Source organism: Nicotiana tomentosiformis, chromosome 6 (genome assembly GCF_000390325.3).
Source record: "Nicotiana tomentosiformis chromosome 6, ASM39032v3, whole genome shotgun sequence".
NCBI lineage: Eukaryota > Viridiplantae > Streptophyta > Magnoliopsida > Solanales > Solanaceae > Nicotiana > Nicotiana tomentosiformis.
Window position 1 is genome coordinate 75,094,926 of NC_090817.1, and position 72,089 is coordinate 75,167,014.

The 72,089-nt window shown below is 39.4% G+C and overlaps 5 protein-coding genes across 6 annotated transcripts; 3 read left to right on the forward strand and 2 right to left on the reverse strand.

The window, feature by feature from the left end:
• Positions 1-19,580: 19,580 nt before the first annotated feature.
• Positions 19,581-20,045, reverse strand: LOC138894226 (uncharacterized). Its single transcript, XM_070178909.1, has one exon. It carries the CDS (start codon positions 20,043-20,045, stop codon positions 19,581-19,583), a length of 465 nt encoding a protein of 154 aa, XP_070035010.1.
• Positions 20,046-22,876: 2,831 nt separating this feature from the next.
• On the forward strand, positions 22,877-25,043 carry LOC104107015 (suppressor protein SRP40-like). Of its 2 annotated transcripts, none has more exons than XM_018774424.3 (3): positions 22,877-23,147; positions 23,268-23,334; positions 23,812-25,043. In XM_018774424.3, exons 1-3 carry the CDS (start codon positions 23,070-23,072, stop codon positions 24,645-24,647), a joined length of 981 nt encoding a protein of 326 aa, XP_018629940.1. In that variant the 5' UTR covers positions 22,877-23,069; the 3' UTR covers positions 24,648-25,043. The 2 variants fall into 2 exon arrangements, with proteins under 2 accessions (XP_018629940.1, XP_018629941.1); XM_018774425.3 differs by having other exon boundaries at positions 22,883-23,147; positions 23,817-25,043.
• A 2,541-nt stretch (positions 25,044-27,584) lies between these two features.
• LOC104107014 (protein EDS1L-like) lies at positions 27,585-31,447 on the reverse strand. The gene is made up of 3 exons (XM_009615694.4): positions 30,916-31,447; positions 28,571-29,374; positions 27,585-28,493 (listed from the first exon to the last, which is right to left on the reverse strand). Exons 1-3 carry the CDS (start codon positions 31,237-31,239, stop codon positions 27,792-27,794), a joined length of 1,830 nt encoding a protein of 609 aa, XP_009613989.1. The 5' UTR covers positions 31,240-31,447; the 3' UTR covers positions 27,585-27,791.
• Positions 31,448-50,044: 18,597 nt separating this feature from the next.
• On the forward strand, positions 50,045-52,669 carry LOC138894227 (uncharacterized). Its single transcript, XM_070178910.1, has 3 exons — positions 50,045-50,238; positions 50,557-50,884; positions 51,581-52,669. Exons 1-3 carry the CDS (start codon positions 50,045-50,047, stop codon positions 52,667-52,669), a joined length of 1,611 nt encoding a protein of 536 aa, XP_070035011.1.
• A 642-nt stretch (positions 52,670-53,311) lies between these two features.
• Positions 53,312-53,878, forward strand: LOC138894228 (uncharacterized). Its single transcript, XM_070178911.1, has one exon. The coding sequence runs from the start codon at positions 53,312-53,314 to the stop codon at positions 53,876-53,878; it is 567 nt and encodes a 188-aa protein (XP_070035012.1).
• Positions 53,879-72,089: the final 18,211 nt, after the last annotated feature.

Here is a 72,089-nt window from a genome sequence, read left to right on the forward strand (position 1 = left end):
GGGTTCCGGGGCACCAGTTACCAAAATTTGTTCGTTCCCGCCCGGCTCCCTGCCCAAACCGTCCCCACCCCCTAGCGTATTGGGATGACCCGGTCTGAACCGAGTTGAACCGGTCTGTGATTGGGGTGGCCCGACCCGATTAACAGGCTTAGTTATAATAATTAAAGTGCAAGAAAACATCCTAAATATTGGACTATATTTACAATAATATATTTTCTTACACGAATAGCTATATGTTGCACTTTCAAGAGAGATATCAATATCGACAACAGGAGTTCTGATTATGACAGATCAACCAAAGCATTAGAAGAAAAAATTCACAAAAAAACGTCGTTTATAAAGAAGTGTTCAATAAGATGCCATCACATTAGATACCTTTAAACTAGCTACAATAAATAATTATCTATTTAATATGACTAAAATTGATCATTTGTGTAAGTTCTGATGGTGTCCTTTCATTTTGAATTAACATATTATGTTAATGTAATAATATTTTTTGGCATTTAGATGATTGTTGTATTATTATATATAAAATTTCTTTAATTAATTAAATTTTATTATTTTTTTGTATAAATAAATATTTAAACCATCATGTGCTATTATTAACGTGCAACGCATAGTAGTTATTATATTAAAAGGTGATCCGCATCAGATGCAAATATAAGAACCGAAGATAAAAATTATGTCGGAAATAGTAAGTTTGGTAATTTCCTTATCTCATATCTTACATGCCCATTTCGTATTGTTTCCCTTAAGATTCCTTTTGGCTTTTTGTGCTATTCAAAAAGAAAGTTCTGTCCGTAAGCAAAAGCAAGGCCAAGTGCTTTGTCCCTCACGTATTTAACCATGAGATTACACCTGCCAAAAGATATATATATATTTGAATGCGGTAAGAATTAAGTGAATTTTTAAAAGATCCTATAGTATATTGGAGATATCATATCACCAAATTCATTGCTTTCTTGTACAAACTTGGTATACATAGTGATGTTTACTTGTGTTATTGGAGTATATGACAAGAAAATGTTTACCTACAACACCCATATATTTCCTTTTATTTGTGTCTGTGATGGGGAAGGGGTGTTCATATTGTTGTGGATTGTAGGAAAACAATTGAGGATACGTAGATATGGGTTCGGCTCTGCTTCATTACTTTTGGCTCCAATACACATCAATATACCTGCAGATGGATGACACGTGTCTATATAACTATGAAGGGCTGAGATTGCTTTTTAATTATTCTTGTATTTTTGGTTATTCTTCATCTTTTGCGGACCGGAACAAGAAGAAACTTGTCTGCGTCAAAAATTTTATCCTTCTAATGTACTTATCTCATGCCAATACCAAACCAATCATTCCCTTCCATGAAATCACAAACATAGCAAAGAGTGTCACAAAACAAAAAGTTATCGAGTGTATTGTATTCGTATAAAAAATTATATATATGAACTAATTGTTTATTAGAATAAAATTTGGTTAGCTTTTTATATGTCGAAAATCAGTAATTAATGCCATTAATTAATAAAATAAAAAATCAGTGCACTAGGTACATGTTTTGTCATACTCAAAATAATAGTCAGTTGGAACTATTACTGTTCTTGTTCCGGTTCGCAAAAGATGGAGAATAACCAAAAATATAAGAATAAATTAAAAAACAATCTCAACCCTTCATAATTATATGAACACGTGTCGTTCATCTGCAGGTGTATTGATGTTTATTGGAGCCAAAAGTAATGAAGCAGAGTCGAACCCGTAGATATCACTTTTACTTATCCAATGTAAATTTGGGGATAAAAGGAAAGCCCACACATGTAAGAAAGGAGAGTTAAGAGAGAGCAAGAATGAAAATAAGGAAAAGAGTAAAAAACTAAAGTTCCCATCTGTAAAAGTGAGATATCAATGTAAATGAAGTTTAAAAATGGTAAGCTAGATCATAGGTGCAATTGAGGTTATCCTTAACATTGGTCTTCGTAGCAGAAAGTTCTTAAAAAAGATAGAGGAAAATAAACGAGAACAAATCAATTGCTTTAGTCAATAAATATCATGAACTAAAATGTTTCACGAATTACTAAAGGTGGAAAGTAAGAATATACTCTCTTCGAAGAAACCATCGAATTTGTATATCATTTTGCCATTATATCTGTATGGATCAAAATCTGCCCTAGAATATTTAAGATAAGATAACACTAAAGGGAGAATTCTCGAGCCGCCGTTAGTTGAGGTGGACCAGAAAGCTGCAAGACTCGTAGTCGAAGAGTCGAAGAGAGGCGTGGTCGAAATGTCAATAATGGTCGAGGCCGAGGACCGTTGATGAAGTTGTAACAGATAGTTTTCGAAATAGGATATTAAAGAGAATATTCTAGTGGATATTCTCTACACTTGTACTATTAGGGTTTACTAGGAATATGTCTCATATAAATAGAAAAAAAAAGCAATAATATGAGGCATATGATATTCATTTATAAGAACACACTTTGACAAAAGATTCTCTCTCTATCTCTTACTAAGATACAAACATCACATTTTCACCAAGATTCCTGTCTATATTATTCCATACTTTTCCATCAGATCCGAGGATAATTCGAACATTCAAGGATTTATCTGTCACTCATCATTGTAAGGAGGAACAACCATCTAGTTTATCCTTTATTGCGTGAATCATTCTTCCTATTTTACTTAAATATCATTTATTGTTATTAATTGCTATTGAATGCTACATTATTGCTCATAATTTTTGAAATAGTTATTGTATACTGTTATCACTGTTCTACCAGATCTATTTGACGCTTATCACTCTTTCGGAAGTTACATCTAGAAATATTATTATTAATTAGGTTTAACTCTTAATCTCATAAATTTAATTAGGAGAGCAACGTACGTCCCGGGAATGCTACTGCATTGCTTTAGACAGCACGGCCACCCAACAAAATAGGGACAAAGAAAAAGAGGCATAACAATCAGCAGGGTCGAGGTCGGGGCACGACGAGATCGGGGAAGGCATCAAAAATCCCAACATAGTCGAAGCCGCAGGATCAACCATAGAAGACCTCGACCCCGTTTAATTAGATCCCAGCGACCATAGCAAAAAGGCCTATATCGGTTGCAAACTTCAGGACCCAGGTAAATTCAGTCAATTCTTAAAAGCTAACGAGGATTTGTTTTCTTTCAGCCATGCAGATATGCCAGGCATCCCAAAGAAAATCGCCACGCACAAATTAAATGTCGACCCTTCCCCCCCCCCTCTCCCCCGGTGAGGTAGGTCAGACATAAATTCAACTCCGCAATCAACGTTGCAGTGCACGAGGAAGTGGAAAACTGTTGGAAAATGGTTTCATAAGGGAGTCGAAGTACCCAAGTGGGTCGCCAAAGTAGTAATGGTTAAAAAAAAGAATGGGAAATGGTGGATATGTGTGGACTTCACAGACTTGAACAAAGTATGCCCAAAGGACTCATTCCCGCTGCCTCACATCGACACAACGGCCGGACATGAGGTGCTAAGTTTCTTGGACGCTTACTCAGGCTATAATCAGATCCTCATGGAAGAGGAAGATCAGGAAAAAACTACGTTCATCACCCACTAAGGAACGTACTGCTACAGGGTTATGCCCTTCGGACTAAAAAATGCAGGGGTGACTTATCAAAGGTTGGTGACGAGGATGTTCAAGGATCATCTCGGTAAGACGATGGAAGTATATATAGATGACATGCTGGTCAAGTCCAAAAGGGGAGAAGATCACATCAATCATCTGAAAGAAACTTTTGACATACTCAGACGGTACGGAATAAAACTGAACCCGGAGAAGTGTACGTTCGGCGTTAGCCTCGGGAATATTTCTAGGTTTCCTCATATCACAGCAAGGGATGGAGGTCAACCTTGACCAAATCAATGCCATTGAGGGGATACCCGAACTCTTGACCACCAAAAACCAAGTCCAAAGTTTGACTGGCCGCATCGATGCCCTATCAAGGTTCATCTCACGGTCGTCGGATAGGTGCCATAAATTCTTTGACGTACTTAAGAAAGATAACGGCCTCTAGTGGACTTCGGAGTGCATCCAGGCTCTGAGGGAACTAAAGGCATACTTGTCGTCGCTACCCTTGCTTTCAAAATGAGAGTAGGAGGAGCATCTCCTCGTTTATCTAATTGTATCCGAGGTAGCTGTGAGCGCAGTCCTAATTTGAGAAAATAAAGGTACACAATCTCCCATCTATTACATTAGCAAATGCTAGTCGATGCCGAGACAAGGTACCCGCACCTCGAGAAATTGGCTTTGGCCTTAATCGTAGCTTCACGGAAGCTTAGACCATATTTCCAATGTCACCCCATCTTGATCGTCATAACTTTCCTCCTAAGAAGCATTTTACGTAAACCCGAGCTATCGGGAAGGCTGGCCAAATAGGCCATCGAGCTAAGAGAGCACGATATCACATACCAGCCGTGAACGGCGATAAAGTCACAAGTGCTCTCTGACTTCGTCGCCGACTTCAGCGCAAATATAATGTCTGAAGTCGAAAGGGAAGCCATCCAAACTTACCCCCAAACATAAGACCTTTGGGTCCTATACACCGATGGCGCATCCAACGCTTCGGGGTCTGGACTGGGATTTATACTAGAAGTCCCAACAGGCGAAGTAATTCGCCAGTCCATAAGATGCCCGGATATGACTAACAACGAGGCCGAGTATGAGATCATCATTGCAGGTTTGAGACTAGCACTCAAGTATGGGGCAAAATGGTTAAAACTACGCTATGATTCCCAGCTTGTAGTCAACCAAGTCACAGGGACTTTCCATATCAAGGAACAAAGATTGTAAAAATACCAGACCAAAATATGCAAGCTGCTGCCCGAGTTCGACAAATGCCAGCTCGACCAAATTCCACAGGCACAGAATGCCGAGGCAGATGGCCTCGCGAAACTAGCCACAGCCACCAAACTCATCACAACAAGAGATAAAAGCGTTGTCCATCTTCTCTCAAAAGGAGAATACTCTCAACCCCGTACCACTACACGAGCAACGGGCAAGCGAAATCCTCCAACAAATCGATACTAACCATAATGAAGAAGAAGCTTGAAGACGCCAAGGGATTGTGGCCGGAAGTACTACCAGAAGTGTTATGGGCCTACCGAACCACCCCAAAATGATCACAGGAGAAATGCCATATACTTTGGTCTAAGGGACAGAGGAGGTAATACCAGTCGAGGTCGAAGAACCCAGTCTAAGGTACTCCCATGAGAGAGGCACAAACAATGACGAGGGGAGAAGGCAAGAACTTGGTGAACTCGACGAACGAAGAGATATGGCCTATATAAGAATGATCGCCCAAAAACAACAAACATAACGTTATTATAATAAGAAAGCAAAGGTCGGGCCACTCAAAGTCGGGGACTACGTGCTGAAAGCTAAAACTCAGGCGAGCAAAGATCCCAGAGAAGGCAAGTTGGGAACAAATTGGGATGACCCGTATAAAATCACAGCAAAAGTAGATAAAGGATAGTTTCAACTAGAAACAATGGAAGGAAACTATTACCAAACAACGGGAATATCAGTTACCTCAAATACTTCAATTTCTAAAAGAAAAAGTGTCCCCTAAGTCATACTCTTTTTTCCCTCACTTGAGTTTTGTCCCAGTTGGTTTTCTCAAGGAGATTTTTAATAAGGTGACGAAGGGAACACTCCAATTCGAAGTACGCGAAGGCAAGGCCCAGGTTACTATTTTACTACTCGACCTCTCATATTCTCCAGATCGACCAATAAAGGGACTAGATAGATCGGGACTGGAACGCCAGCCAACACCCAAAAATCTTTAAATTTCTCCAAGTATGTAACAAATGCAACAATGTCAAGGAAATAAACTTTACACTTACCAAGACACTTCTCTCAAATTTAGGTTATGTTCGACCTTATTCGAACTAACATCTGCCGGCCCTCGGCCATAATTAAATATAGGTTATGTTCGACTTTGTTCGAACTAAAACCTGGCGGCCCTCGCCCATAATTAAATACAAGTTATGTTTGACCTTGTTCGAACTAACACCCGCCGACCCTCAGCCATAATTAAATACAGGTTATGTTCAACCACGTTCGAACTAACACCTACCAACCCTCGACCATAATTAAATACAGGTTATTTTCGACCTCGTTCGAACTAACACCTGTCGGTCCTCGGCCATAATTAATACAAGTTGTGTTCGACCTCGTTGGAACTAATACCTACCGGTCCTCAGCCATAATTAAATACAGCTTATGCTCGACCTCGTTCGATCTAACACCTACCGGCCCTCGGCCATAATTAAACACAGGTAATGTTCGACCTTGTTCGAACTAACACCTGCTGGCCCTCGTCCATAAGTAAACATAGGTTATGATCGACCTTGTTCGAACTAATACCTATGGGCCCTCGACCATAACTAAGTTCAGGTCGCGTTCGACCTTGCTCGAACTAACAGCCGGCCCTCGGCCGCAACATTAAATGAAAAATTATAATCTAAAGAAAGATCACAACCAAACAAGCCGATGACCTCGGCCATGTTCCGATGCACAAGAAACAGATGCAAAAAACATACAAGTATAGAAAACAAACCACAGGAAAAGAAGCAGATGCAGAGAACAAATTTGGCATTTCATACTTAAAATAATTTTTACAAAGGCTCATGAATACGCCACCAAAAATACACAAAATTTACAAAAAAGAGAAGAATAGAAGACTACTGAGCACTACCATCGCGATCCTCTACTCCATCACCGCTTTGGCCACCAATGACATCGCCACCTTGGTCCCCCTCACCACCATCGCCTTTGCCCTCTAGGTATGCGGTATCGTACCATGCATCCTCCTCAAGTCGATCCATACCTTCATCGTCGTCGTCGCTGGCCTCAGGTGTAGCAGGATCATACACACAAGCAAGTCAGGCTTCGCGGGCCTTCACACGAACGCCTTCAAAGGCTTCATCAGAAATGGACCCCGCCACATGCAGATCTCGAAAGATATCTAACCGGGCCTCGGCACGAATCCACTCCTCATATAAGTCCCGAGGAATTTTGGGAAAGTCCAAAGTACGGGAAGTGGACGACTGTGCCAGTAATTGGGCCTTCTCGGCCTCCAAGGCAACCACTCGATCATGAAGAATAGAGGCCTCTTTTTCCAGCTCCCCGACCCTTTCATCAAGCCGTTCTTCCTTGAGCCTGACTGTCGCTAAGTCATTCTACCGCTCAGAACGGAGAGTTCGAATCACCACCTCAAGGGACTTCACCTTATTCAGAGCCTCTGAACGCGCCGCCTCAGCCTTCTTCAACTCTCTCACTTTCTCAATGATTTCACCGGTAAGGACCTTCACCCGGAGCCGACATTCCTCCAATTGCCTCCATATATCGACCACTTGCGTATGAAGATCACCACATTGGGCCTCTATGGCTCTGCTGACCTCGAGCTCTTTTTCTCTACTCCTCAACGTCCCCTCAAGGATGCTACACTTCTCGATGACTCTCATAAGCTCGTCATCCTTCTCCTTCAATTCATCACGAAGGGCCTGCAAATTGTCGCCCTCACCAAACCGCCTGCGAAACTCCCGATACTTGCCGTGGTACTCGAAATATTTATTTTTCAACCTCTCAACTATTTCCTTACACTTATCCTCCGTTCGGGCACTTTCAATCTCCAAAATCATGGTCTACAGTCACAAAAAGAAAAAGAAGGAAAGCAAAAAATAAGAACGCCCCTACTAACAAAGACAAAACACTAAACACAAAAAAACAGAAAGAAGGACGAAGCCCTAAAATACTCAACCTGAGAGCAAGGCCGGCTTTGCTCCTCGACAAGGTAATATCGTCCAGCTCTTTGAGGGTTTCACCCTCTATTTCAGAGCAAAGATGGCCGAGGGCAGGGATTACGTTCTTCGTATTCTTCAACAGATCATAATTCATGGGGATCACAATGGTGCTCGTAGACCCCTCCAGCCTTACCTCGAGTTAGGTAAACCCTTCCTACATCATCCTCAGGTCACCGACATCAATGTCCAAACCCGTCTCATAGCCTTCTTCGACAACGCCTTTGCCTTTCCTATCATCCAACAAAGAAATATCATCAGTTGGCTGTGAAGTCGATGCCTCTTCTTGCCGCGAAGTGTCAAAAGCCCTAGTGGTCGGCCCTTCGTCCTTCGTCATCACAGAAGGGAGAGACACACCCTCAGGCGCCTCCGCCGACCTCATAATCTCAGATGCCGGACCGACATCATCTTCAATGACAATAGTCGCCATCTCATGCAGTGTAAAATTACCCGCCACTAAGCTAACGGACCGGGCGACCCCGTCGATGACGTCCACCGATCTCCTCTTACGGGTCATCAAGTCCCCATCACATAGAAATAACTCCTCTTCCTCATCTATGAGGCAGTGCAAAGGAGAAGCCGAAGGCTCCGCAGTCGAAGACTCTGCAGCTAAAGAAGGAACTGATACTGAAGTTGTAGCGGGCAGGACCGAGGAGTGAGCAGAATCAGTCGCGGTCATAGAAGGGGCAGGAGATGAAGAGGCAACATCTTTTCTCTTACGGAATGCGGGTACAGGAGCTCTCGACCTCCTCGAGGACCCCCTAGCTGAAATTAAGGGGAGTACAAATGGAAAAGAAAGTCAGCCAAAGTAAACCACAAAATAGAAATAACTAACAGGTCAAAGACGAGAATAACATACCAGTCGAGGGGGGAGCTGGCCCAAACCTCTTAAAGAAGCCCGGGCAGCCACGAATCCCCGTGATGAGAGGGAGGAGCCGACCGACCCAACCAAAAATATCCTCGACCAAAGCAGGAGGCGAGGTCTTGGCTGCATAAGAAAAGAAAAAGACCTCAAAATCCACGACTAAGCAAAATACACCAAGTACCTACATGCAAGGGAGTTAGGCGCTTACGAGTGCAATTCTAAGCTTCAGGGAACCCGTTGACGTTGGCCACCACGTCCTTAGTTCTAACAAAGAAAAAGTTGAGCCAGAACTGGCGGTTAGCCTTATCGTCCATCTTCACCACCAGGCACTTGCCTCCTCGGTGGCGAAGGTTCAGCATCGTCCCCCTATAAAAGCTGGGGGCGAACAGGTGCATCAAGTGTTGAAGTGTGATCTCGACCCCGGCTAACTCCGCGAACTTAGTAAGAATCCTTATGAGCTTGTATACATACGACACGAGTTGAGCCAGGAAAATGCCATAGAAGCGACAAAATTCCTCCGCCAGCAAAAGGAGAGGAAGAGTGTAGCCGACGTGAAATGGGTAGGTGTAGAATGCGCAATACCTAGGATGGCGGTCTTGCACCACATCCCACCCGGTAGGGATAAACTCGACGTGATTGGGAAGGCCGTATTTAGCCTTAAGATCTAACAAATCAGCCTCCTTCATCACTAACTTAAAGATTCCGGGTTCGGCTTCAGGCAATTTTGAGAAATCAGACCTGACATCGGGGTTACGAGGAACTATCTCTTCCACTATCGGGAAGCCTCCGCCCTCAACAGTAGCGGAAACGTTCTCCGCATGAGGAGGAAGAAGAATCGCTAGAGGGACTGGGTCACTTCCCTCGATGGACTCAGAAGGTACATTAGACATGTTTTCAGCGAAAGAGAGGAAGGTATCAAACAACGGAGGATTGAAAACAATAAGAATCATTGGAATAAAGAGAAAAGATGCACAACAATGGAAAATGAAGAAGACGATATAGGGTTTCGATGTAGGAAATTTGTAAAGTTTGGGATTACATCCTCACATCCCTATTTATAGAAATTCAGGCATCAAAACCGAGAAATTGGCTCATCATTACCTGGCATCGGAATCGAAGCGGCAGGACCAATCAGGAAGGGCCACATTGCTAGCTTGCCTCAATCATCACGACCCGATCAGCTCGTCCAATTGTTTCGACCACAATGAACAGAATTAACTCATCAAGCCCGCCTGAGACGGGCCTCAATGAGCGGAGGGACTAACTGTATTGGTCAAAATCTACCCTAGAATATTTAAAATAAGATAATACTAAAGGGAGAATTCTCAGGCCGTCGTTAGTTGAGGTGGACTAGGAAGCCGCAAGACTCATAGTCGAAGAGTCGAAGAGAGCCATGGTCGAGATATCAATAATGGTCGAGGCCGAGGACCATTGATGAAGTTGTAACGGCTAGTTTTTGAAATAGGATATTAAAGAGAATATTCTAGTGGATATTCTCTGCACTTGTACTATTAAGGTTTACTAGGAATATGTCTCATATAAATAAAAAGATAATGATATGAGGCATGTGATATTCATTTATAAGAATACACTTTGACAAAAGATTCTCTCTCTCTCTCTCTCTTACTAAGATACAAACATCACCTTTTTACCAAGATTCTTGTCTATATTATTCCATACTTTTCCATCAGACCCGAGAATAATTCGAACATTCAAGGATTTCTCTGTCGCTCATTATTGTTAGGAGGAACAACCATCTAGTTCATCCTTTATTGGGTGAATCATTCCTTATATTTACTTAAATGCCATTTATTATTATTCATTGTTGTTGAATGGTACATTATTGCTCATGTTTTTTGAAATAGTTATTGCATACTGTTATCACTATTCTACCAGATCTATTTGACGCTTATCACTCTTTCGGAAGTTACATCTAGAAATATTATTATTAATTAGGTTTAACTCTTAATCTCCTAAATTTAATTATTTGAACCAAGAGTCATATTTTTGGTCAAACAATATCTTTGATTAAATCATGGTTTCTAAGTTGTTTTCCTCGAGTATTCAACCCAGTGATAAAAAGTGTGTCAATCACGAGTTTGAATTGGATAATTTTAACCCAGTTGATTCTTCCTTTTTATCTGTTGACTTAGTAAAAAATGTAGTCTTATTTATTAAGTAATTTAACAATTCATAATGCTAGTTGCTCACCTTTATCTTCTTGTATGATATAGAAAATATATTATTCTTATACGTAAACTGAATATACTTGTTTGTCCGTGAAACAATGCAGTTGAATTTATACATGATTTCTAGACAAGTGAACTAATTTGATCCTAAAATAATATAATAATCAAAGAAATATACGATACTTAGCCTTAGAATGTAGATGAGATAGCAGAGATGGTGATTCCGTGAATACGGTTTCCGAACACAACAATGATGAGATCAAAAAGTAAGAGAGTGAAATTGTATAAAGCTTTGTATAGAATATAGTATATGTTCTTGCTAGAAATTTCGTTTCCTTTACAATGGTAACTGAACTCACTATTTATAGCTATGCCAAGGGAAAAAGGTCCTAGGATCATGCCCTCCTTTAATGTCAATTATGAGGGTCATTGATGAAGATGTAACATTGAGCGTAAATGCCAAATTCTTTGTAACGGACCATCGCTCTTAATGCCGTAGAATATTCCTTAGTAAATACTACCGGAAGCAGAGCATTTAATACACTTTTATGAATATTATCCATTCCGGTGACAAGCGTAGTGGCTTCGTTCGGTCATCAGCCATTCCATCTTGGATTCCATGTGTTCTCCTTTTAGTCAGCCAAATATCATATCATATTTTATCCTATACAGATAGTCCCCCTGCTTTCCAGTAACATAACTTTGTGTTACCGGGAAGTTGGTAGAAACCTCTTTTTGGCGGGAATTACTATAATTCCCTCTGAAGGTCTTTGACAGTTGATTAGATGCATATCTCTCCGCATTTAATGCCCCTAACACGCGTCATCCCATGATTCAACACAGCTTTTACCGATTATCGAGATAATCATGGCCATGAATTTAGCCGTCAAACTTTTACTTATACGCAACTTTCTTTTCCTTTGTGTTTCACAATTGCTTGAGCTTCTGATTTGCATCCTTGTTTTCCATCCTTTTTTCTAATTTTCTTCAACCACAAACTCTTTACCTTCTTCTTTTCCAATGGCTTCTTTCTCCAAACATGGTGGTTCTACAAAGAATAAGAACAAAACTGAGGATTCCGTTCCTCCAACAGTGGATTCCATCATTCCAAGAAGGCTTAGTATTTCGAAGGATTTTGAAAAGAAATTTCCTATTGCTAACCCTCGTACATGGGTTGTTAGTAGGTACCCTTCTTCCATTCGTCCTTCCAGTATTCCTGCTGTGAAGGAGAATTGCCGCTGCAATGAGTTGGAAATTATCACTTCTGATCTGTCGGAGCGAGTGACCCTTCCCAAGGAAGGTTTTACATACTTTTTCACGTATCCCTTTACTTTGGGTGCGTTTTCTTTGAGCGGACAACTTGATTCCATGATTTCGGAGTTTTGCCTTCGCTACCGGATATGTTTAGCATAGGTAAGTCCTTCAGTGTGGAGGATGATCGCCTGCCTCGGATGCTTGTGCCAAGAAACTAGGGAGGAGCTAACCTTAGCTCATGTGATGATTCTCTATTCCCCCAAAATCTTCCTCGGGGGAATGATAAACCTTTGCAAGTGTGGTCACCATGCTTTGTGGTCTAGCATGGACAATGACAACGACCGTGGGTGGATGAAACGGTTTGTTGCAGTTGCCACCAATGACATCATTCCGACAATGGCTTCATCCTTTCTGGTTGCTTGGAACCGCACTCGTAAGTTCTTTGTATAATATTCCTCGTACTAGATATTCTTCTATGGCCGTATCATCTCTTTACCCTTTGCATGTTTCAACAACTCGATAAATCCTATCGGTGGTGGAAGGTTTGAACCGGTGGGTTTAGAAAATTTTGGACGTCACAACGCCTAAAACTCGTTTGTGGAAAGAAATGGCCCTTAAATACGGGTGGAAGGCCAAAAATCAGGGTAACTCTAATTTACCCTTCTTCCACTTTGTATATGAAGAACTTGGTTGAACCCTTCTGACTTGTTCACGGAATTAGGTCTACCTGCGGGCTCCGTTATTGTCCCCGAGGAGGACATTCTGGTTGATCCTGCTGATGCAGTGAGGCTACTTCAGGAAACACTTACTTGAACAGGTATCTCCGGGCCTGTGTTGAGTGCAAATACTTCTTTACGGAGTCCCCGACCGAAGGATAAACAAACAAAGAGAAGACACTCCTCTACGACCGGGGGAAAGAATAAAAGGGCAAAAGATTGATGCCCCTGAATCATCTCCGGTGGCGATGATGATTGGTACTCCCTCTGGGTCGGTCATAGACACCGTGGTGATTGATGATGATGAATAAGTTATTGATGAGGGAGCTTATTTACATAGAAGGCGACAATCCTCATCATCTCAACAGGATGCTTGACCTGTTGAGATAGTTACATCAACTGAAGACGATGTCGCGACACTTTGGGGAGAATCTGATTTGGTAGAATATGCCATCTCCCCTTTTTGGGCCCCAATTGTTGCAACCGGTGCTGCGGGGATGAGTGACGGGTCCTTTCCATCTTTGGTTAGTGAGCATCGAACAACTAGAGCTGCATTTGATGCAGCTGCTTCTCACTCTTCAACTCCATCAGCTTCAGCTCCATCTTCACTAACACCAGCAACTGCTACATCTTTTCCATCTTCATCTACTCTTCCACCAGCGGTTGCTGCACCATCTCCATTGGCCGCACCTGGCCATAAAGAAGGTGTTCCTCTTCCACAGTCCCTCGTTCATAAGAAGAGGCAAAATTATGCCGCCCCTTCTGAAGATCTACAAAGGAGGAGGAACATTACTCTTTCGGTCTTTACCGGGTGTAATCTGCTATCACGACCGGTGGAGCTTGCTAATTACCTGAAGCCTTTGTCTTCAGAAAAAAATTGGAAAAGATTCAGACACTCTCAGGCGAGTGTTTGTTGAACAATGCTATGCATAACTCCATGGCAGTACGTTCCTTCCTTCCTCTGTTATTTCTTCTACTTTTGAACGAATGTATTCTAAGTTTTACCTCTTTTTATTTTATAGGCCAACTTTCTTGCCTCTGAGGGTCTTCAAAGTTTGATTCATGAGAAGGAAGAACTTACTTCTAAACGGGATCAACTTTTGGCAGAACGGGACCGGACTGTTCTTCGCCTCTCGGAACTGGAAACTAGGGCTACTGAGGCCGCTGTTTCTGAGGCTCGTTTGCAGCAAAGCGAGCAAGAAGTTGTAACCCTTAGCCAAGAAATTGGGCCCTAAGGGTTAATTTTGACGAGGCCAAGGCCAAATGGGCAGAAGTCCAGAATGCCGTTCTTGTTACAGGGAAGAGCTTGGAGGAGGCCAAGGCCAAGGGTTAACTTGGAGGTGGCCTTGAACTCTAAAAGTGAAGAGCTTGCTGCTGTGGAGGTGAAACATGCCCATCTAGAAGAGAAGTATAGGAAAACTATTAAGCATAATAGGCTCTTAAGTTCAACTGTCCGCGAGCTCGACGTCAGTCTTAAATATGCTAGATCTGCCCAGGAAAACCTTCGCCGAGGTTACTCAACTCAAAGAAGAACTTAAGCGCCGAACGACTTCCCTCATTGTTGAAAAAAATTATTCCATGTATAGCATGAGGAGAAAAACCTTGGAAGAGACCAAAGCTGGTATCATTGATGTTGATGCCGAAATTGCTAAGGCCCGAGAGCTTGAGTTGGCTGCAAAAAATGGACTCCCAGCGCAGTCTAATGCTCCATGTTCTTTTGATTCCGGTTCTGAATTTTCGGAAACTGAAGGGGGATCGGAAGACGATGAGGCCGAAGACCAAACTGGGGAAAGCGTTGAGCCATCGGCGGAACTACCTACTCTTCCCGGCAATGCGGATACTTCTCTTCCTCCTGGTCCCAGAGGCGCTGTAGTTTAGATTTTCCTTCTTTTCTCATTTTGTACTTGTAACATTTTGGATTGTTCTTGTGAATAAAGACATACTTTTTGTTCAACTATCGTTTGAGTCTTCCTTTCGTTTGAATATCTATGCAAGCTTTTAACTTTTGCATTTGCTCAAGCATTTCGCGCATGTTGTTTAATTCGCGCTATATTATGTGTAGTCTCAGATGCTTTTTCTTCGAAGCATTTTGGTTCCGAGTATTATCCCTTTTACGTGAGGGTTTTTATGAATATTTTTGCAAGTTTGATTTTTGCATCCTTTTCATATGCAGCTTCCGGTGTATTTTTCCCCGATGGCATTTTGGATTCTGGCATTGATTATTTTGGAATCAACCCTTTAACGTGAGGGTTTTAATAAGAGAGGATCCTCTTATGTTTACGGTGCTCTTGAAGAGGACATCTCATGTTCATTACGGCACTAACATTTGAAGTACTTGTTTAACTTTCAAATGACAAAATCAGCTCATCGCTCAGACAAGAAACAAGATAAAAGCAAAATGATTTCATTTTATTCCTTCTATTTTCAGAAATTACATAAGCATTTTGCTATGCAGAAAATAAATTGCCATTACTTGTGGCTAATCTTGTATAACTTGTTTCTACGGGGCTGGCTGTGCAGTCCCCGGTCCCGATGATGCATATTTTTTCGAATTTTATTCTCGGTTGATGTGTCAGTCATTGTTGCCGTATCCTCATATCATTCCACCTAGTGTTTGAATGCGAAGAATGCGAATTGGAACACTGGAAGTCTTGTATCTTCGAAGGTCCCACCAATGAATTGCAGGTAATCCTTCACTCGGTAACATATCTTGTTTCCCCTTAGGAATCCATGCTATGGAGCAAAAGAATACCTAACAGTCCTCTGGAGGTTTGTGCACGTGAATGGTCGGGTAACCTCTATTCGGTAGCAAACTTAACTTCCCGGTGGGAATTTTCTATAGAACCAAAGATTACCTAATCGTCCCCGAGTGAAAACTTGTTCGTTTGCCTTGCTATCAAAGGTCTTATTGATGCTGTCTTCGTAGTATGCTTTCTGTCGCTACCTCTTTAAAAACCTTGCCAAAAAAACCCAATTGGGACAAAAACTGAACGAAGGGAAAAAGAGTACAACACATACTTTCTATTTGAGCGTCGTTCATCAGCAATAATATCTTTTGAGGTGTGCCACATTTCAGTTGCTGGGCAATTTGTCCCCATTCTGGTTCTCCAACTCATATGAACCTTTCCCAGTGATAGCTAAAATCCAGTAGGGACCTTCCCACGTTGGACCTAGCTTTCCCGCGTTGAGCTCCAGTATATTTTGTGTTACTTTCCTTAGAAGCAAGTCTCCTACTTTGAAAAAATGGAAGTTGGCTCTTTGATTGTAATGTCGCTCCATCCTCTGCTTTTGAGCTGCACTCTCACATGTGCCAAGTCCCTGCGTCCCTCGAGCAGCTTCAAGTTGATTAGCATTGCTTTATTGTTCGATTCTTCATTCGCCTAAGAATATCTCAAAGGGGGTTCACCCACTTCAACCGGGATCAGGGCTTCAGCACCGTACACGAGGGAAAAAGGAGTTTCTCCTGTACTTGATTTGGCCGTTGTTCGGTAGGCCCATAGAACTCCGGGCAACTCTTCGGCCATTTGCCTTTTGGTGCTTCCAACCTTTTCTTAAGGTTTTGAATGATCACTTTGTTTGTCGACTCCGCTTGACTGTTTGCACTCGGAGGATAAGGCGAAGATGTAATTCTCTTTATTTTCAAGTCTTCGAGGAACTTTGTAACTTTTGCACCGATAAACTGAGGCCTAGTGTCGCATGCTATCTCTTTTGGTATCCCGAACCTACAAATTATATTTTCCCATAGGAAATCGACCACTTCGCATTCTCCGGTCTTCTGATAAGAACCTGCTTCCACCCATTTAGAAAAATAATCAGTTAAAATTAAAAGAAACCTTACCTTTCCAGGAGCCGGTGGCAGCGGTCCGATGATATCCATCCCCCATTTCATGAACGACAATGGGGATAGAACCGAGTGTAAGTGTTCAACTGGTTGATGTATTAGTGATGCGTAGCGTTGGCACTTATCATATTTTTGTACGGAATCTTTTACTTCTTTTTCTATGCGAGGCCAATAATATCCCGCCCATACCAATTTCAGCACTAAAGACTCTGCGCCTGAGCGATTGTCGCATATCCCTTCGTGGATTTCTCTCATGAAATAATCAGTTTCTGATGCTCCTAAATACCGGGCCAGCGGGCCTTGGAAAATTTTTCTATACAATTGACCTTTCCTGAAGCTATAACGTGCAACTTTGGTGCGTAACGCCCGTGATGCTTTGGGGTCATCGGGCAACTTTCCATGCTTGAGATAGTTGATTATTTCGTTTCTCCAGTCCCAGACAAGACTAGCCGAATTCACCTCATAGTAACTATCCACATCAAGGACTAAGCTCATCAATTATACCACCGTTCCGGACTCCGATCCCTTTATTTCCGTCGATGAGCCTAAGTTTGCTAATGCATCCGCTTATGCATTATCCTCTCTCGGGATATGAGTGATTGACCACTCACGGAATTTTACCAAAAGAGCTTGGACCTTTACCACTTATTGTTGCATATGTTCTTCTTTGGTATCAAAGATCCCGTAAACCTGATTTACCACCAGCTATGAGTCACATTTGATTTCGATAACCTCAGAATAAAGTCCCCGGGCCAATTTGAGCCCTTCAAACAAAGCTTTATACTCTGGTTCATTATTAGTTAAAGGGATTGTACTGATGGCTTGCCTTAAGGTTTCCCCCGAATGCGTGATTAAAACTATTCCGAGCCCGGACCCTTTTACGTTCGAGGCTCTGTCCGTAAATAAAGTTCAAACCCCTGATGTCGATTCCGACATCATTACTGCTTCCTTGGTTTCCAGAGGCAGCAGTCCCGGACTAAAATAGGCCACGAAGTCAGCCAAGACTTGTGACTTAATTGCAGTCCTTGATTTATATTCTATATCGAATTCACTCATTTTGACAGCCCATTTGGCCAATTTTCCCGAGTGCTCGGGTTTATGAAGGATGTTCCACAAAGGGAAAGTACTCACCATAGCTATCAAGTGGCATTGAAAATAGGGCCTCATCTTATGAGCGGCGACTACGAGAGCTAAGGCCAGTTTTTCCAAATGTGGGTAGCGAGTTTCTACTCTCGTTAAAATTTTGCTAACATAATAAATAGGAAATTGCATACCTTCGTTCTCCCGAACTAAAACCGCACTTACCATAACTTCTGAAACTACGAGGTAGACTAGCAATGTTTCGCCTTCTTTTGGTTTCGAGAGCAATGGAGGGTTTGATAAGTACTTCTTCGTGTCCTTCTAAGCCTGCTGGCAATCCGGCGTCCATTCAAAATTGTTCTTCATTTTGAGAAATGTAAAAAAGCGATGACATTTTTCCGACGATAATTGATCTGGGATATCATCTATGGCCTTGATTTTGTCGGGGTTTACCTCAATTCCCCTTTGTGAGACCAGAAACCCCGGGAACTTACCGGAGATGACCCTGAACGCACACTTTTCGGGGTTAAGTTTTATGTTATGCTTCCTCATAATATCGAATATTTCTTGCAAATGCTTAAGGTGGTCACCTGCATTCAAAGACTTAATGAGCATATCGTCTATATAAAATTCCATGATTTTTCCTATTTGCTTTTCAAACATCTTATTTACGAGCCATTGATAAGTGGCTCCGACGTTTTTCAAACCGAAAGGCATCACATTGTAACAATACGTACCAAAATTTGTTATAAATGAAGTCTTTTCCTGATCTTCTAGGTACATCATAATTTGGTTGTACCCGGAATAAGCATCAAGAAAACTCATCAGTTCGTGCCCGATCGTGGCATCAAATATTTGATCGATATTTGACAGTGGAAATGAATATTTCGGGCATGCCTTATTAAGATCTTTATAATCAACACATATATGAAATTTATTGTTCTTCTTAGGAACTACTACTACATTGGCTAGCCAGTTTGGATATCTTACCTCTCTTACCGAACCGATTTTAAGCAAGCGGGTTACCTCTTCTTTGACGAATTTATTCCTGGCCTCGATAATAGGGCGCTTCTTCTATCGTACTAGTGGTACGTTGGGATCCAAACTCATCTTGTGCACATCTATTTTCGTCAGTATACCTGTCATATCCTTGTGCGACCATGCGAAACTATCAACATTAACTTTAAGAAATTCAATAAAACTAGACCTGAGCTCGGGGTGCAGTCCTGTCCCCAAGTGAAGTTTTCTTTCTAAAAATTCTTCAAACAATGCCACTTGCTCTAGTTCCTCTATCGTGGATTTCATTGCGTCCGTCTCTTCTATAACTTGGAAATATCTCGGCACCTGATATTGTTCTGACGACTCTGCCCCTGGAATAACCTCTTCTGACTCGGAAGTAGGCACTGGTTCCTGTAATTGCTATGCCATGCGCTCCTTCCCTTTGCTGCTGGAAACTGAGATTGCATTCATCTCCCTTGTTGCCAGTTGGTCACCTCTTATCTGTTTGATTCCTTCGGGCATTGGAAACTTCAGCAACTAGTGATACGTCGAAGGTACAACTTTCATCTCGTGTAGCCATGGCCTTCCCAAGATGATGTTGTATCCCATATCACTATCTACTACTTTGAAGAGAGTTGTTTTCATTACTCATTCAGCATTCATGAGCAGCAAGATCTCTCCCCGGGTCGTCACGCTCGCAAGGTTAAATCCAGCGAGGAGTTTTGTTGCTGGAATAATGCTTTCGGTGAGTTTAGCTAGTTCCAATACTCTCCATTTTATGATATTAGCCGAACTTCCTGGATCAACTAGATCACACTTTTATTTTGAAATCTAACACATTTAAAGAGATTACTAGTACGTTGTTAAGTGGTAACAACAATCCGTCTGCGTCCTTTTCCGTGAAAGTGATATCATCCTCCTGAAGTCTTTTGCTGTGAGTTATCGATACTTTAGTCTTCTTTGCCGCCGAAAAGGTGACCCCATTAATTTTGTTGCCCCCAAAGATCATGTTGATTGTCTGGCGTGGGGCTTCTTCTCCTGCTTTCGAAGATTCCGCATTGTCTCTGTTGCGACTGTAATTGTTCTTAGCTTGATCATTCAAGAATTCTCGGAGATGGCCATTCTTCAATAGCGTTGCTACCTCCTCCCGAAGATGTTGGCAGTCCCTTGTCCGGTGACCGTTCATCCTGTGGTATTCGCACCATAAATTAGGATCCCCCTGTCTCGAATCGAACCTCATAGATCTCGGGAATCGTGCTTCTTTAATGTTCCTCATAGCTGACACTAGTTCCACTATACTGACGTTGAGGTTATATTCTGACAACCTGGGATAAGAAAGGTCTCGAGGCCCCGACGTTTGCTTATCTTGAAGTGATCTATTGTTTCGACCATGATCAGTCCCTCCGTCAACAATGAACGTATTTGCTCTTCGAAAATTTCTTCCACGGCCTTCGGTACGCTCGTAGGAAAACACCGACCCCTCGAAGTCTGCCTATCTGTGTCATAGTCATCCTTTGATTTTTCTCTGTTCTTCTCCCGTCCTTTAGCTGATGATATAAAACTGACTTGATCATCTTCGATCCTTATCTTTGACTCATATCAGTTGTGAACATCTACCGAGGTTGTTGCTTGAAACTCAAGCAGGATCTCCTTCAGCTTCCGGAAAGCGTCTGAACTTCTCGGATTCAATCCTTTGCTGAATGCTTGAGATGCCCATTCATCCGGGACGGCCGGGAGCAACATTCTTTCTTTCTGGAATCGGGTAACAAATTCTCATAATAATTCAGATTCTCCTTGTGCGATTCTAAATATGTCGGCCTTTCGAGCTTGCACCTTTCCGGTCCCGGCGTGAGCTGTAATGAAAGAATCCGCGAGCATCTTAAAAGAATCTATGGAATGCTCGGGTAGTAATGAATACCACGTTAGGGCTTCCCTCGTGAGAGTTTTGCGTAATTTCTTTAGCAACACAGATTTAATTTCGCGAGGAGCTAGATCATTTCCTTTCACCGCCGTTGTGTAGGTGGTAATATGTTCCTGTGGGTCTGAAGTTCCATCATACTTTGGAACTTCAGGCATTTTGAAACGCTTCGGGATTAGTTTTGGTGCCGCACTTAGCTTGTACGGTAATTGAACATACTTCTTCGAGTTCGGGCCTTTCAATACTAGTGGTGCACCCGAGATTTAGTCCATGCGCGCATTTACTTCCCTCATAAACCGTAAAAGCTCATCTTTGAATGAATCGTTCTTGTTGTTAAGACCTGATCTGCTCCCCCAGCCCCATCGGAGCCAACTTCACCCCTGGGAGTGTTGTTGTCGACTCTCTGTGTTGTTTGGTTTGCGGGAACAACAGGAGGAATAGGATCGTGCCTGTTTGCATTATTTGAAGCACCTGATAGCGCCTGCTTCAGTTCCGTCATAACCTGATCCTGCCGCGTGAGATGGTCTAGGATGATTGCATGTTGCTCTTGTAGGATTCTCACAGCATCCGCTACTTGCTCATTGTCAGCATCATCGGGAGTTGCCTCCCGAACCCGTCGAGGGTATCACCTGTCATGCATCGGTGTGACGTCATTCCCCTCATTACAGTTGTCACTAATCCAATCCTTGAAATGAGGCTGATCTCCTCGAATTTCAGGGTTGCGTTAATCGTTAATAGTGTTATCTGCCATTTTTGCGATTTTTTCTAAGACAAAATAGTCAAAACATGTTAGTAAAAAAGGTAAGGATCAACTTAATTGCACGGCTGTCTAGGCCCCCCGCTGGGTGCCAAACTGTTTGTCCGTAAAACGGTACGGTTGAATTTATACGTGGTTTCTAAACAAGTGAACTAATTTGATCCTGAAATAATTTAATAATCGAAGAAATACACGATACTTAGCCTTAGAATGTATATGAGATAGCAGAGATGGTGATTTCGTGATTACGGTTTTCGAACACTGCAATGATGAGATCAAAAAGCAAGAGAGTGAAATGGTATAAAGCTTTGTATAAAATATAATATATGTAAACTGTTTACCCGTAAAACGGTACAGTTGAATTCATACATGGTTTCTAGACAAGTGAACTAATTTGATCATGAAATAATATAATAATCGAAGAAATATACGATACTTAGCCTTAGAATGTAGATGAGATAGCATAGATGGTGATTCCGTAAATACGGTTTTCGAACACAATCATGATGAGATAAAAAATTATATAAAGTTTTATATAGAATATAGTATATGTTCTTGCCAGATATTTCGTGTCCTTTACAATGGTAACTGAGCTCACTATTTATAGCTATGCTAAGGGAAAAAGGTCCTAAGATCATGCCATCCTTTAATGCCAATTATGAGAGTCATTGATGAAGATGTGACGTTGAGCGTAAATGCCAAATTCTTTGTAACGGACCGTTGCTCTTAATGCTGTAGGATATTCCTTAGTAAATGCTATCGGGCGCAGAGTATTTAATACACTTTTATGAACGTTATCCGTTCTGGTGACAAGCGCAGTGGCTATGTTCGGTCTTCAGCCATTTCATCTTGGATTTCACGTGTCCTCTTTTTAGTCAGCTACGTGTCATATTATATTTTACCCTATACAATACTGTTGAAAGAAACAAAAAGATGCACACCTTTTATTCTAGAAAAGATCATCAAAGTTCGAAAAGTAAACACAATCTCAACTTTGAGATTCTAATTTGAATATTAATTTCCGATTTAAAAATAATACATATTTAACATTATATTCAATTAGCATAAATCAAAATCTTATTTAGTAAAAAATATTATAAGAAGTTTTAAAAAGTTATAGTATAGACAAAAATTTAATTGACCAAATAATGGGGACAATAGAGTAATATCATATTTGTACGGGAAAAAGTAACATCCAATAATTATTAATCTATTTAATGTCCCTTTATCTAGTCCTTTTTATTTATTTTTATCCAACTAAAATTTAAATTGAAAAATTGAGTTTCAATTAAGAAACTCACCCCCTCATTTCCACTTATTTATGAAGTCATCTCCTGAGAAAACGCATAGATTTGGGTAAAAATCAAGGGCAATTCCGGTACTTGCTTATTATATTTATATATATATAGAGAGAGAGACATACTCGCCCTTTGTTATTAATTTTAGATTTTAGATTAGAGTCCGAAAAATAAAAAGAGGCGAGCATTGCATTAAGCAAATTTCCGTTATCTTCTATCTCTATACCAATCGACCTATCCTTCCTTCTCTCTAATTCTTTGTGATATTCCTCTGATCAATTTAGGGTTTTTGCCAAATTTAATTACCGAGTCGACTCAGAAACCATAATGGGTTCCGATTCCGTCGCCAATGCTTCAATCCCTATGCTTTCCTCTAACCCCAAAGATTTCGCCAAGAAAAAAAGGGTAACAACTTGTTTAATTTGTTTTTTTTTCTCTGTTTCAAATTTTTGTTTCCTTTTACATTTTATACAATAAAATTTAAGCTTTTTTCTTTCCAATGTGATTGAGTTATATTTTGTTCAGGCGAATCGGTCGGCTAAGTTGAAGCAGTGCAAGCTTGATGCTCGACGTGAACAGTGGCTTTTACAAGGTTGCTTAAAGTTTCTCCCTTTCTTATGTATCTTTCATGCATTAGTAATCTGCCTTATATATATATATATATATATATATATATATATATATATATTAAATCTACTCAGATCAAATGTAACGTTGGGTACAGAGGTATTTCACATCCATTAAAGTTGACATCTTTGAATACGTCTGTGCTTTTGGTGAATATTTGATCAATACTCTCTCCTTTTTAGTCTGTCCCAAAAAGATGATACATTTATATATTTGAAACTATTTAGCTTTAAACTTCCATGGTTACCCTTAATGAGATAATTTGTAGCCACACAATTGTCTATGACTTATTTTAGACCTCATGTTTCAAGCCTTTCTTTCTTTCATTTTTAAACTCCATGATTAGTCAAACATGGTCATATAAATTGGGATGGAGGGAGTATTAATTATGTTGTTTTCCTATTTGTATGTGCCTTAATTCTTGGTGATTGGGCTTGTGTAGTGAAGAATAAAGGCTCCAATGAGGAATTGAATGGTGGGGGAGGGGCTCCTGGCCAGGGGATGCACGTTGCTAATGAGAGGGGCCGATTGATGGAGAAGTTAGTGATAAAGCCCAGAGGAGAAGAAGAAGAAGAAGAAGAGAATGGAGGTTGCACAAACAACTACAGTGATTTTGACTCGCTTTCTAATAGCCCCACCAGCGACACTAGTAGCTTGTTGGAAAGGAATGATTCCGGGACCAATTTCACAGGTGGCAGCAGCAGAAGCAGTAGCAGCAGTAGTAGCACTGGCGGGTGTTGTTCTGAGAGTATGAGTGAGGAAGATAATGAAGGGGACGATGGCTGCTTGGATGATTGGGAAGCTGTTGCTGATGCTTTAGCTGCCACTGATAAGAAGCAGCAGCAGCTTAGCTCTAGCTTGGATTCAGCTCCAGAGAGGGATGAGAATGTGGTGCATATGAGTTCTCCAAAAGATCCTGATCGGCATGAATCGGGGCTGGATATGTCAAAGCAGAAGCCCAGGGAACCTAGATCTCCGGTCAGCTTTCGAGCGTGGAGGCCTGATGATGCATTCCGTCCACAAAGTCTTCCTAATTTATCGAAACAGTATACTTTCCCTATGAATTTGGGGCGGCATTACCGGGGAGGCTCTGTATGGGGATGTAAAAGTTTATCAATACCCACATCATGTCCTATATGCTGTGAGGATTTGGATCTTACAGACACAAGCTTTCTTCCTTGTCCTTGCGGGTTTAGGCTTTGTCTCTTTTGTCACAAGAGGATTCTTGAGGAGGATGGGCGGTGTCCAGGTTGCAGGAAGCAGTATAAACATGCTTGAGGGAGAGACAACCTAAGATGCAGGCAGTCTGACATTTCGACCGACTTGTTCTTGTAGCATGATATCAAGGTCGTAGGAACATTCTGTTTTCTGTGAATGTGTATGTGTCGTCCTCTTTCTCCGTGTGGCTTGACTTTGTTAGACTCAGATTTTTCTTAGCATTAGATGTTGATATAGGACCGAGATTCTGAAAGCACGGGGGAACTGTTATGGTTCTCTTATAATTTTGCTAATTGTAATATGGTGCTTGTGCGGATGTAGAATACTCGTTTTGTGAATAGATAAGCTGGATTAAAGTTAGGTAGATTGAATTTGATGATACAAAGCTCATTGCGCACTTTGTCACCTTCTATCAGATTACCATGAATAAAAAAGTGCAAACAATTGGACATCAAACTTTGCATGAATATCTTCTCTTTTTAAATATTTTTGCTGCTCTTCATCTTGACTGCTTGTGATGAATCTGAGTAAATGAGCAACCTATATTTGTTAACTGGTCTGTTGCTTTCACTTATCTCTTTAATTCAATTTGGGATTGAACCACAAAATGCATCCCCACCACATTATGGGCTTGTAGTGCAGCAGCTAAGTATTGATAAAGTTTTTTCCACAAGCTATGTATTAATGCTCTACCTTAAGGTAATAAGGAAGTGAATTTTGGTGATAGATATTTAGATTCTCATGTGACTTGCTAAAATTCTTGTGCTTTTTTGGAGTCACCTTAAAGTGGGGTTTTTTTTGAAGTGAAGTAGTCTTGTTGAGTTTATATTGATCATCTGTATATTTGACGTTCTTATTTTTGTCATCGCTGTTGCATTCCCTGACAGTTCTATATTCAAAGTGCGCATTACTTGTGTGCTTGCTGGACGTTTGGATTATAGTGCCGTTGGATTCAGATTGTGCATTCAATAGTTTTTTAAACCTGTTAAATGGGATCATTCTTTGGGTGGTGGGGGCTGTCATTTAGAAGTATGTTGAAAAATGTCCTATACCTTGCTTTGCTTCCCTTCCCCTCTCTCAAGCTGGTAAAGGTTGGTATCAAGTTCTTCAATATGGTTAGTTTTGTTGAAAGCTGACATTTTTACATGTAATGCTTCTATTCAAGATCTCAAACTTTTCTTAGCTTTATTTCTACCGTCTGCTTACTGGATGTTAACGGAATTATGCTAGTGTGCCAATTGTTTTTAAAGAAGTTGCATTAATTATGTGGTGTTGCTCCTTTTTCCCTTGTACAAGTCGATTGGTTTTCCATGGAGAAGAAGACTTTGTGCTATGGTTGATCATCTCCTTGCTGTTCTTGAAGTACTTCTATTCTTTTAGAGGCTCTTGTTTGTTCCAGGGGTAAACAAATGAGATCTTTGCATGTTTCCCATGTCATAAAAGTTTGGTTCTGTGTGATTTACACATTATTGTGATGTTCACGAGTTCCATTAGGTTATGTTTTTCAAATTTGTGTATGGAATTGGCTGTCAGTGAATCTCAAGTACAACATAGATAGAGGAAAAAGAATCTCATACATGCAGAAGGTCACTGAGACCTTCCTTCCAAGCAATTATTATGCACAAAGTTTAATATTTCTCAAAATTTTAGTAATTTTTACATAGATATATTGAAAATGCTGGTTTTGGTTGAACTTGTTTGCTTCTTTCCCCTCATGATGGGATGGCTGTGGAATCCTTTTTTGCTAGAAGGATTATGTAATGGGAACAATCATATGGCTTCTAACAACGAGTGGCTTTAATATTTTGACATCTAGACCTTGGCCTTCTGCCGGTATTATGTTCATATTTCTTCCTATTAAATGTTGTATAATCCAAGTTTTGTTCGTGGTTAATTTAAGGAAAAACGTGAGCATGTAGTATCCCACCTTGAATACTTGAATGTTGGTATACTTGCTACTATTCTAGCATACAAGTAGAGCCATGTAGTATCCCACCTTGAATACTTGAATGTTGGTATACTTGCTACTATTCTAGCATACAAGTAGAGCCGTCAATATGGGCTTGGTCTGTTTGGGCAGCCCAGCTCAACCCGTGATTTAATAGGGTATGTTATAATTTTTGAAACCCATTTAAAAACGAGACTTTTAAGCCCGTCCCGAGAAAGCCCGTTGCCCTTGAGGCTTGAATGAGGTTGGGCTGGGCCGGCCTGTGGGCCTAGTAAAAATATTTACTTAAAATATAAAAAGTATATCGCACTGTAGCATCAGAATCATCATTTAACATTGATGGGCGTGTTCTTACCAAGTACAGAAGTTGCATCCATCATGAAAATGTCCAAACACTCAAATTGGCTTCACGTCTTTTCCCAAACTCAAATTGGTAACTTTTATTTTTATGTGAATTTTAAAATTATTTGTTTTTAAAATTTAATTATTCTTAATATTTAACTAATTAATATTGCATATGAATTGTAGATGCAAATGAAAGTGAAGATGTCAAGACAACTTTGTCACGAGCAGATTCAAATGTGTTTGATGAAGATAATGTGTTGGATATCCTATAAGTATCGTGGACGTTTTCTTTAATAGTTTGTTTTGAGTTTTGACTTTTAGTGAATGAAATATAGTCTGTCTTTTACTTTTTTTAGTGTTTATTTTAATATATTGAAACAATATAAAAAGTTATTAAATTTTGCGAAATTTTTTCAATAAGATATTTTTTAACTTTTAAATATTTATCTTTTTTTAAGGTTAGTACTTAAAGAAAAAATATAGAATTATATTTTAAAAAATAATGGGCCGGCCCGTGGGGCTCAGACCCACATAGGGCTGGGTGGGCTGACCATTATAAGATCTATCAAAATGGTGGGCTAGCCCAGCCCAGCCCGCCAATTGTTAAAGCCCATGTGGGCTTGGCTGGGTTAACCCGGTGCTGCCCATATTGACAGCTCTACATACAAGTAAAGCAGTTCCTAGGAACATTGAGACATTATCAGTTATCTGCGCTAAGATACCATACAGTTGCTCTTATTGAAGTAATGTGGAGTTTCCAGTCTATCCAGACATTTTCACTTATGCACCATCTGGCTTCTCTTATTAGGACTTTGGACTACGGTGGAATCTTCGAGATGCCAGCAAGCTGGCTTGGACACCATCACTATCAAACATTAGGGCGCTGGCATAATATGGAGCTGTAAAAGACGCTAAGAATTTATTTGCCCAGATATCCAAGATGTCAGTCTGTGCTGAGTAGGGAGTGTTTTCCACCATTTGGTAAAGGTAGACTCAGGGAAGAATACATCATTGCCCAGAAGGCCACTCTGGAACCAACCCCGTGCGTTTGTTTCTAAACTCAAAATCCTGTTTTGCACTTCCATAAATGGCTTGTTTCTTAGTTCCTCCACTTCTGCCCAAAAACAAGACTCGGAGCGTTCACCTGTTTGCACCCTCTCAGCATGCTCCAGCCATCGTTGTGTGAACCTGTAACGCTTCGGCCTAGCCCTGATCATGTAAGGTCCTGTATCTTCATTCTTCAAGTGCCTGTAATAGTTTGCAATATCCAAGGGCTCAACTTGCCCGCGGAACTGTGTCCCTAGTTGTATCCATTCCTTTCGTCCCTCAAAACTATCTGGGAGCTCATACCTTTTCAACATTTCAATGATTTCGTCCCATATTCCTGCTAGCTCGAGCCTTTTCACATTAGCATTGAAGTCATCTATGGTTTCTTGAAGCTTGAACGCATCATAATACCCGACTTTCTGAATATCACACTTGGTCTGGTACTCCTGTATCTTGCTTAATAGTTCCTTGGTGCTTTTCTTTTTACCATCAATCTTTTCCTCGTTCTTCCTTTTCTGCTTCTCCCATTCTCCTGCTGCACGAAGACACAACCTTGCTCTTGTACTCTGTAACGTGAAAAAAACCCGTTAGTTTGAGCTAAATGTGAAAATCAGCACAAAGAGCAAACACATTTATCACTTACCAGGCCTAAGTCATTCAGGGCTGAATTCATAGTTACCACTTCATCACTAGCTAATGCAATGGCAATTGAAGACAAGGGAATATCAGTAAGATTCTTGAGATGAACCACATCTTGCATCTCTAAGCTCTCCTGCATTTCGTTTCTATATAACAAATGTTCGTTTAAGCTTCTGGCAACAACTACTTCACCTTCTGTTTCGGAACTCATTTGAGCACAATAGAATAGTAACTGCAGAACAGCATCTGGATTCTCAATGACCACCAGTTTCCCATTTCCAGTGCAGAAGATGTAAGTTCCAAAAGGCCTATAAGGGCTGAGTTGAACAATGTTAGAAACAGCTTCTAACAACAAGTTTGTACATCCCTTCAGATTACATGCAACATAGCTTGCAACAGAGGATGCACTCCTCATTACAGTCATAAAGAAATTTTTCGATGCATCACTCGATCTTACATTTGCCTCGTGCTGATAATACGGGGATTTTGGATTGATGAAGGCAAAGATTGCTTGAAGCCATTCTTGAAACGATGAAAGGGGAGCAAGCATCATCCGAGGAACGATATCATACTTCATGACAAAATGTATGAAGTAACGAGCCCAGTTTTCACGCCTGAGGGCATGAGACCATATTCTGTCACCAACAAGAGGGGATCCAAATGTTATACAGTATGGATAAACTAGGTTGTCATTTGGTCTTTTGCGACAATGTTCCAGACACCATAGGGCTGCCAAAATAGCAATAGGGCCACCTGACGAGTGCCCTGCAAACACTATCTGTTTTCCATCTGACATCGCCTTCTCCACCTAAAACGAACAGTTCCCATGAATCAACATTCAGTTTCCAAATTAAAGATGAAGCTATGAAGGTTAATCTTTGTTAACCTAGTCTAAAGAGGAATCATCTTGAAGGATAACTAAGAGCTACTAAAGAGGAATTAAGCTGATCAAACTAAAGTTGGCTAGATCAGCATTAAACTGTTAGGAGTGGAATGTCTAATGCTCTTGACGCTGAGATAACCCTCTCAGGCTCCCATTGCAGAAATTGACAAAGCTGGTCCCATGAGCAAATGCATAATGGATTAAACTTTTAAGGTTCTTATGCTGAATTCATTGTTCTTCTGAAATTATAATGATTATTGAAATATTAGCGGTTTTTCACATATATATGTTCAGTGTCAAAAATATTGAGTTCGGTGTTGTCAAAGGCACGCTTAAGCCCTGAAGCGAGGCTCAAAACATGTTGAGCGCTTCGCCTCGCTTTGTGAGCGCTTCAGTGTCGCATCAAGGCTTTAAGACATACTTTTCCTTGCCAATGAGTGTGATCCTGAAAAGGCGACACTAAACAATTGATATTTCACTTTATCATATTCTTTTTCCAATTTCTTTGTCCGTATATTTATTATTTATGCTTATAGTTATTGGTCTTGCACTACATATACTTATTTTTACTTTTTCTCCAGTTGCGTCTTTTTATATAAAAGCCCACATTTTATTTGCGCTTTGCGCTTAAAGCCCCAATGGACCTTAGAGCTTTTTTGCGCTTTTCGCCTTTGATAACACTGATTGAGTTTAGTTGAACCCACTGCATAAAGATTGCATCGCCGAGGCATAAAACTAATATTCACATCAGGTCTAGCTAGAACGTATATTTAAAAGAAGAGGAATTAAAAATATAATTCTTTACTCAAAGATTGTTCGGAATATGATTTTTTGTTTTACAGGAATACGCTCAGCCTATGTGCTCGGACTCTCCAAAAGTGTTGCCGCACCCGTGTTGGGTCCTCCAAAAATGCACTAAATTTGGAGGATCCGACACGCAACCAACATCATTTTTGAAGAGTTCAAGTAACATAGCGCTTAGCTGTGAAAACCGTTGCCTAAAAAGAAGGGAGACAATATTCAATCTCCTCTATGTGCTAGTATAATCAATTGAACGTGTCCATTTCCAGTGCTATCATATATACACTTGAGGTTCTTCCTTTCCCCTTCTGGAACAGTCCCTCCCTTCACAACCCCAACCCCAAAATAAAAATTGAATCTTTTTTCGCAGTGTAAAATAACTAATTAACCTATATACACTGGCAGTGCAAAATATTTTAGCAGTGTCTATGTATTCTAAATTGTTAATGACATGTTATTTACTTTACTGTCTAAATAACTTGCCGAATTAGGCTTACTCTATACGCAGTTGAGTGTGTTTCAAGTCACCTTAATTTGATATTATCAACTACGGAAGTTAAACACTTATTAATCATCTGTTTTATCTAACAGCATCTAAGGAGAAAACGAAAAACAAACTACCACCCAAAAGAGGAAAAAAGGAACAAGATTGTCAAACCCAGTACCTCATTTTTAAGAGAAGATTTGTTTAATATGTCTTCAAATCTGCTGGAAAATGCTTCATTCACCATAGCTACCTCATCTGTGCCAACACTTTTCAAAGATGGAAACAAAGCAATTTTAATCTTTGTCTCTCCAAAAGAAGTGCTACTGTACCAACCATCAACAGACCAAGTTCCAGCAAAAGCAAAAAAAATATCCATCGACCCACTTTTTTTCTTGTAAATATAAGGCTTCCCAGAAGACAAACTGTGAGCTTCCATTGCTAACTTACAAGCTTTCTTGATCAGCTCATCTTTGACTTCTCTGCCCTCTTCAATTCTCACCATTTTTGCTACTTAGCAGCTCAAAGATGGGAAATTTAATTTTCCGTTTGGTGATCAAGAATCATGAAGAAAGATTGATGATTGTGGTGAAATGAAGCTAAGGAAAAATGGGGTTTTAAGCTTTTGATGAATGAAATGTCGAGGCAACGACGCATTGACTTTGGAGTTTGGAGTCTTTGCTTTGCTTGACTCTTGGTGTGGAAGTTCTATTGGAACAGAAACAGCGCCAATCCAGGAAATTTCCTACTTACTATCTTTATTTTTTAGGTCCGTTTCGAGAAAATATAATCTTTTTTTTATGTAGTCTGTTTCAACAAAATATAATCTTCTTTATTTAGTAAAATTTTAATTTAATATATTCATGTGCTCCTAATAACACTCTCTAATATGATAACATAATATATTTAAAATCTTAAAAATATTTTTTGTACATTTTACATATTTTTACATTAAAAATACAAAATTCAAATATTTTTCTTTTATCTTCTTAAATTTTGTGGCAGTTAAAGACACGCTAAGAATGAAATGAGGGAGTATATTACTGCTACTCCCCCGTCCCAATTACTTTTCTTTTGGTCAATCCCAAAAGTAATACATTTTTATATTTAATAATAATTTAATTTTAAAATACTCATTTTATTTGTAACTATATTATTTTTAGCCATACAAATATCTATGACTTATTTTAGATCACAAATTTTAAATTTTGTTTTATCTTTTTTAAATTTGTGACCCATTAAACGCGGTCACATAAATTAGAATAGAAGAATTATTATATTCTACTCTATTATTGCAAAGTGGGTTCCCACCGAAGGACAATTTGGTTCTGCTCCCTTCTTTACGCTCCATGAGCAGAACCACAGATTTACCCCGTTTGGCTATAGATATTACCAAGGTTTTTTCAAAACTGTTTTGGCAAAATATATTTGTTTGTAGATTTTATCCATGTCCCGAAACTAGCTTTAAACCTATTTTTGGCCCAAAATATAACTGTTGAATTTTTTAATAATTTCAAAAATTATTCCAAACTTTTATATTTTATCCCACCATCTATTATGACCAAACTAATCCATCAACTAATTACTATAATTTTCTTTTGGACTGATGGATCTTGTGTATTATTGCAATTTGATGAATTATAGTGGCTAATAGTTGTGTTATTAGCAGTTGATATTAAAATATTTTCATTATAAAAATGATAATTTTGTGCCAAACTTATCTATGTTCAGGACTATGGTTTGTGATAATGATAATGAGTGGCATCGACGAAAGTTCTGCATATACATGATTAGCAAATTTGTTTATTTGATATTATTGGGTATTTTTGATAATTTTTACAACTTATGGGTATAAGTCACATTTCATATTTTTCAAAAGAAAAAGTGAAATAAGTTTTAAAAATTTATGTCAAAACAAATTTTCATCTTCAAACCAGATTTCACCAAAATAAAAAAATTTTAAAATAAATTTGGCAATATATGGCTAAACACTAACTTAGTGGTTTCAGACATACATATGCCCAATGTAAAGTCGAATAAGCACTTTTAGATAAAGAAAAGCCTCTTATGTTTTTTTTTTTTTTTTGTTTAGGAAAATTTACGAAATAAAGGATTGGAAAGGTAGAAAATTAGACATTGTTTTGGAACATTTTTATGGAAAAATACAAATTTGTCAAGTTTACCCGTAAAATGGTACAATTGAATTTATACGTAGTTTATAGACAAGTGAATCGATTTGATCCAAAATCAATAGATGAATTAGACAAAAAATGTAAGACTTAGCCTTGAAATTGAAATAACCGATATATATCTTTGTCCCGGGCGCAGAACTACCGGAGGCAGTAAGAACAATTTTAATAAGCAAGAAAGTAAAACGTTATTGAGCTTCTGATAGAGTATAGTATATGCTTGTCAGAAAATTCGTGTCCTTACAATGATAATAGAGCTCACTATTTATAACTACGCCTAGGGAACAAGGTCCTAAAATCAAGCTCCTCTTAAATGACAATTATGAGGGACATTGAAGAATGTGTAACGGTGGGCAACGAATTTCATATTCTCTGTAACGGATCATGCACTTAATGCTATAGAATAGTCTTCATTGAATGCTGCCGTAAATATTTATTTTGTCTTTATGAGTATCATCTTCTCCAATAACAAACGAGATCATTGCCTTCGGGTTCGACTGTGTTCTGTCTTCGGCTCTACGTGTCGCCTTCTCATGCGATCATTAAATATGAACATATTTTATCCCCTACAGATAGTCCCCCTGCTTTTCGGTGGCATAACTTTATGTCACCGGAAAGTTGGTAGAGATACCTTTCTTGGCGGAAAATTCTCTGATCCCCTCTGAAAAGTTCTCTGACGGTTGATTAGACGCACGTCTCTCCGCATTTAATGCCCCGAACACGCGTCATTCCACGATTCATCATCACTTTTGCCGATTATCGAGGTAATTATGGTCACGATTTTAGCTGCCTATTCCTTTACTTATACGTATCAAAACTTCTTCATTTACACTTCATAATTCTTCAACCTTTCTCAAACTCTCTTTACTCAAAGCGTACTTTGTCTTCAACCTTTCTTTAACCATCTTCCTGAGAGAAAAATTTCCTTATATTCTGATAAAAAAATGGCCTCTTCTTTCAGAAATCCTAGTTCCTCAAAAAACAAAGGTAAAGCTGATGAAGCTGCTCCTCCTACGGTGAGCATCATCATCCCAAAGAGTCTTATCACCACTAAGGACTTCGAAGAGGAGTATCCTTCCGCTCACCCTCGTACGTGGCCCGTCAGCATATAACCTTCTTCCATCTGTCCTTCCAGTATTCTTGCTATGAAGGGAGACTTCTATTGCCAAGATTTAGATATTGTCGCCCCTAATCTGGCAGAGCGGATAACCCTACCCAAGAAGGGTTTTACATATTTTTATACGTACCCCTTCACTTTGGGGTCGTTCTCTTTGATTGGAGAGCTTGACTTCGTCATTGTGGAGTTCTGCATCCGCTATCAGGTATGCATGACACAAGTAAGTCCTTCTGTGTGGAGAACAATCGCTTATATTCGGCGTTTGTGCTAGGAGATGGGAGAAGAGATCTAACCCTGGCTAGGTTAATGAATCTTTATTCCTCCAAGATTTTTCGCGGGGGAATGATAAACTTCAGCAAACGTGGCCACCATGCCCTACTGGCCAACATGGATGATGACAATGATCGTGGATGGATGGAACAATTCGCTGTAGTTTCCACCAGGGACACCATTCCGGCCACGACTTTATCCTTTCCGGAGTTGTGGAATCGTGCTCGTAAGTTTATCGTTTGTCTCTTCTTCTAGTTAAAGATCATCCCTTACAGTTACTGATTCCTTTTCTTTTACTTGTTTCAGCAACTCGGTGGGTTCCACCGCAGGTTGAAGACTTGGACCAGTGGGTCTAAAAGATTTTGGAAGTTACAATGCCAGAGACCCATACGTGGAAGGAATTAGCTATCAAATACGGGTGGAAGGCCAAAAGTCATGGTAAGTTAAACTCATCTCAATTTTCCCTTTCGTATAAGAAAGTTGTTTAACCCTTTTTCCTTTGTTGAATCCAGGTCTACCCCAGGGCTCAGCCGTCGTCCCCGAGGATGACATTTTGGCTGGTCCTACTGATGCGACGAGGCTGCTGCATGAGGCATTTAATCGAGCAAGTATCTCCGGGTCTGCTTTTGGGGCAAGTGCTTCTTCTCGGAGTCCCCAGCCGGAGAACAAACAACAAAAAAAGAGACGTTCATTCGCGGCCGGGAGAAAAAATAAAAAGGCAAAGAACGTTGTGCCTGAGCCATCCACGGATGTTTTGGAGATGAGAGTCATGCCCGAGCTAGTCCTAGAAATCATGGTGATCGATGACGGAGAAGCCAGTGATGATGTGGCTTCACTACATAGAAGACGATGACCTTTATCAGCTAAACAACATGCACAATCTGTTGAGTTAGCTACACCAACCAAGGACGATGCCTCGACACTATCGCGGGAGTTTGATATGGTGGAATTTGCCAACTCATGCTTCCGAGTCCCAGCTGGTGCGTCCGGTACTATAAGGCTGAACAGCGGCCCCCTTCTGTCTTCGGTTGACGAGAAGCCAACAACCAGCACTGCACTTGCAGCAACTGCTTCTCACCCTACAATACCATCTGCTTCATCCCCCTCTTCTCCAATTCTGCCATTTCCACCAGCAACTGCTACATCATCTCCGCCGACCGCAACTGCCCGAGAGAAGGATGTCTCTCTCTCCCAGTCCCTAGTTCGTGAGAACCCGAGGAAAAATTATGTTGCCCCTTCAGAAGATCCTCAAAGGAAGAGGAGCATTACTCTCTCGGTCTCTACCGGATGCAATCTGTTGTCCGGTCTGGTGGAACTTGCTAACTATCTGAAGCCCTTGGCTTCAGAGAAAGATTGGAAAAGAATACAAACCCTCTCGGGAGAGTGTTTGTTAAACAATGCCATGCATAACGCAACGAAAGTATATTCTTCGTTTCCTCTATTTTTTCTTTTATCTTTGACATAGTAGGATTTTGAACTCATATTTTTCATTTTCCAGGCCAACTTCCTTGCTTTCGAGGGCCTTTGAAGGCTGATTCGTGATAAGGAGGTACTTACTTCTTAGCGGGATCAACTTTTGGTTGAGCAAGATCAGACTGTTGCTCGCCTCTCAGAACTGGAAGCACATACTATTGTGACCGTGGAATTGGAGGCTCGATTGTAGAAACACGAGCAAGAAGTAGTGACCCTTAGCCAAGAGGTTGTCCCATTAAGGGCATAATTTGAAGAAACTAAGGCAAATTAAGTTGAAGTCCATAATGCCCTCCTTTATGCATTCGATCGTGAGGCTGCCTCTACTAAAATATTGAATAACTTGGAGGCAGCCTTAAACTCCAAAGTTGAAGAATTTGCTGTTACTGAGGAAAACAAGCCCGGTTAGAGGAGAAGCATAAGAAGACCTTTGAGCATAACAAAATTTATAGCTCCACTGTTCGTGATTTATATGCCAGCCTCTGATAAATGAGATTCGTGCCAGACAACCTCTCTGCTGAGGTCGGCTAGCTTAAAGAACTTCAGTGCCGAGCGACTTCCCTCATTGTGGAAAAGATGTATGCTATGTACAACATGAGGAGAAAAACCTTGGAAGAGGCCAAAGCGGGTGTTAGTTACTTTGATGCCGAAATCGCTAAGGCCCGTGAGGTGGAGTTAGCTGCAAAAGAGGTCTTCCGGCCCGGCCTGATTCCACCGACTCTTATTCTTTCGATTCTAAGTTCTCTGGAATGGAAGAAGAACCAGAAGATGATTATGCTGAAGGCTAAAATGATGAGGGCCAAGATATTGAACCGGCGGCCGATCCTCCTACTTCCCCTAGGGGCGCAAATGCTTCTCTTCCTCTAGGTTTCGGAGATGCAGTAGCTTTGTTTTATTTTTTTCTCATATCTTTATACTTGTGTTGTTCGACACACTTATTGTGAATAGAAACACTTTTTCGTTCAAGTATCGTATAAGTTGCTTTTATTTGCGTACCTTCGTTTAAGTATTTGTGCAAGTTTTATTCTTTGCATTGAATTGTGCAAGGCTTCGGGTGTATTTACCCCTAAAGCGTTTGGATTTTGGGCATAAGTTCTTTTGAAATCAACCCTTTAACATGAGGGATTTTATAAGAGAGGTCCCTCTTATATTTGTGGTGCTCTTGAAGAGGACGTCTCCTGTTCATTATGACACTAGAATTTGAAGTACTTGTTTAAATTTCAAATGATAAAATTAATTCATCGTTCAAACAAGAAACAAGATAGAAATAAAAGTACTTTATTTTATTTCTTCAATTTTCAAAAGTACATAAGCATTCGTTGTGCTAAAAAGAAATTGCCATTTCTTGTGGCTAACTTGTACAACTTGTTTCTACGGGGCTGACCGCGTAGTCCCCAGTCCCAATGATACAACTATGTTTTCGGTTTTCGTATTTCGATAGAAGTGGCAGTCGTTGTTCCCGTATCCTCATATCACCCCCCCCAGTGTTCGAATGTAAAGAATGCGAGTTTGAACACTAGAAGTTTTACACCTTCGAGGATTTCACCAGAAAATTGCTAGATAATCTTCAGTTTGATAGAAAATTTTGCTTCCCCAAAGGAATTTATGCTATCGAGCCAAAGATTATCTAACAATCCCCCAGTGTCTTGCACTTGTGATTGGTCAAGTAATCTCTATTCGACAACAAACTTTACTTCTCGGTAGGAACTTTGCTATCGAGCAAAAGACTATCTAACCTCTCCATACTGGTTCTTTGCTTGTGTTCCTTGTTATTTGAAGGTCTTATTACTGTTGTTGAAGCTTCTTTTGTAGTATGCTTTCCATTGTTTCTTCGTTAAAATCCTTTCCAGAAAAACCCAATTGAGATAAAAACTGGACGAAGGGAAAAAGAGTGCAACACATACTTTCAGTACAAGTGATGTTCAACAGAAATAGTATCTCTTGAGGTGTGCCACATTCCGGTTGCTTGGCGACTTTTCTTCATCTTGATTCTCTAGCTCGTATGACCCTTTCTCGGTGATAACTGAAACCCGGTAGGGGCCTTCCCATGTTGGACCTATCTTCCCTGCATTGAGCTCCTAGGTGTTCTGAGTTATTTTCCTTAAAACCAAGTCTCCCGCTTTGAAATAACGGGGGTTGGCTCTTCAATTGTAATATCTTTCTATTCTCTGCTTTTGGGTTGCTATCCTTATATGCGCCAAGTCCCTACGTTAGTCGAACATCTCCAAATTGACTAACATTGCTTCATTTTTGCTTCTTCGTTAGCTCAAAAATACCTCAGGGTAGGCTCCCCTACTTCCACCAGGATCAGGGCTTCCGCTTCGTACACAAGATAGAAAGGAGTTTCTCCCGTTCTTGATTTGGCCGTTGTTCGGTACGCCCATAGTACACCTGACAGCTCTTCGTGCCATTTACCTTTAGCTGTTTCCAATCGCTTTTTGAGATTTCGTATAATGACTTTATTTGTTGATTCTGCTTGGCCATTTGCACTCAGATGATAAGGTGATGATGTGATCCTTTTGATTTTCAAGTCTTCAAGGAACTTAGTGACCTTTGTGCCTGTGAATTGTGGCCCATTGTCGTATACTATATCTTTTGGTATCCCAAATCTGCAAATTTTCCCACAAGAAATCTACCACTTCTCGTTCGTCGATCTTTTGATAAGGACCTGCTTCAACCCACTTAGAAAAATAGTCAGTTAAAATCAGAAGAAACCTTAACTTACCGTGGGCTGGTGGAAGTGGTCCGGCGATATCCATTCCCCACTTCATGAATGACTATGGTGACAAAACTTAGTGCAATAACTCTGCTAGTTGATGTACCAACAATGCGTAACGTCGACATTTATCATATTTTTGGACATAAGCTTTAGTGTCTTGTTCCATCCGGGGCCAATAGTATCCTGCCCTAATTAGTTTTAATACTAAGGAATCTGCGCCTGAGTGATTTCCGCCGATCCCTTCATGGATTTCTCGCATAACATAATTAGCTTTGGAGGCTCCCAAACATTGGGCAAACATTCCTTGGAAAGATCTTCTATATAGTTTACCCCCTTGAAGCTATATCGAGCTGCTTTAGTGTGCAATGCCCAAGGTGCCTTAGTATCTTCAGGCTATTTCCCGTGCTCGAGATAGTTAATAATCTCGTTTCTCCAGTCATAGACCAAATTAGTCATGTTTACCTCGTAATAACTATCTGCGTCAAGTACCGAGTGCATAAGATGTACGACCGTACCAGAGTCTGATCCTTTCATTTTCGTGGATGAGCTAAGGTTAGCTAGTGCATCTACTTCTACATTATCTTTCCTCGGGATATGCGTAATTGATCACTCCCGGAATCGAACGAGCAAAGCCCGAACGTTCATTACGTATTGTTGCATGCATTACTCTTTGACTTTGAAGATCCTGTAGACCTGATTTACCACCAACTGGGAGTCACATTTGATTTCTATGATCTCAGAGTCTGACCCACGTCCAATCTGCACTCAATAGTGAGTGAAAACAATCGTTGGAATAATAGTACCCAACAAGAGTTGGGGTCGATTTCCACAGAGAGTTAAAAGGGGTGTTAGGAGTATACACTTGAAGAAAGCGAATGGATTAGCTAAATTTGCACTTCCACAAAAAGTTTTGATTTCTACTTCTACTATTACTCTAACAATTTTAAGCTAAGGAAAAGAAACTAGAAGTGAATGATTGTTTTTGGTGTTTTTCCAAATAGTGTTAAGTACATTAATACTTGTTTTGTTGATTGTGGTGTATTATAGCTATGAACTCTACGTTATCCACTCAATACCTCTCGGTCGAAGAGTGATTTTTCCCACTTTGGCTTTCTCAAGTCCAAATGGGTATCAAACAAAATAGTTGATATGAGCTCAAGTTGGGTTCTTACTCTTGATACTCAATTTTTCCCTCATATTTTTACAAATACATACATACTTTCAAAATAGCATATTTGCATAATCATTTAGTTTAAAAACCTATACAAGCATTTTTTTCATAATTTTCCATAATTTTTAGAGCTTTAAATCATTTTTCTTATATTTTTATTATATAAATATCTAGTAATTATCCTTTAAATTATTTTGTGATGACTTAATTACCAAAAATTATTATTTGCATCCATAATACATGTTTCAAACATTTTTATTCTATTTTTTATAATTGCATTAGCATTTTAAGTTATTTATCAAATTTTGCATTAATGGCCTATATTCTACAAATAATTGCGTTTATTATGTTATTTATCCGAAGTATAATTTTATATTTTTATAATATTGAGTTATTATTTTCAGTCATTGTATTGCATAAGTAGCATTTTATTATCTATTAGTTATTTTATAATTTATTTTTAAAATAATTGTTGTGTATTTAATAGCTGGCCCAAAACAGGCCAATTTTCAGACCTAAAACTACCCAGACCTCAGCCCAATTACCCCAAACCTTAGCCCAATTACCCCAAGCCCAACACAAATAACCCACTAACCCCAACCCAATCGGTACCCTCTTTACACGACCCGCCCCAGCTTTCTTTTAATCTTGGCCGTTGATCTCTCAAGATCAATGACCCACAATTAAACCTTCCCTTTAACTAACCTAACTCCTAACCATAACCCCCATTCACCCTTTGCCCGCCGCCTCTGTATCCTCCCTTCTCCCTCCTTCAGAAACCCTAGCCGACTCCCCTATCTTCTCCAAATCCAAGTAAATCATGGACTCCCTCTGTGATTTACTTACCTTTTATGTGTTACCTCGTTATTGTATACAAGATTATGATGTTATATGGTACTTTCCCCAATTTTGGCAAGTACCAGTACCCAAACGGGATTCCACCGCCTTCAATCTATGAGATTTGGATGATATTTTGTCTATATGCACTCTATATGGTCCGATTCAGCGAGATCTTCGACTATCTATGCTTTCTTTCGAACTAGGGTTTGAATTTTTCCCTTGTTCCTTACTGATTATTGACTGATACTTTTGCTTTTCTATGTTTGACTATTCTTTTACTTATTTCTGTTTAATCTGCCATGTTTCCCTATTTTCTACTTTATTTTGGCGTAAATCCGACTCCAAATGATTTTTTGGTATGATATTTTCCTTATTCTCTGTTTAATCTTCTATATTCCTTTATTTTTAGTATTATTTGCGTGATAATTATTATTCACTGTTGATTTACTGGACCCCTTTGTTTCACTCCCTAAAAATCGATCCTAATTGATTCTAGTATATCTTTCCTATTTGTGTTTGAATAATTTATTTTCCATGTTTACTTGGTTGATTTCTACACTATATAAACCCCTCTCATGAAACCCCTTAGGGGAGAGATTTCTGAACCCTAATTTCGGCTACTGTTTTCACTACTCTCTCACTCACTCACTGTTACCCTAAAACACTATGAAATTATTGAATAACCTCCTCTGGTGCAAGATCTGCTCGTAGCTTATTTTCGAAGCTCTTGCGAACTCCGAAGCATCGGGGATTTTGGGGTTTTGCTATTACACTCTGCACTCTTTTTATTCTGCTACTGGTTAGTGTTTAAACCCTCAAAATGTTTGCTTTATTCCCTTCTTTCTGCACATATATATGAATTTTGGTTCAACTATGATGGTGTTCAACTTGATGTCATTCTGTGTTAATTGACGCATGAGAGTAGTGTACTGTTCATGTCATGACTCACTATGATTTGCACTTTGCAATTCCCTATCTTCTAAGACTAGTTCTGCACCATGTAACATCTTTACATGTTAATTTTGAACTTCAATATTGTGGTTGTATATTATTTCTGCCTATTATATTTAGATAATTCCATAACTTTTACTTGAATGAACTTTTACTAAGTCTTGTATATGTTGGAGTGCTTTTTTGTAATACTTCCCCAAAATCTGTTTTAAACTTGTGTCTTGCTACCTTGATTTTCTAAAGGCAAACATTCTATTTCAACTGACTAGGACCTTGCTCCTAGGTTAACATTCTTTTTCAGTATGCCTTGGTTCACTTGCTACTTTCTCCTTTCTGTGATAATCAATATATGTATACCTCCATTATGTTCAAGTACTGATATGGCCTTAGGTTAGACTTGAATTAATTTAGGCCCTTAAATGTCAACTAGTGCAATCTAGGTATGTTTGCAAACTTGTTTTCCTTTTCCTATGATGTTTGTCTATGTGATGCTTTGCTACTGAACTTTGCTAAATTTTGCTGGTCTACCTGACCAGTTATGTTGTATGATCACTCTGGGAATTTCTGTCAATTCTCTTTACTTGTTGCTTTGGTATTCTGAATTTCTATTTTTAGCCGGTTGAAAGCCAAGGCTACCTAGGTTCTCTGTTGGCCTCCCTAGTGCGAGCACTGCTCAAGGTCCAATTGAGGCCATTGTGAACTCTTACGCACTAGGGGATCGACCCTAGTCACTCCTCTTAACCTCCAAGCTATCCCTAATGCTCTAATTCCCTATCATGTACTGTATTCTATGTTGGTTGCTCCAACTGATGCAATATTTGGTGTTATGGCTCATTGAAAGGGGTATGAACTCCCCTATGGACATGTGATCGTACGGTTCTTTGTTGAAGGTCTAAGTCAGCTATGCTAGAAGTTTTGAAGGCCCAGTAAGGCTAGGTATTTAGTTATTCTATTTGGGCCTGCTATAGGCCTGTCTATTGCCATGTAATATTACTACTTTATTATTAATTTGGGTCTGTAATAATAATCTTTGTATAAACGATTGGGGTGTTAGTAAAAGGGGATGGGGTAGATTCTAATATTAACGTATGATGGGTAGAAAACATGTCTAAAGGATTGATTGATGCTTTGCCTTATGTTGTTCATTCTCTATGTACACTGTAGAAAGCATGCTATTAGGGAAACACAGACACTTGCACTACTTGTTTATTAGTAAAGCCTGAACTCAAATGTCTCAATATCTTTGTAGCTATATTTTGATTAGAGAACCTGCCCGTAGGAAATATTGTTGAATTTCCTGTTAATTCGCATTACTATAGATCATCCCTATAGGACTCTAATCTATTCATTTGTTATGGTATTGCATATTTCACCTAGAGAAATCTGCCTATAAGGTCTAGCAATAAAATCAGACTCCTCAATTGTTAATCATTAGAAATCATGCCTATAGGACGCCACTGCTCGCCTTAATAACTGGTAGTGACGCCCTTTAAACACTGTTCATCACTCACTCAGGCCATTATCAAGTGTATAAGTAATTCTGAATTTCCACTCCCTCTATCACATAACTCACCTAGGCGCAACAATTATAAGGCTAGTAATTGAGGAATTTGCCTTCTCAATAACCAATGTGTAATAACCTATGCAATCCTATCTATGAATCTCGCTGGTTCTTGAATCTGCTTGCGTGCCTTGATGCATGTCTCCTAGAAATCATGCCTATAGGGAGTTAAGTTCCTTAATTTTGAATTGCCTAACATGAAAAACCTGTTTCACGTGCATTTGTTGTTTAAGTGTGGAGGCAAACTTGAGCCTTAAATAGCCATATTTGAAGTCCAATGTGTTTTTGTATGTCGCTTAGTTTTAACATTTCTGAGCAGCCTAAGTGAGGTCTAGAACCACCCAAAATAGAGGTCCAATACCTCTTGGACCATAGGTATAGGATGGGTAGTGCACGCATCAGGTACAACTTATAATTGAATTAGTGTGCTTTAGGTAACAACTTTAACATAGTAATCGGGTAGCAGGAGATGATAGTCTATGCCCGCTGAATAATGAGTAACACCCCATCTTGAGGGAGTTACGAAGTATTATTTATGTTGCACGGGATGATCCTTTAGGCTAATAAACTTAGGACCCCTTATATGTTATTATTAGATCTATATAGTTGTATCCCAATGTTCGCACTAAGATCTGTATTAATCATGTTGTAATAAAGTTCTGTGACTTCTGAACTCCCTTTGTTTATTTTATCACCTATCTTAATCATAATCCACATAATCTTAAGTTCGAACGGGACCCACAGTTATGGACCTCGAGGAGTACCTAACACCTTCTCTTTGAGGTAACTTGAGCCCTTACCCGATCTTTGGTGGCGTTGACGAGTCAAACAAAGTTATTTGCATAATAGGTGCCCTAACGCACCTTAAAAAATAATTAGGTGGCGACTCTTCTCCTTTAACACTATATCTCCCATTCTAAAAAGGAGTTGTCACAACGTCGAAGCCCTCTTTTCGCGAGAAGAGAAAAAAAACGGGGCGCGACAGCATGGCGACTCTGCTGGGGATTTACACTTAGGCTCTTACCATAATGAACTTGGCTTATGTGGATTAGTTTTCTTTGTTATAAAACGCACATTCCCTTTCCTTCTTTATTTGTTAGATTTGCTATAACACGCACATCCCTTTCCCGTTCACCTTTACTTGTTTAAAACCGTTATAACATGTACATCCCTTCCTTTCTCCACCTTTATTTGCTTAAATTTGTTATAACATGCACATCCCTTTCCCTATTCGCCCTTAGTTGCTCTAACTGCTATTTATTAGCTATATCATGTCTCTCCCACCCTTACTCCCCTGCTTACTTTATTATATTCCCTATGTTCCACGAGCTAACTTCTTCTTTTGTCTTTCTTTTTATGTCCTTTATGTTTTATCTTAATACTGTGTTTATTGCTCTCACATATCTATCATACAAATACTTGGCAATGTGTTATTATCTTTGCATAAAGCATGCTCCATATCATATTCCACTCGTGCCCAACTAATACCATAGCAATACTTGATGAGTGTCCGCGCTCTTCCAAAATTACCCTTTAAATTGGAAAGGCTTATTTGTGGTAAACTAGTCGATCAGCGGTGCAGTCGACGATTCCGTGCCTTTCCCTCTCAAGTTTTTCACTTGAGGGTACCGGTCTAGACCCTTCTAGAAACCTCACTCCAATATCAACTGTGCATGCATCATGTCAAACCTAGTATGGGTTAGAACATTGTCCACGTGATAATCCACTAAGATAAGTCGAGTCCAAAGTCCGACGGGATTTCCATAATCTCAATGGACACCATCACGTTATGTGCATTACTTGGAGAAAACATCCCGATATATTGATCATAAATGTGTAAATAGTCAGACCCAGAGGGGGAAAGGGCTAACTCTATTTGTTTTGCAGAAAATGAGGCACGAAGTTCCCAGGTTCGGCATGGTTCAAAACATCCCACCTTTGCTGCTTGATTGGTGGAACAACTTCTCACTTAGTGACAAGAATCATGTGAAAAGGGTCCTCGGAAATTTACCTTCCTTATTGGACATTCGGCCAAATAACGCATTGATTGAGGCTTCCACTATGTTTTGGGATGAGAAAAGAGCTATCTTCCGCTTTGGCGATGTAGAAATGAACCCTCTCTTAGAGGAAATAGGAGGCTTCGCTAGGCTGCCATGGGATAGTCCGGGTTTATTAGTACCAAAAAATTGCACTCCCCGCGATTTTTTGAAAATGACGGGTTTCAAGAAAAATGATGAATTACTCTGTCTGAAGGAGTCCTACATACCATTTGAATTCCTATATGAATGTTATGGGCATAGCAAGTCATATCGCCTTCACCATGATGAACTTGCCTTACTTCTTTGGGTTGGACACACCGCCGAGTCTTTGTGTTGATTGTATGTTTCTTGGGGTTGCTGATATTTTCGATGAAAGGGGGGAGGATCCACACTCGCTTAACAATGGTCACTAGGACTCTAATGGAAGGAATTTAAGGGCAAACTTACACTATCATCCCCATGATCTTGGCCGAAATGTACCGAGCTCTAGATCGATGCAAGCAGGGGTACAGACATTTCGAGGGCTGTAATCTGTTGCTGCAGGTTTGGTTATTAGAACATTTCTAGAGAGGTGAATATCGTCAGGAACTTCTGGGATGAACATTGAATGACTACATAGCCTACCATCATCCAAAAAGAATGACATTTATCCCATATAGGTTCACGCAACCTGGAAATACTGTGAGCTGGGTGCGTTTCTTCAGCAATTTGACTGATGAAAAGGTACATTGGATATTCGAATGGTTCCCTAACAGCGAATTCATCATTAGGTCCAGAGAAACTACTCATTTAGTGTTGATCGGGTTAAGATGAATTTATTCTTATGCTCTTGTAAGGGTAATGAGGCAAGCGAGAAGAAAGCAGGTTATACCTCGAGTTTCCAATATGGTCCAGTACAAAGCAGACTTTAAAGGGAACATCATTCCGTTCAAGTTCGAGGCACAGCATATGTGGAATCAAAAGGTTATTGTAGAGAAAGACACTATCGAATCAGACAAGTACCATGCCGGCCATGTATACTTCTACCCATCATGGTTGGTAGATGATATAGCGGGAGATGTCAAGCCAGGGATTAATATGAAAAAAAAGGTTATAGATGACGCTGCTGAAGCACAAGTTAAGTATAGGATGTTGTGCAAGAGGGTTTTGAGTCTGAAGCTAGACATTTGGAACAACACAAAGTGGATATGGAAGCCATCAACGAATGGAAAGAAATTGCCACTAAATCAACAAAAAGATTGGAATATTTGGAGCAAGGGTTAATAGAACTTGAGGGGAAGATGAGGAAGAGGCTCTCGGATTGTCAGAATACGGAAGGCAATGAGGGAGGGCATCTAGCAAGGGATTACCTACTGTTGGACATGCGCGACCTAGGGAGCTTTATTGATGGATCCAAGAAGGCCAAGCACGGAGAAGGTCCCTCTGGGGCCAAGTAGATTAGGAAATGATGTTCTTTACTACTTTTTAGCTTAGTTTTAGATTTTGATTGTAATAAGGAAAATGCCATTAGTAATTTTCTTATTATTGTCATTTTAGTATGGATCTGATTCATTTTCACATTAATGAAATGACACAATTATTGGAATCAATTTTCTCCAAGTCTATGTGTCGCTTAGGCCTACCTCGGGCACAACGAGGTCCCCCCAAATTAGGACGCGAGTCTGTTACATGAATTTGCAAAGCATGTTCAATATTGCAAGCATTCTTTCAATATCCCTAACTGACTTAGTTACCTTTTTGTTTTTCTTTTCTTTTGTTTATTCCCATTGCCCAAAGATTGGTTCGTGCATACCGGCATCATCCGCATATCACACTAGATCCAGAGATCCTCCACCTCCTCCTCCACCAAGGGATCCTAAAGGCAGAAGCAAAGGGAAAGAAAAAATGGATGATTTAAGCGGTATCAGAAAGGACAATGCAGAGAACATTGAAACCTCGGACGGTCGGAATACTCCAGCACAGAATGAATTGATCCTACGTATGGAATAGAAAATATCGGAGCTACAAGGGGAACTTGAGTAGGTCCGAAACTTGGCAAACCTTTCCCTTACCCTAAACGTCCCTGACCTTAACCAACAAAACACAAACGCCCAAAACCTGGTACCTCCCTAAAATACACAAAATCCGCAAGATCCTCCCGCACCACATCAATACGCCACACCTTCTTAGAACCACAACCCTCCACCGGTACTTACTCCTCAACAACACCATCACCACCCAACTCAATACCAACAAACAACCACATACGACACCCCTCAGAATGCACCACAACCTACTCCTAACCCACAAAACTCAACCAATAACCACCATTACGCCCATATTCTCGGAGTCCACCAAAGCAATCCCATATATGTGGATACTTTACCCCACACCCCATAACAGACCCTATACATACCCGAGTCCGCCAAGAAGGACCTGCTCATCAAGAACATGCAGAAGAACTCAAGAAACTTACTGGCAGAGTTCAAATTATTGAAGGGGGAAAATGCATTAAGGGTTTGAATTATGAAGATTTGTGTATTCAACTAGATGTAGAACTGCCAGAAGGTTACAAACCTCCTAAGTTCGAAATGCTCGACGGGACTGGTGATCTGAAGGTGCACTTGAGAACGTATTGTGACAAGCTTGTAGGAGTTGGCAAGGATGAAAGAATCTGCATGAAGTTGTTCATGAGGAGCCTCATTGGAGATGCTCTGTCTATGTACATCAGTCAAAACCCAAAGAAGTGGGTTAATTGGGTGAGCATGGCATCCGATTTCATGGATCAATTCAGGTTTAACACCAAAAATGCACCAGACGTTTTCTACATTCAGAATCTCAAGAAGAAGCTAACGAAAGCTTTTCGCGAGTATGCTACTCGGTGGAGGTCTGAAGCTGCAAAAGTAAGGCCAGCACTGGAAGAAGAATAGATGAATAAGTTCTTCATCAGAGCTCAAGATCCGCAATACTATGAAAGACTGATGGTTATTGAAAACCATAAATTTTCTGACATCATCAAATTTGGAGAAAGAATAGAAGAAGGGATCAAAAGCGGAATGGTGATAAATTTTGAAGCACTCCAAGCCACAAATAAAGCCTTACAGTCAGGAGGTATCTCCAAGAAGAAAGAAGTAGGTGCGGTGATGGTAGCCCAAGGTCCAAAGTCTCCTCTTACATACCAAACACCTCCACCCACATATTAGTCTTCACCTCCCAGATACTAACAACCTACTGCCACTTACCATACCTATAACACCCAACCAACATACTACCACTCACCATCAGCCCGCCAAAACTACCAAAAACCTAAACCAAATTTCGACCGCAGACCACCCAGACAATACACCCCAATTGCTGAACCCATAGACCAACTGTACGAGAGACTGAAGGCAACTGGTTATATCACTCCCATTCCTGCTGTTGCTATGGAAAATGCCTCCCAGTGGATTAACCCAAATAAGATATGTGCCTATCACTCAGGCATGAAAGGTCATGCTATTGATGAGTGTCGTACTTTGAAGGATAAGATTCATACATTAATTGACACCAAAGTCATACAGGCAAAGGAGGCTGCACCCAATGTCTGTCACAATCCTCTCCTGGATCACAAGGGTGGAGGGGTAAACGTGATAGAGACCGATGAAGAATGGGACTCAGCGGGGTCAATTGGACTCATTCGAGAAGGGGATAATCCTAAAACATCTCCAGTAACTCTCACACCTATCATGGTACAAACTAAGGCACCAATTGAAGTTGAGATAGTTGCACCAAATCAGTTTTAAGTTGAAGTAACAACCCCTTCACCGTGATGGTAGCACCTATGCCATCTTATAAGTTTAATGCTATACCATGGGATTATGTTGCTGAAGAAAGAAGGAAAGGAAAGGAAAAAATGGAAGAAACAGGTGTAGCGCAAGGCATAACCAGAACTGGTAGGATTTATACACCCGAGCATTTGGGAGGAACGAGCAAAGAAGCGGCATCTAAATCGCCTGTCATTGAGACTGGCCCAGACGACCTTCAGAGAAAGGTGCATGCAATAGAATATTCTGTGGTTGATCATCTGAACAAAACCCCTGCTTAAATATCTATTTTATCACTGCTGCAAAACTCTGACGCACATAGGAATGCCCTGATGAAGGTGTTGAATGAAGCCTATGTACCCAACAACATCACCAGCGGAGAAATGGCCAACATGGTAGGGCAAGTGTTGGAAGGCCACAAGATCACTTTTCATGAAAACGAGCTGCCGCTAGAAGGACTAAGTAACAAAAGGGCACTGCATATCACAGTGTAGTTTGAGGACAAGTTCATTGCTTGAGTCCTGATAGATGGGGGTTCGAGTCTTAACATATATCCACTAACTACTTTGAAAAGATTGGGTAAAGGCATGTATGAGATACGAGCAAGAAGTATGAATGTGAAAGAATTTTATGGGTCTCAAAGGGCCACAATTGGGAGACCAACCCCAGCCTACAAATGGGCCCACCCTGGTTTGATGTTGAGTTTCAAGTGTTGGACATATCTGCTACCTATAACCTATTGTTGGGACGACCTTGGATACATGCCGCTGGGGCCGTAGATTCTACTCTACATCAGGTCGTGAAGTTTGAATGGAACCATCGAGAAGTGACCATCCATAGAGGCGGAAGTAATCCCATTTAAACCAATCAAACTGTTCCGGTCATCGAGAATAGAATGAAGTTGGGTGGAGAAACATACCATCACATCTAGCACGTCAACGCAATTGAAAAGGACAAATGGTGGAGCAATAAGATAGAAGGCATATTGACATGGATATAGTATGAACCTAGCAAGGGTCTCGGTAAGAATCTCCAGGGGATTACCAAACCGATACAGCTAAAGCGTCACGTCACAACATTTGGGCTTGGGTATGAACACATATGGCATGAGTATCAAAATTGGTCGCCACCGTGGCATGGTCCTTATTACCATTTAGAAAAACCAGTACCACATTTGCACCAGTCATTTCATCAAGCTGACATGATATGGGGGTCCAAAGAAGATGAAGTTTTGGTTGGCATAAGGAATTTATTTCTGGATGATGAGGACATGGATTGCAGTGCGATAGTTGAGGAGGATGAGGAGGAGGAAGGCCTTATTATTCAGACCGTGGAGAAGGGAGCTATTCTCAAGAACTGGATTGCTGCACCATCGAGGGCCCGTCGAGTTCCTGGGTAGCCTGGCAATTAGCATCATTTATTTTGAAAGCAATTTTGTGAGCATCTAAGACATTTTCAGTATTTTGTTTTAAGCATATTTTGTTTTGAAATAATTGCTCGAGTCATCGAGCCATACTTGTTTGACGTTTTCAAGATTTATCTAATGCATTGTTATTTTTAGTATTTATTATTAATCTTTACATTTTTTTCTACAACATTATTATTACCTATCCCAATGAACCTACGATTGTGACATGTAATGAGACAACGCAACATAAGGATAATGATTCAGAGGATCTGGAAGAGGATATAATACCCGAGGAAAATTGTTAGAGAAGTGGAAAACTTTGAAAACAAGCCTAAGTCCAAATTGGATGAGACTGAAACCGTTAATTTGGGAGACTCTGAAACAGTCAAGGAGACTCGTGAAAGCATTCACCTATCACCGTCAGAGAAGGAAGAATACATCCGATTCTTGAAGGAGTATGAGGATATTTTTGCATGGTCCTATTATGATATGACTGGTTTGAGCACGTCCATAGTGGCTCATAAACTACCTATCAACTCTATGTGTCTGCCTGTAAAGCAGAAGCTCAGAAAATTCAAACCAGATATGAGTTTGAAAATAAAGGAGGAAGTCACCAAGCAGATCAAAGCCAAGGTTCTCAGAGTAGTTGAATATCCGACCTGAATGGCTAACATTATGCCGGTTCCAAAGAAAGATGGGAAGGTCAGAGTATGTGTCGACTATCGGGATTTAAACAGAGCAAGTCCCAAAGATGATTTCCCTTTGCCCAATATACACATATTGATTGACAACTGTGCCAAGCATGAACTTCAATCCTTTGTGGATTGCTTCGCGGGATATCATCAGATCTGGATGGTTGAAGAGGATGCCAAAAATACAGCCTTTATTACACCATGGGGAGTATATTGTTACAAGATGATGCCATTTGGCCTAAAGAATGCTGGAGCCACCTATATGAGGGCCATGACCATATTTCACAACATGATACACAAAGAGATAGAGGTGTACGTGGATGAAGTCATCATCAAATCCAAGAGAAGCACAAATCATATAGAAGATTTGAGAAAATTCTTTGATTGACTTCGAAGGTACAACCTGAAACTGAATCTCGTAAAATGTGCCTTCTGAGTCCCTACTGAAAAGTTGTTAGGGTTCATTGTCAGCCGTTGAGAAATTGAGCTAGACCCATCAAAGGTCAAGGCTATCCAAGATTTTCCACCTCCGAAGAACAAGAAAGATGTGATGAGTTTCTTGGGGCGTCTCAATTACATCAGCCATTTCATAGCACAATCAACTGTGATTTGTGAATGGATTTTCAAAATGTTGAAGAAAGACACTGCAACAAGTTGGACTGAAGAGTGCCAAAAAGCCTTTGACAAGATCAAGGAATATTTATCTAAACCACCCGTTCTGGTCCTACCGGAACCTGGGAGACCTCTGCTACTCTATTTATCTGTACTGGATGGGGCTTTCGGCTGTGTCTTAGGACAACACGACGAGACGGGAAGAAAGGAACATGCCATATACTATCTAAGTAATAAGTTTACACCCTACGAAGCGCGATATTCTTTGCTGGAGCGCACCTGCTGCGCTTTGACATGGATAGCTCAGGAGTTGAGGCACTACTTCTGTGCCTACACCACATATATCATATCAAGGATGGATCTGCTAAAATACATCTTCCAGAAACCCATGCCAACGGGAAAGTTGGCAAAATGGCAGATACTACTGAGTGAGTTCGACATCATCTATGTAACACAGAAGGCGGTCAAGGGGCAAGCGTTGGCAGATCATCTGGCAGACAATTCTGTGGGTGGAGAATACGAACCACTGAAAACGTATTTTCCCGATGAAGAGGTATCATTTGTAGGAGAAGATATCACCGAAACCTATGACGGTTGGAGAATGTTCTTCGATGGAGATGCAAATTTCAAAGGAGTAGGTATTAGAGCAGTTTTAGTGTCAGAAAGAGGTCAACACTATCTAGTATTCGCAAAGCTCATGTTTCCATGTACCAACAATATGGAAGAATATGAGGCTTTCATATTGGGACTCAAGTTGGCCATTGACATGAACGTTCAGGAATTGCTAGTAATTGGTGACTCAGACCTTTTGGTACATCAGGTTCTAAGAGAATGGGATACAAAGAATACCAAAATGCTATCGTATTTGTACTATGTACAAGAATTAATGAAGAGATTCACAAAGATAGAGTTCAAACATATTCCTAGAATCCAGAATGAGTTCGCAGATGCATTGGCCACTCTATCTTCCATGATACAACACCCAAACAAGAATTCCATCGACCCTATCCCGGTAGGGATTCATAATCAGCCAGCTTATTGTGCTCATGTTGAAGAAGAAGTTTATGGAAATCCATGGTTCCATGATATCAAAGAATATTTGGAAAAAAGATAATACTCGAAGCACGCAAATCATACTCAGAAACGCACACTCCGAAGGTTATCTGACCACTTATTCCAAAGCGGAGGAATTCTGTACAGAAGGATTCCAGATATGGGGTTATTACGGTGTGTCGACACCAAGGAAGCATCCAAATTGCTCGAAGAGATACATGCCGGAACTTGCAGACCAAACATAAATGGCTTCGTCTTAGCTAAGAAGATATTAAGAGCAGGGTATTTTTGGATGATAATGGAAACAGACTGCATTAGGTATGTCCAAAAGTGTCATCAATGCCAAGTACATGTTGATACGATACGAGTGCCACCCAATGAACTCAATTCAACAAGTGCACCTTGGCCTTTCTCCACTTGGGGGATGGATGCCATCGGTCCAATCGAACCCGCCGCTTCAAATGGGCACCGGTTCATTTTAGTGGCCATAGATTATTTCACAAAATGTGTTGATGCCGCATCTTACAAGGCTGTAACTAAGAATGTCATAGCAGATTTCGTTAGGGATCGTATTGTCTGTCGATTCGGGGTACTGGAATCAATCATCATCGACAATGCCGCCAACCTTAACAGTGATTTGATGAAATCCATGTGTGAAACCTTCAAGATCCAGCATAAGAATTCCACAACATACAGGCCATAAATGAATGGAGCTGTGGAAGCCACCAATAAGAACATCAAGAAAATATTAAGGAAGATGGTAGATAATCACAAACAATGGCACGAGAAGTTACCATTTTCCCTACTTGGATATCGTACCACGGTTCGCACATCAATTGGGGAAACTCCTTATTTGTTGGTCTATGGCACTGAAGCCGTCATTCTCGCCGAAGTTGAAATTCCTTCTTTAAGAATCATACAAGAGGCTGAACTCAGTGATACAGAATGGATACGAAGTCGTTATGAACAACTGACTCGCATTGACGGAAACATAATGAACGCAGTATGTCACAGTCAACTTTACCAGAACAGGATGTCCAGAGCTTTCAACAAAAGGGTCAGGCCTAGAGAATTCACGCCAGGGCAGTTGGTGCTAAAGCGGATCTTCCTGCATCAAGATGAAGCCAAAGGGAAATTTTCACCCAATTGGCAAGGGCCCTACATGGTTCACAGAGTACTAACAGTAGGAGCACTCAAACTTGCAGAAATGGACAGAGAAATTTGGCCAAAACCTATCAATTCAGACGCAGTCAGGAGATACTATGTTTAGATTGTTTATATTTCTTCATCTGATATAACTGAACTGCGCTTGACCTGATTCCAATTTAAGAGGGGATACGTAGGCAGCCCTGTGGGTTTGGTCACATCTCAATAAAATCTTCATTTTGCCATGGTCTGAAACTGGGGCAGATTCTGAAGTAAGTCCAACCAACTTCGTCATACACAGATCGGTCAAAGAATTGCTTTTAAACTGGGGCAGAATTTTGAGGAGGACCCTCAAAATTCTAAAGAAAGGAAGTCGCAATGTCTCTAAAGTATGTCACAGTCATTGGTTCATCTAAATTACTTGATATTGCATACTACTATATTTAAATAACTACATTCATCAAATGCACGCATATTGTTTGAAAACTTTATTTTTATAAACAACCAGATGCTACCCAGGGTAACTCAAACAGGATCTCAAAACAGGAGCAAAATCAAAGTGAGAAGGCGAAAGCACAGACCAACCTTCCCCGCAAACTCACGATTTTTCTTTGGGTGTAGAAACAATGAACATAACAGGAATATGGGCAAATACATACACACATCAAAATCACTACCTTCATAATGACAAAGTTTCCAAACGCAAACACATCTTCAGCTAAGAAATACTCTGCTATCACTCATTATTTTCCCTCATGGGGCTAAGCCTTGCCTCATTAACCACATAAGGCTAAGCACTGCCTTTATCTGCATGAGACTAAGCATTGTCTCCTATTTGCATGAGGCTAAGCATTGCCTCCTTAACTGTATAAGGCTAAGCACTGCCTTTCTTTGCATGAGACTAAACATTGCCTCCTATTTGCATGAGGCTAAGCATTGCCTCCTTAACTGCATAAGGCTAAGCACTGCCTTTATTTGCATGAGACTAAGCATTGCCTCCTATTTGCATGAGGCTAAGCATTGACTCCTTAACTGCATAAGGATAAGCACTGCCTTTCTTTGCATGAGACTAAGCATTGTATCCTATTTTCATGAGGCTAAGCATTGCCTCCTTAACTGCATAAGGCTAAGCACTGCCTTTCTTTGCATGAGACTAAGCATTGTATCCTATTTGCATGAGGCTAAGCATTGCCTCCTTAACTGTATAAGGCTAAGCACTGCCTTTCTTTGCATGAGACTAAGCATTGTCTCCTATTTGCATGAGGCTAAGCCTTGCCTCCTTAATTGCATAAGGCTAAGTACTGCCTTTCTTACACAAGGCTAAGTACTGCCTTCTTTGCATGAGACTAAGCATTGTCTCCTATTTTGCATGAGGCTGTGCCTTGCCTACCCATTTTTTCATAAGGCTAAGAATTGCCTTTTCCTCACGACTGAATGCTTTCTTCATTACGCCATCTAAAACCTGGCATTAACCTTTACTCACCCAAGGCTAAGCATTGCCCTCATCTTATCCAAGTCTAAGCCTTGTCTTGTCGAATCTTCGCATATGTCCAAACATCATGTCTTTGCATTTCATGGGCTGAAAGCATGCCATTAGGGAAGACACCATTCCATTTCCTGAGGATCTCTCAATATTGCAAATCATTATTCAAAGGAGTCATGGTTTAGAGGCACTATTTTCATGGCCTGGGGACATCATTTCATAGCCTATGAATCCCTTATCACATGATTCACGGCCCATGACGTCATGGTCTAAGGACATCATCCTCACCGTCCAAATATAACTTTCATGGTCCAAAGGGAAATTGCATCATGTTTAAATTCTCGCAATAATCCAAATATACTTGCATGCATCGTGTTTTAAGTTTTGCAGTTAATCCAGGAGGTACCGTTCTCCTAACGGGCGCAATCTTCGCTCCAATTTCCGTTCAATGTTCACATCCTGCAAGTATTTCAAACGTAGTCAACCACCATTAGTTATCAATTTTCACTTGACAACTATTCAAATGGTCATTTTGAAATACATCCATAACTTCTCAGATTCACATTCATGATTTCGTGCAAATTCATCTGATAATGTCCTACCCTAAAGAACCTTTTCCGAAACATACGACCATTCCTACAACAACTCCACCGGTTCAGTTCTCCGATGGATCCAGAACTACACACGGCCCGATTCTCGTAATACCAAGGATATGTAGGCAACTCAGGAACCAGGGTTCGGCCTCCATATTTTCAAATCACCCCATTCGGTCAAAATCGGTCATCATTTCTTTATTTTACAACTCTTTCATCATTCCCGGGTAAAGATGGGCAGCTGTTGATACCTAATTCTCCCCTCATATTTTTAGAAATACATACATACTTTCCAAATAGCATATTTGCCTCATCATTTAGTTTACAAACCTATACAAGCATTTTTCCATAATGTTTCATAAGTTTTAGAGCTTTAAATTAATTTTCTTATATTTGTATTATATAAATATTTAGTAATTATCCTTTAAATTATTTTGTGATGATTTAATTACCCAAAATTATTATTTGCATCCATAATACATGTTTCAAACATTTCTATTCTATTTTTTATAATTGCATTAGCATTTTAAAGATATTTATCTAATTTTGCAATAATGGCCTATATTCTACAAATGATTGCATTTATTATGTTATTTATGCCGAAGTATCATTTTTATATTTTTATAATATTGAGTTATTATTTTCAGTCATTTTATTGCACAAGTAGAATTTAATTATCTATTAGTTATTTTATAAATTATTTTAAGAATAATTGTTGTGTATTTAATAACTGGCCCAAAATAGGCCAATATTCGGACTTAAAACTATCTAGACCTCAGCCCAATTACCCCAAACCTTAGCCCAATTACCCCAAGCCCAACACAAATAACCCACTAACCCCAACCCGATCGGTACCCACTTTACATGACCCGCCCCAACGTTTTTTTAATCTTGGTAGTTGATCTCTCAAGATCAACCGCCCACAATTAAACCCTCCCTTTAACTAACCTAACTCCTAAACCTAACCCCCACTCACCCTTTGAACACCACCTCTGTATCCTCCCATCTCCCTTCTCCCACCTTCATAAACCTTAGCCGTCTCCCCCATCTTCTCCAAATCCGAGTAAATCATGGACTCCCTCTATGATTTACTTACCTTTTATGTGTTACCTCATTATTGACTGCAAGATTATGATGTTATATGGTACTTGCCCCAATTTTGGCATGTACCAGTACCCAAACGGGATTCCACCCCCTTCAATCTATGAGATTTGGACGATATTTTGTCTATATGCACTCTATATGGCCCGATTCAGCGAGATCTTCGACTATCTATGCTTCCTTTCGAACTAGGGTTTTAATTTTTCCCTTGTTCCTTACTGATTCTTAACTGATACTTTTCCTTTTCCGTGTTTGACTATTTGTTTCCTTATTTCTGTTTAATCTGTCATGTTTCCCTATTTTCTACTTTATTTTGCCCTAAATCTGGCTCTAAATATTTTTTTGGTAAGATATTTTCCTTATTCTCTGTTTAATCTTCTATATTCCTTTATTTTTAGTATTATTTGCGTGATAATTGTTATTCACTGTTGATTTACTGAACCTCTTTGTTTCACGCCCTAAAAACAGATTCTAATTGATTCTAGTATATCTTTCCTTATTTGTATTTGAATAATTTGTTTTTCATGTTTATGGTTGATTTCTACACTATATAAACCCCTCCCATGAAACCCCTTAGGGAAGAGATTTCTGAACCCTAATTTAGGCTACTTTTTTCACTACTCTCTCACTCACTATTACCCTAAAACACTCTGAAATTATTGAATAACCTCCTCTGGTGCAAGATCTGCTCGTAGCTTATTTTTGAAGCTCTTGAGAACTCCGAAGCATCGGGGATTTTGGGTTTTTTCTATTACAATTTGCGCTCTTTTAGTTCTACTACTGGTTAGTGTTTAAACCCTCAAAATGTTTGCTTTCTTCCCTTTTTTCTGTACATGTATCTGAATTTTGGTTCAACTATGATGGTGTTCAACTTGATGTCATTTTGTGTTAATTGACGCATGAGAGTAGTATACTGTTCATGTCATGACTCACTATGATTTGCACTCTGCAATTCCCTATCTCCTAAGACTAGTTTTGCACCATGTAACATCTTTACATGTTAATTTTGAACTTCAATATTATGGTTGTATATTTATGACACTTAGTCCTAAACTTAAAGCAAGTTACAAAAAAATTCTGGATAATTAGTCCTCAATTCCTAATTAGCAGCTTATGAGTTCAGGACAGTCAGTCTTAAACTTAGAGTTAGAAGCTCAAAAATTTAGGATCCTGAACTTAGAATTGTAAGCTCAAAAATTTAAAATACCTAGTCCTGAACTTAGAGTTGGAAGCTAAAAAATTTAGGATACTTAGTCCTAAACTTAGATCCGGAAGCTTAAAAATTTAGGACACTTAGTCCTAAACTTAGAGTTGGAAGTTCAAAAATTTAGGACACTTAATCCTGAACTTAGAGTTGGAAGTTCAGAAATTAAGGACAATTAGTCCTTAATTCATAATTAGAAGTAGAAAGTTCAAGACACAATGTAAGCAATATAGAAATAATGAATTCATTTAGGGACTCACTTTTTTGCGACCTTTCCTTTCTCCTTGCCCAACCACCCAATGAATTTCTTCAATAACTTTTCATCATCGTTGGCATAATGCAAACCAATACTTTCTCTCATCTTTTTCCTAGTATACTCGTTAATGACAATATTTGTATTTTTCTCTACAAGCAAAACTACATATACATTAGTTTGGCTGCAAGACTTCAATTCCACGACAAATTCTCCTATGAAGAAACTAAAAGTCAGGATATATTTTTTGAAATGTCCTTACAATTTGAAGTATGAATCTAATATTAAGGACACAATTTTCTAAAATGTCCTTAACTTCTGGAATTTGACCTGAAGAAAAGAACTTAATACCTATGTTGGTCGTCTTGTTTTCTTCTTTTTCTTTAACAGACAATGATGCAAAGATATTACTTATGCTTGTTCCATCCATTGCATTTTCTTCATCTTGAAAATGTGCTCCATGTTCTTTGCTTGCAACTTCACAAGATTCTATAATATTTACAAGAGCAAACACAATTAGTACTTGTTACTAATTTTTGACTAAAACTAATATGTATAAGATAAACATAACTCCATCTAATATTTCACAACTGTCACGATCAAGCCAGTTAAATCATTATCTTGAATAACATCATTTTGACTTCCAATATTGGCTCTAAGAGAGTGAGGTGTAGATATATCATATGTTCCTTCCACACATATGCAAGTTTTGAGATTTCTAACTTTGATATTATTTTTAATTTTTCACGAGAAAAATTGATATTTATGCAGAGGATAATGGTGCGAGAAAGAATTCATATAAATTGTACTGTCAAAAAATCAGTAGCAAAATGTTCTTCCTTGAGATTTCAAATAGTAACTATGTACTTGATGATAAGGTTTGATAATTTACAAGGCATTTCTTTTTTTCTTTTTATTTTCTATTTTTCAATTATTTATGACTGATGGAATTTTATCTGTTTTATTTTTTTATGAAGCATATTGACACTGCCTTGTATTATTTGAGGAAGAAGGAATGCAACCACCGTTGCGCCCATACATTTCGTTGCACAACTACAAATATAGTTTTTGATAACCATATGCTTCTTGTGTATGAGGATTTCCATGAAAATGCTTCAAATGAATTTTCGTGTGGTGAAAATCAATTGTATCTCACACCGTATATGTGGGGTGACAATCGGAGATCTGGAATTGCTTGGTCAGAGTTTGAAAAAACCTTTTTCCATGTCGGTTACATTCAGAAAATAATGATGATGTGATGCATTTCTTTTAGGGGTATTGGACTTGAATGAGAAAATATTGATGTGTACTATTCCATATATAGTGAACTATACAAGGATGGATTGAAACACATTGAAATGTATGCGCGCATGATCCCCCACCTACTAAAGTTCTCACAGTTTGAGAAATATCATAAGTCTTTTGGAAATAAATTTAATAAATTTGATATGCAGAGGCAAAGATCATCGAAACAAATTGGATCGTAAGTGTTGTCATTTGCTATATAATTTATATGTACTTTGTATTTATTTATTAAAAATATTATTTAATTGACTCCCTATCTTAAATCTTTTTAGGACTAAATTGTGGTGTATTCCTAATCAAGTATGTTTAGTTGTTAATGATGGGAAAGGATGTGGACAAATTCCAACCTGAGGACATATCACACTTCAGAAAAGAACTTGCAGTAAACCTTTGGGCACAAGGAGAGGGGAAAAGAAATTCTTGTTATGAAACGCCACTAGAGAAAGTCGGTGATGATTATGATAGTGAAAATAAAACTTCTTGCCCAAAGGAGCTGTGGTATAGAAAGTCAGCTAACTGTCCAAATTATAATAGGATGTCAATGCCAATTAGAATATTGCAGAAAATACTTTTGTCTTGAATTCAGGACCATGAGTCCTGAAGTTCAATGTCGTACTTCAAATTTTCAGGATAATATCTTGAATATTGCAGAAAGGGTGTTAACTAATGACAATTCAAGCTTTTTGTCTTTTGGTATACTGCATTTTTGGTGCAGTTTAGGTGCATGTTAAGATGTTGCTGAGTTTTATTGAGAATGAAGTATTTATTTTTAGAAGCTATTCATTTTTTGTCAAAACTATAATATTATATTACGTCTTTGTGTATATTCTGCTGCTATTTTGGTCTCATGATTGGTTCAACTAATATTATGTTTGCATACTCTCATTATATCTCATGCTTGGACATATGAAGGAAGTTGGAGAAATTATTGATTAGTGGAAGCAATCTCATGCGATAGATTTTGATGGCTCCAGCTGCAATAGACTTCTAAAGGCTTGTAACCAAGTTGGGTTGGAAGAGAGAGCTACAACTTTCCAATTGCTTATAATTCAGAAAGTTTGTGACCTCATAGATGAATCACAGTAGCATGTCCATGAGATCAAACATACTAATTTGAGAATGTTTGCAAGCATTTGTATGCAGCAGGATAGAGAGACAATAATCATGGACGATCCATATATAGTGAGCCATATGACGCTGGATTGAAATACATTAAAATGTATATGCACATGATCCCCCACCTGCTAAAGTTTCCACAGTTTGAGAAACATCATAAGTCTTTTGGAAATTCATTCAATAAATTTGATATTCAGTGGCGAAGATCACCGAAACAAACGGATCATAAGTGTTGTCATTTGCTACATAATTTATATGTACTTTTGATTTATTTATTAAAGATATTGTTTAATTGAATCCCTATATTAAATTTTTTTTAGGACTGATTGTGGTGCATTCTTAATCAAGTATAGTGAGTTGTTGATGAAGGAAAATAATGTGGATAAATTCCAACCTGAGAAAATATCAAACTTCAGAAAAGAACTTCCAACAAACCTTTGGGGACATGGAGAGTGGAAACAGTATTTTGGTTATGCCATACCACCAGAGAAAGTTGGTCACGATTATGATAGTGAAAATGAAACTTCTTGCCCGAAAGAGATGTAGTATAGAAAGTCGGCTAACTATCCAGATTGTAAAAGGATGTCAATGACAATTAGAATATTGCAAAAAAGTAATGTTTTCTTGAATTCAGGCTTATGAATCCTCATGTTCAGTGTCATAGTTCAAATTTCAGGACAGTATCTTCAATATTGCAGAAAGTATGTTAACTAATGATAGTTTAAGCTTTTTGTCTTTTGGTATACTGCATTTCTGGTGCAGTTTAGGTGCATGATAAGATGTTGTTGGTGGAGTTTTGATGAGAATGTAGTATTTATTTTTAAAAGCTGTTCATTTTTTTCCAACACTTTAATATACTATTATGTCTTTGTGTATATTCTGCTACTATATTGGTCTCATGGCTGGTGCAACTAAAATTATGTTTGCATAATCTCATCATATGCTTGGAAATATGAAGGAAGTTAGAGAAATTATTGATCGGTGGAAGCAATATGTTGCGGTAGATTTTGATAGCTCTAGCTACAATAGACTTCTAAAGGCTTATAACCAAGTTGGGTTGGAAGAGAGAGCTGCAACATTTCAATTGCTTCTAATTTAGAGAAGCTATGACCTCATAGATGAATCACGGTAGCATGTCCATGAGATCAAACATATTGATTTGAGTATGCTTGCAAGCATTTATATGCAGCAACATAGAGAGAGATATAGTGAACCATATGAGGATGGATTGAAACACATAGAAATGTATGCGCGCATGATCCTCCACCTGCTAATGTTCTCACAGTTTGAGAAAAATCATAGACTTCTGGAAATGCATTCAATAAATTTGATATTCAGTGATAAAGATCACCGAAACAAACTAATTGTAAGCGTTGTTATTTGCTATATAATTTATATGTATTTTAGACTTATTTATTAAGGATATTGTTTAATTGACTCCCTATCTTAAATTTTTTTTAGGACTGATTGTGGTGCATTCCTAATCAAGAATGCTGAGTTGTTGATGATGGGAAATGATGTGAACAAATTTCAACCCGAGGACATATCAAACTTCAAAAAAGAACTTGTAGCAAACCTTTGGGCACATGGAGAGTGTAAAAGAAATTTTAGTTATGAAACGCCACTAGAGAAAATCGGTGACGATTATGATAGTGAAAATAAAACTTCTTGCCTGAAGGAGCTGTAGTGTAGTAGTATAGAAAGTTAGCTAACTGTCCAGATTGTAATAGGATGTCAATGACAATTAGAATATTGCAGAAAGTATTTTTCTCTTGAATTCAGGCCCATGAGTCTTGAAGTTCAGTGTCGTAATTCAAATTTTCAGGACAGTTGTCACGACCCAAATTTTCACTATAGGTTGTGATGACTCCCAACGCTGCCTTTAGGCAAGCCAACGATAGACTATTAATTTAATTATTCATTTTATTATTTTTGAAATCATAAGTCATATTAACTAAAGGATTCAATGCATTTAAAAATCACGAATACTTAAAATATTAGTAAGATATAAAATAAACTATGACAATATCAAGCCGAACCATAAACAACCACTAGATTATCCCAAAACCTGGTGTCACAAGTACATGAGCATTTACTAAGGAGTACAATAATAATACAACATCTATCTGGAATATAAAATAGGCAGGATAAAGTAAATAAATAAGATGGAGACTCTGAGGGCTGTGGTGTGTAGCATAGAATACAGCTCACCTTAAAGTCCCCTCAGCAGTTGCGCCTACGCGCCAAGTTGACCATCCAAGGAACTTGTCAGATTCTGCACATTTAGTGCAGAAGTGTAGCATGAGTACCTAAAATCAACGCATACCCAGTAAGTATCTAGCATAACCCCGAAGAAGTAGTGACGAGGGGTCAATATCGACACTTAATAGTGTTCCAATAAATAAGGTGCAAGAACCATAAACAGGTATGATGTAATTACCCGACCAGTGATTTTGCTTTATAGATCATCGTTCTCCTAATTAAGACTCACTATATGTTATTTTACTATTTATAACTTGCGGGGATGGTTGGTTTAGGTTTGGAAGGGTTCAGGTTGAAATCGGAACACTTAGTTCCTTAATAGTGGCCTAAGGTGGCCAAGATTGACTTGAGTAAACATTTTTGAGTAAATAATCTCGAAATCGGGATTCGAAGGTTCCAATAGGTTCGTATGATGATTTTGAACTTAGGAGCGTACCCGGATGTTGATTTGGAGGCCCATAGGTCATTTCGGTTTGAATTGGCGAAAGTTAGAAAGCTGAAGGTTTGGAAGGTGGAGAAGTTTGACCGGGAGTTGACTTTATTGATAGCGGGTAGAATTTCGATTTTGGAAGTAGGAATAGGTCAGTTATGTCATTTATGACTTTGTGTGCAAAATTTGAGGTCAATTGGAGTTGTTTTGGTATGACTCGGCGTAGGTTTTGAATGTCAGATGTTCATAGTTTCATTAGTCTTGAATTGGATTACGATTCGTAGAATCGATATTGTTTGATGTGACTTTTGGCCTCGAGTAGGTCCGTTATATGTCTTGGAACTTGTTGGTATACTCGGACGGGGTTCCGGGGGCTTTGAGTGAGATTCGGATAAACAATAGATTGTAACTTGGAATTGTGGGGTTGATGTTGTTGCTGAAGTCTGGTGTCTTTGCACCTACGGAGGGTGTGGCCGCAGGTGCGGTCACTCAGGTGCGGTGGGATCATCGCAGGTGCGAGAAATATTCCGCACCTACGAGTTCGCAGATGCGGAGGATATGTCGCAGATGCAAAAATGTCCAAGGTGGCCGGGGGGCATAGAAACGAACGTGGTCAGCAGGTGTGTGCGCGCAGGAGCGGAGAAAATCCGCAAAATCGGACTCTAGTCCGCAGAAGCAAAAAATGCAGGAGGCGGGGTTGTTCGCAGATATGATAATTGGGTTGCACATGCGACCGCACATGTGGTCGAATGGCTGCAGGTGCGATAATCGCTCGGCAATGAGTGTATTTGAATCGGGACTTAGGATATTTTCCCCACACTTTCACTTGGTTTTGGGCAAGTTTAAGAGCACTTTTGAGGGGGATTCTCATCAACATCACAAGGTAAGTAAAGTTCACCCATTTTTAAGTTAAATACGCGAATTATAGGTTTATTAAACATGGAAAAGTAGTGAAACGTGTGGGATTTTTTCAAGAACCTAGGGTTTATATAAAATTGGGATTTGATCATGGATTTGGTGGTGGAAATTGGAATAATTTATATATTTGAGTTCGAGAGGTAATGAGTAACAATTATATTCAAAAGAATTCGGAATTCAAGCACGTGGTCCCGTGGGTGAATTTTATGAATCTTCCAAATTGGGTTGGGTAACTATTATAATAACTAAATTATGAACTTTCGAGGATATATTTATTAGTTTAAACGACTTTTGATTAGTTTCGGAGTCCTCAGCATCGTTTGAGAAGTTCTAGTGAGATTGAAGAGCCGAATTGAGGACTTGGAATCGAAGTAAGTTTCTTTTCTAACCTTGTAATAGGGAACTTATCCCCTTAGGTGTATTATTGTTGTGTGCTACTTGTTGTGGGGAGCTACATACGCACGATGTGACGAGAGTCCACACGTAGCTATATTTCAGGATATGTTTGGGTAGACTTAGGTTCTCATCATGCCTTTAGTTGTACTGTTTATGCCTATCATGTGTATTGCTTGCCTTGATTAGGACTGAGACTGAGGATTTAAATTGGAGATATTGACTTAGTTCTTACTTTAGGAAAATGGGGAAATACTTGATAAACTATAAATATGTGTCTTCTCGTATCGCAAGTGCTTTCGTGAGAGGTACATTTCTCTACTATTATGAGATCGCTTCGTTCGCCTCGGCAGTGACATGAATTACTCTTATAGGATCAGGTCGTTCACCTCGACATAATGGTAACACTATTCTTATGGGATCGGATCGTTCACCTAGGTAGGTTGGTAATATTATTCTTATAGGATCGGGTCGTTCGCCTCGGCATTATTGAGTACCACTATTCCTATGGGATCGGGTCGTTCATCTCGACAGCTTTTACTTAATAATTGGAACTGGATTTGGTTTGGTAATTATTGAGTTAGAGCCTTCAAGGCCGGTTATGACGTGCTTAGTGATTTGATATAGCCTCATGTGTGGACTTACTATAGTTACTTTATTTTCTTCACTGCTACTTGTTGTACACTCGCCATGTCTACTTCATGTATATTTACTATATTTGACCTCTAGTAAATGTCAAGTCGACCTCTCATCACTACTTCTTCGAGGTTAGACTAGATATTTACTGAGTACGCATTATTTTCCGTACTCATGCTACACTTCTGCACTGATGTGCAGGTACTGAGACAGGTAATACTAGTGGTCATGTGGGCGCGTAGCCGATCATCTATGGAGACTTAGTGGTGAGCAGTTTGCCTTGCTACGATCTTCAGCACCAGAGTCTCCCTCTACCTTATTTATTATTTATGTCTATCACTTTCAGACAATAGTTATAGTAGTATTGTATATTCTCTAGATTGCTCATGCACTTATGACGCCGAGTTTTGGGAACTTTTAGCATTTATGTACTACTATACTTGTCATTTCTAGCATTATAGTGGATGTACTTCATATGCTGGTGTTTTGTTAAGAAAAGAGTAGTTACGGTTGCATGATATCTTGCTTATTTTGTTCTTTTAAAAGGAAAACTCTTGTTTTAAATGTTAAAAAGGGGTAAATAATTAGTAGTTTCACTTGTGGGCTTGCCTAATGGCGACGTTAGGTGCCATCGCGACCTATTATGGGTTTTGGTTCGTGACACATGAAATACAATAGGATCAATAGAATAAGAATTAGTAATCAACATGAGCCTTTAACGAAATTTCAATTTAAAATTTCCATATAGCACATGCCATCTCAACAAATAAGAATCGTCAAATAAATAGTTACGGTTGCATGAGATCTTGCTTATTTTATTCTTTTAAAAGGAAAACTCTTGTTTTAAATGTTAAAAAGGGGTAAATAATTAGTAGTTTTACTTATGGGCTTGCCTAACGGCGACGTTAGGTGCCATCGCGACCTATTATAGGTTTTGGTTCGTGACACATGAAATACAATAGGATGAATAGAATAAGAATTAGTAATCAACATGAGCCTTTAACGAAATTTCAATTTAAAATATCCATATACCACATGCCATCTCAACAAATAAGAATTGTCAAATAAATATCCGATCTCCGATCACAAGGGAATATCATGTAATTTCCAAGTCCCCAATCAAGAGTGTAATCTCGTGGGTATTCGGACTCCTATTTTACGCACGAATTATGACGAGGTCATTCGGCCCGATCCATATAGTCGTGTACATACACTGCCGAGGTCATACGGCCCGATCCATGGATGCATCTCGTATATACCTATATTGCCGAGGTATTTGGCCCGATACCCAGGAAGAGAAGAAACTTTTCGAATTACGAGCTACGTGTTTGCAATATAAAAATGGGGACGTAAAGTAATCATGATTGTTTACCAATTTTCGAATACCTTGCCAACAATTCAAGTAATGAGATTCGATCTAACATGATCTCTAATCACATTTTATTTATAAGTCTTAGGTAATTAAACTAACAAGTTGAATTCAGATAATATAAATGTTGCATGATAAAGTCCTAAATCTACCCGGACATAAATATAATGTTAGCTACGTACTAACTCTCGTCACCTCGTACGTACATGGTCCCACAACAAGCAGCACATAACAAATACATACCTACAGGAAAGTTTTCCCCTCATAAGGTTAGACATGAGACTTACCTCACTCCGAAATTCTGATAACCGGTTCCAATGCCTCTCTAACTCCTCAATTCAAACCCAAACGATCCGAAACTAGTCAAACAACATGCAAACCAATAAAAATATACTCCAACATTCAGAATTAATTAATCTATAACAATTTCCAATTTCGTTCAAAAAGATAACAAAGTCAACCCTTGATCCCACGTGCCTGAATTCCGGAAATTTTCAAGGCTAAACTTTACCCATAATTCCACCAACTCAAATATATGATTTATTCCAAATTTCATGTCCAACTTCGCGGTCAAAATCCAAAAATATGATTTTTAGGTTTTTCTTCAAAAAATCCCACAATTGTCACGATTTTCCATGTTAAATCCTTATAGAATCCATGTAATTCACTTACAATATGTGGGAATTACTTACTTTGCAATAAATGATGAAAATCTCCCCTTTAAGAGCTCCAAAAATCGCCCAAACCATGTGATAAGTGGAAGAAATGAGCCAAAATACGAAATAAATTGAAGTCTACCCAGACCCTTCCTCATTGCGATCGCGGATGTACCCTCGTGATCGCGAAGGCCAAAAGTTCAGTTACCAAAAATCCTTCTTTGTATTCGCGTTCCCTCCAGGCCCCCAACTCACCATCCTTCTACTCGTTCGCGACTCCCTGTCACGTATGCGAAGGGAACCTCAGCTTCTTCTTCGTGTTCGCGACCCCTGTGTCACGTTCACGATGAATAAATTCCCAGAAGCCAAAAATTCTTCTTCGCAAATGCGTGAGACCCTTCGCGTTCGCGAAGAACAAAACCAGACAGCAGCACCAACAGTTGCAAAATAAGGAAAAATTATCTAAAATCACTTAGAATCATATCTGAGGCCCCCGGGACCTAGTCCAATCATGCCAACCAGTCCCAATACATTATCCATACTTATCCAAAGGCTCAAAATGCCACGAATAGCATAGAAATCATGAATCGACGATAAAAAACCTTCTTTCATACTTCAAACATTCAAACTTTGACGAACGCGTCTGAATCATATCTAAACATCCCAGAATGACGCCAAACTTTACGTACAAGTTACAAATCATAATACGAACCTATTCCAAGGCTTAGAATCTCAAATGGACATCAATACCATCAAAGTCCACTTCAAATCAAACTTAAGAAATTCTAAAGCTTAAAAATGCCAGCTCTCAACAATAAGCACTGAAATGCTCCCCGACCACCTAATACTCAACCTGAACATATGCCCAAGTCCAAAATCATTGTACAAACCTGTTGGAACCTTCAAATTCTGATTCCGAAGTCGTTAACTCAAAATTCAAATCTTGGTCAACTATTTTAACCTAAAACTTTCGATTTGAGAATTTTCCTTTCGAATCAACTTTGAACTTCCCGAAATTTATTTTCGACCACACGTACAAATCATAAAACATGAAGTGAAGCTACTCAAGGCCTCACACCGCCAAACAACGAGCTATTGCTCAAAACGACCGGTCGTGTTGTTACATTCTCCCCCAATTAAACATTTGTTCATCCTCAAACGTACTAAGAACTATTCCGGAGTTGCCCAAAATAACTATTTAACACCTCGTGCACCTATTCGTGCCACCACAACCCACGTGAGTACATTAGCTCGAGCCAAACTGAAGATCCTTCCTTGAGGACTATTTTATGATTTATTTTAGTCGTATTATAGTCATGTGTTAAATTTTTAAGTCAAGCGAGTTGTGGAACAAAAGTCGACGAAAGTCATCACAAGTTACGTTCATAAGTTTTACTGAAATTTATGTCAAATGTCACTGAGATTTTCTCCCAATATACTTCAAGTTATGGGGTGATCTACCCATAAAATATAAGATCTATGAGTTTATTTTATAAAGCATCAAACAGTTTGCCAATACGATATTGGAGTAGATATATATATATATATATATATATATATATGCATTTTTCGGAGACTGCACAGACTGCTAGGTGACAAGTAGGTGTGTCACCTACTTGCTTAAATTAGAGGATTACATATGTCCAAAAAGGGGCTATTTAGGGTCGCCAAATTTCCCTTTTAAGGGCTTATCCCTGCAAATATTACACTCATTATATAAAAAAAAATAACCAGAGATAAGCCCCTGCAAAATATTTCCTAAAATTTGAACACAAACCCTAATTGATTTTCTCTTCTTTTCAAGTTCTAGTTGGTGTAAAACCCAGGGTTTGAAGAACAAAGATAGGAGCTATGATATTCAACAAATAAGGTAAGTATACTTCTCTATTTCATCCATTTTTTCTTCGAAAAATGTATGGAAAGTCGTTCTTTAATTGTAAGTACTCACGGGACGGTGATCGGAAGCCGTGAGTTCGAGTTATTCAACTTGTATTGGACTGTTTTGTGGGTTGTTTCGTGTTGCTATTGGATTGTGTGTTTTTCTACTATTTTATAGAGTTTTTCAGAAGAAAGGGTGTGTAGAAACACCACATAAATTCAGGGTGGTTGGCTGGTCATTCGTAGTAACATTTTCGGATTGTTTGACACTACTATGGTGGTCATTTTGCATATGAAGAGATTGGGGTGTGTTAGGCAGTTTTGTGGTATTTTATTATGGATATAAGGTTGGAAAATTATGTATATATGTTGTTATTGGTGTGTTCTTGTGTTGTTGGTATTTTCTCGAATTGGGAGGAAGTAAAGATTATAGGGGAGAGGTTGTATGTTTTAATATAAAATAAGCTTGTCGTTCGTTGTGCGGTAGTTGTACCTTTCGTAACTTAATGATAGTATTATTATCGTTATTGTAGATTAAGGTGCGAAAAGACGAGTTCAACGTGGTTATTGGAAGTATTGTGATAAGTTATATTAAGTCTAAACCTTTCCTTCATTTTGGCATGATCGCGTAACTACATGTGTTTGATAACGAGACATAAAGAGAAGTTCATATTCCTGAATTTATATACATTATCCTAGTCTGATAAGTTATCATATTCTCCCTTATCGGGACTTTATATTCAGTTAAGTATTGTCTTCTCCCAATCAAGAGAGCGGAGGGTCTCTCTCTATCTCTCTCTCTCTCTCTCTCTATATATATATATATATATATATAGAGAGAGAGAGAGAGAGAGAGAGAGAGAGAGAGAGAGAGAGAGAGTATTATAGTATTTTCATCACTATCAAGCTATAATCAGTGGACAGGCCCCTATTGGGCAACCTCTGATCAGATGGTAAGTTATATACCGAGCCTATTGTGGTTGAGCGCTTTTGAGCGAGCCCAGACTGGCCGAGATATAGAGCATATTATGGTCGAGCGACTATGAGCGAGCCTACTATGGAAGAGCAGTTATACGTACCGAGCCTTATAGAACTGGACAGTTATTTTACTTACTATATTGAGAGAGTTGAGTCAGTATCAGCATGTAAGCATATCTTCAGATTATCTTTGACTCCCAGTTACTTTCAGTTATTATAGTATCGGTCCAATCTCAGCTTTCAGTTATTCTATTGTCTTACATACTTGGTACATTATTTCGTACTGACGTCCCTTTTGCCGGGGACACTGCATTTCATGCCTGCAGGTCCTAATAGACAGCTGGATATACCTTCCTAACAAATATAGTCAAACATTATCTTGGTTGGTATGCTCCACTCCCTCGGAGTTACCAGGTCTATACCTTGGAGTCCATTTTTCTATAAAAGTTTGATGGGTAGGTCGAGACTCTATTCCGACTATACAGTCATCTCTAGAGGCTTGTAGACGAGTCATGTATATTTTGTATATCAGTAGATGTTCATGGCAGCTTCGTCGGCCTGCACATTTATATATATCAGCTTTTGGGTATATTTACCCCTCAGATGAGAGAGACATTATTTTCAGATGATTTAGAATATGGCCTCATCGGCCTAAGTTGAGGGTTACCCCTCTAGATTTCAAAGTTACAGAGTGGTACGCTCGGACCGAGTATAGCACCGGGTGCTAGCCACGCCTCTTCAGTTTTGGGGCATGACAAAGTTAGTATTAGGGCAGTTCTATCCAAGGGAGTCTACAATTCATTTCTAGTAGAGCCTTGTTTATAGATGTGTTGTGCACCACATTATATAAATAGGAAGCTACAATACAATTAGGAGTCTTTTACCCTTCTTTCAAATCCAAATCATGCTATAGAGCTAAGTCATACGAGTTCGAGCTAAGACTTATGTTTCCTAATGATATATAGATGCTTTCAATAAGAAAAATTACAGTTATCCAGGGGGCTAATACAACAGCAGGTAAGGGAATTAGTAGAGAGAGAATTCTTTATGACGTGGCCCTATTATATCGTGCATACCAGATGGTGCACTATATAATAGTATAGTTAGATATGAATACTAGAATGTTCAGAAATAACATAAGACATGTAGTGGAATTCTAGAAGGGATAAATATTTACCTTAGTATGACTCACGCCCCTAGTAAAAACAGAATATTAGGCAACCCAAAGAGACAGTAAGGGTTACCCCTCCAGAGTATACAGTTATAGAGTGGTACACTCAGACCTGGTGTGGCAGCGAGTGCCGGCCACGCCTCTTCAGCTTTGGGGCGTGACATCATCGCTCCGCCAAATTCCTCGCAATCTCTTGTTAAACTTGCATAGCATAACTCGAATTATCATCTCCAAACACATAATCGACCTCCTGACTGCTACACCATATTATTCAAGTGATCCTAGTTCACATCGTAGTACATACTTTATGTTGGACAAAAAATAAAGTTCTTCAGAGGACCTTCACCAGGAATCACACACCTCCTAACACCTCAAAGGAGACAACCCACCTATGTAACCCCATATCGACATCTCCCAACGACAATCCCCTGATTACAGCCATCACGAAATCAATTAATCCTCCTGAGCCCACGCTCTCCCACAAGTCGAAAGAGCCTGCTCATCCGTATCAACATCAAATGAAGGCCCAGCGATTCATCCAAAACTCGATGTCATATTAAATCCTAAGCAAACTCCTTCCATCATATTC

Coding starts and splice junctions, on each gene's coding strand:
- LOC104107015 (XM_018774424.3), top strand. CDS start 23,070: ATGGGTTCCGATTCCGTCGCCAATGCTTCAATCCCTATGCTTTCCTCT. Junction 23,148..23,267: donor ATTTCGCCAAGAAAAAAAGG/GTAACAACTTGT, acceptor TATTTTGTTCAG/GCGAATCGGTCGGCTAAGTT. Junction 23,335..23,811: donor TGAACAGTGGCTTTTACAAG/GTTGCTTAAAGT, acceptor GGGCTTGTGTAG/TGAAGAATAAAGGCTCCAAT.
- LOC138894226 (XM_070178909.1), bottom strand. CDS start 20,045: ATGAGGAACATTAAAGAAGCACGATTCCCGAGATCTATGAGGTTCGAT.
- LOC104107014 (XM_009615694.4), bottom strand. CDS start 31,239: ATGGTGAGAATTGAAGAGGGCAGAGAAGTCAAAGATGAGCTGATCAAG. Junction 29,375..30,915: donor AATCTTCTCTTAAAAATGAG/GTACTGGGTTTG, acceptor TGTTCGTTTTAG/GTGGAGAAGGCGATGTCAGA. Junction 28,494..28,570: donor CCCTGAATGACTTAGGCCTG/GTAAGTGATAAA, acceptor TTCACGTTACAG/AGTACAAGAGCAAGGTTGTG.
- LOC138894227 (XM_070178910.1), top strand. CDS start 50,045: ATGATATGGGGGTCCAAAGAAGATGAAGTTTTGGTTGGCATAAGGAAT. Junction 50,239..50,556: donor AGGGCCCGTCGAGTTCCTGG/GTAGCCTGGCAA, acceptor GAAAATTGTTAG/AGAAGTGGAAAACTTTGAAA. Junction 50,885..51,580: donor CCAAGCAGATCAAAGCCAAG/GTTCTCAGAGTA, acceptor AAAATGTTGAAG/AAAGACACTGCAACAAGTTG.
- LOC138894228 (XM_070178911.1), top strand. CDS start 53,312: ATGAATGGAGCTGTGGAAGCCACCAATAAGAACATCAAGAAAATATTA.